The sequence below is a fragment of the Mytilus trossulus genome, chromosome 2, assembly GCF_036588685.1.
Source record: "Mytilus trossulus isolate FHL-02 chromosome 2, PNRI_Mtr1.1.1.hap1, whole genome shotgun sequence".
NCBI classification, from domain to species: domain Eukaryota; kingdom Metazoa; phylum Mollusca; class Bivalvia; order Mytilida; family Mytilidae; genus Mytilus; species Mytilus trossulus.
The window spans coordinates 59,170,665-59,242,753 of record NC_086374.1 but is presented as its reverse complement, the minus strand read 5'-3'; the positions used below and the strand labels follow the sequence as shown (position 1 = coordinate 59,242,753).

Genomic DNA, 72,089 nt, shown 5'->3' with positions numbered 1-72,089 from the left:
AAAATTTCTCATCCCTTTTTATCACGGGTGATATAAGATGACATAGATGAAGAAACAAAAATTACTGTTGACTGTAAAATTAGCCATTAAAGTTTCAAACAATTCAACTCACTTGCAAACACTCCGAAATTTTTATTCACGGGTTAGTAACTAAGACATCGGTAGTTACGCCAGTATTACAGACATTTACAAACCAACAACGACTGAAAGGAAAGGAGTAGGTTCAGTAAGACCCCTTTTTGGCCCCAAAATTGTGAAAACGTAATCTTTTAGCTATTTACTGGAAAGTAGAATGCGTCTGCTACATAAATGTGGACTGTTTTTGACAACCAAATGCACATTTATCGGATACTAGCATCATTAAGTCATGCTAAATTACTGAAATCTTCACAATTTTAGTCTTTAAGTTAAATTTTAGACGGTTTCCGTCTCAAATGAAAGTGGCCGCATTCGTGTTCATTCATAATATTGAAATATAGTTGTATTTGATGATAATACATAACATATATAAAGGTTAAGGAAAAATGACGTTTTTTGGCATATTTGATAGATTTTTCAAATTTAAGCTTGAATCGGAGCTCTTTTAATGATTAGATTAGTTAACATCTTTCACATAAACTAATTGAATCAATTGAAATAGACACTTAAGTGTTTAAAAAGTGTCCAAAATCTTTCGTTAGATGAACCTGAAATTTAAGGCCAAAATCGGCCAATACTGGACCTACTCCTTTTGTGTTTTTTTTAGTTTCAAGGTAAGAGTAAGGACCACAAGATTCAAGGTAAAGTAGGAACCATGGTTTTAAAGATAAAATAAGGGCCACGGCTTTTAATGTACAATAGGGACACCGACGTTCAAGGTAGAGTACAGGGACCATGTTGAAATAATTAAAACCCATGTTTATTGAATAAGATTTTATTGCATTTTATGACAAATGATATCTTAAGTTGATGACCAAAACCAAAATGTTTGACAATTCGTTATCTTAAACAAAAGGAACGAATGACCCAACATTTCACGGAATCATTCAATGCATTAGGAGATAAGATATAGTTTTCATAATTGTTTTAAATCAAAAAACATTTAAAAATACACTAATACCCACATTTTTTAAGATAACAACAAGTACTAAGTAGGCGTCCGATTGATCTTCTTATCTTGGTCTACTATGGACATCGAGGGTTGATACCGGACAGTTGTAATGCAAAAAGATCAAAATATAGTCCAACAATATGATCGAAATATACGGCAAATAATGAAAAAAACACCCTTAAAGTGAAACCAGCTGTGTGGACCCAATATAACAGCCTCCATTAATATAGTTGCCAGATGGACGACAATGGATTTTTTATTCAATTACAGAATTGATATGTTGTGAAAATATTTATAATAATTTTTCCTTCAAAGTAGTGCTAGAGAAGGTTTTAAGTTGAATATAATACAAATAATTACAAAATATATGGACTGTACAACACAAATCACCAACACCCGACATATAGAGACAACCTGTTGGCATTTCTCATCAACCGAGAACACGTTAACAAATACCAGACTGCCTTTCCCAAAACTAAGATTGTTTCCTCTTTCGATTAACATTGGTTGATTGATTTACTTGTGTTTAATACTACTGACAGCGCTATTTCGTTGCGTTCAATTTGTATTGAAAGAAGACGACGGAGTGCCATGAGAGAACTTCCGATCTTCCGTAAGAAAAATGACAATGTTAGTTAATTAAACCCGGAGTCAAACACAAATACCTGGCTATATTCGTTGTTGTTCTTCAGTATGCATGTTTTTCGAGTATTATATTATTTATTTGTGCGTTTTTTCTCGTTGATGAATGTTCTTGCGTGTGTTTGTGTGCTATATTTATGTCACGTAGTGTTGTCTTTTAGTGAATTTTGTTTAAATTTTGTCATAAAGCGGGGGGCTTGGCTAGCCTTATAATAACCCACGTTTTATGGTTGATGTGTTTCCCTCGGTTTTATCTTGTAACTTGGGTTTGATTCTCTCCGAGTTGCTCTTTTTAAAAGGTTTTTAATTTTTATGTACAAACATGTGCTTGTGCATTTGATTAAAAGCATTTAAGACATTTGCATTTTAACTCCTAACTATTTCTTGCCAGAACATTTTAGTAAGAAAGGTGTTTTCCTACATTAAAACTCTGGTCGTGGGCTTGATGGCATACATCACAAATGTTATTCGATTCTTCATTTGAATAATCATAATTAAGGGTAGAAAAAGGGGAAGTGTTCGAAATGAATTTAAGATGCCAATTAAGGCCATTTTGTATTTTCAGAACTATTTCTACTACTTTCATCATTTAAACGTGTATCAAAGACAATTTTTCTGTACAACTCCATGGAATCAAAATCATATGCAAAATAGAACAGTCTACACTCGAAATAGGAAACAATAGAAATCGGAATAACGTTGGATGTGTCTGACAGAAAAATCTATCACAGTTCCTAATCTTGTGAACATTATAATTACCACAAGAACTAAAGCGATTCTTTTGCCATCTATCAATCAATTACGCGTAAATATATGTTGTAAGGACAAGGTTTGCCACCGCTAGAGCGATTAAAATCAAATTCACCTCGTTGTCAAACACTAATTTACTGTTGTCACCGCGGATGTTCGGCATCAATCTCTTGAGAACGTTTAGTGAAAGGAAATCAAGTATAAAATAGGCATCTCGATTAAAGCGTTTCCCAGATTGTGATTATTTAATCGTGCTATAAAACATCGTACATACCACGAGACTTGATGATGTAAATAATGTCCTCGTGGACGGGAAGCCATGGCGGAAAAGTATTTAAAGTAAGAAGAAAGGTTTCAGATCGATTATCATTTACTTCCAGAAATGGAATTTCGACAGCTTGATTGATATTTAATTTGGCATCATGATCCTAAGTGATTTTTATCCCCAGCGAATCTACATTTTTACATTTCCATGGCTTTACCGGACTTTCTCAGACAACTTGATTTAATTATTATATATATTACATTTTAGAAAATGTCGAAGATAAAACCCATCATGTCGTTCAATTTCATTATCTATTTCCTTTATAATTTAATACGGAAACTTTGGTCAAGCCTCTGAGTTAGCGAATATGTACACAAGCTATCGTGTTACTCGGTGTTCAAATGGAACAAAATGTGAAACATACACATAGAAATTTAGACTGTCAACAGAATTTGAGGGTAAATTGGGTAAGAACAGAAATAGGTCCTTGCAACAGGCCACCTACGGAACATTAAAAAGAGTTTTAGCAAGGATCCTTAACGTGCACAGAGCGTGGCACTCTCTCTAAACTAGGCATCTGATATAACGACCTCATTAAGATAAGACGTGGCTGCGTACTTGTTAATTCCGCATAGTCAAACAGGCACCTTACTGTGTGCTTTGTATTATTATACATTTGTGTTACATCTTATTTCGTTTCAATTATTTTTCTGTTTACATGGAATACAGCCATAACATCAGAGTTAATGCATGTATGAATTGGCACAAAATATTAATCAGTTAATCATGTAATTCGCACTGATGAACACTAATATACAGTACAAACTTTACCCATACTTTGAACACAAAAGATTAAGTAATATAATCTAAAAAAATACCGAACTCCGAGCAAAATCCAAAATGAAAAATCCCTTATCATATGGCAAAACCAAAACCTAAAAAAACAAATGGATAACAACTGTCACAATCCTGACTTGGTGCAGGCATTTTCTTATATAAAAATGGTGGATTAAACCTGGTTTTATAGCTAGTTAAACCTTGCTCTTGCATGACAGTTGCATTAATTCCATAACATTGACAGCAATGTGTTATGAAAACATAAGGACATAATGGGTTAAAATGTCAAAAACAGGGGTACAGCAGTCAACATTGTCAACCACTATAACGTCACTGATGACGATTTACAAAGTCCGCAATACGGTTCGAAAAGTAAAGCAAAACAATATAAAAAAGGCAAAATGACTAAAGAAAACATACAAAAAAACTCAAACTAAAAACAATTTTTACTTTTATTTTTATCCGGGATACTATTAAAAAAATATATATAAAAATTTAATGTTGAAAAGAACGTTTGCTGTTATTGAAGCTCATCCTGGTGACAATAAAATCGTGCCGTCCTTCGTTCTATTAATATTAATATGATAATTCCATTGATAATCAAATTGATTTAAGTACAAAGTTTAAATGACAATTTCGAGTAAAGGGTTATAACGTATCATGAATTTGACCTTGGTTGTATTGTGTTTTTGTTGTATTGTATTATAGATTGATAGTTTGATGGTTTTTGTATGTAAAGAATAAGAATGTAACTTATGCACTGAATATAGAAAATAACTCTTCGAACGAGACCATCGTTTAACCCTTGGTGATAGAAAGTTGTAAACATAGAGCATGTCTATTGTGCACAGGTGTTGTTAATTCATTTATTAGAGATCTTGAAAAATGTTAAATTTGGGCATTACTAAGCTGAAACAAACATGCTGAAATTTTGATGCGATTCTGATCAGTAGCGCCGTAAAGTTCATGGAGCTATGATCTTTTGAAGTCTTGACGTCTCAAGTTAATTCTTAAAGAGATGTTCAACTGATTGTGTTCAGGTTGTAGAAATTTCCTTCGAAACAAATGTATTTTTTATTTATAAATACCTGAAGTTAAATGTTATTAAAGTGATATTATACCGTATTTAGGTCCTAAATGGATATCTTATTTTATCATTTGTCTACAGAAATATGTACTTAAAATATTATTGATATTATTTAAACGGTATATCATGGCCTTTTTCACTTATATGTTCCAATGTAATAGTATCATTAATATAGTCAGCTTGCAAGCTGTTGATCTATACGGAGGATCAATGAAATTATATTTATGAAATAATATCACTTAAAACACCTTTAAATTAATTCTAAATGGACCTAATGAATTCTGCATGAAACAGATGTTAAGCGGTTAATAACAGAGTCGTATCAGATTTCAGAGGTATCGAAGAGGTTATTACTGAAGACTGCTATAATTAGAATAAAAGCAAATGGCATGCATTTAAAGCAGCGAGAGTAACAGTAGTCATTGAATAGGTATTGACATGATTTCAGTTATAGCATATTTTTTCTAAATTCCCTGTTTATAAATTGATAAATTATTAAGAAAATATATGTTGTATTTTGTGAAAAATTGTTTGTCTGTTTCTTGTTTCAGAAATGGCGTTGTCAGTTTCTTGTTTTAGAAATTGCGTTGTCAGTTTCTTTTCGATTTACTAGTAAGTTTGAATGTCCCTCTGGTATCTTTCACAACTCTTTTGAGAGACTAAGGTTCCATCTCACTCAGTCAAAGATGACCTTATATACTTTGCCATTCTTTCAAATCCTTTTTGTCATATACGTATTTTTATTACATATTCTTGACTTATGGATGCTTGGTTTTGAGTGTTCCTGGTTAAGGTTAAGAGCGGTTCGGACCATGAAATTCATAACGTTTTTTTTTTCATTTGATACTACTTGTATATGTATGTTCTATTCTAGATCGGTGTCACGTATACACATTGCAAGAATTATTCCACAGGACTTCTGAGATATTGCATTAAACTGTCAATTCATTTTGCTTATACGTCAAGTATTGCAAGTAACTTTTTCATTCTTATTCATTTCTGTGTTTGCTTGCTGCATATCGCTTTCTTGCAACATAAAACATACAAGTAAGGCACTAAAAATTTATAACGACAAAAAAATTACCGATCAAGTGGGGATTCAAAAGAAATCCGTATTAAGGGGACTCGCGGGTCTAAATCATTTTTTTTTAATATAGGATTTTTTCTATAAATGAACTTTATCTTATACTTAATAGAAAAATGAAATAAAAAAATAGGGTCACCGTTCATTTACGCTCACAATATGCCTTCTAAAGAAGCATACATTTTTGTAAATGTCTTTTTTTTCTGTTGAACTAATAGTACAGTTAGCGGTATATCGAAATAATAAAAGAACTAAATTACAGAAATCGCTTAAATTTTACAATTATTGAGTTTATGTACAGTTTGTTCGAAAACAACAATAAAAAATATAGGTCATCGATAAGTTAAAAAAAGATATTGCTAAAGAATGGCATTTTTTTTCTCTCACCAAAGCGAGATAAGTTGGAGCTTTTTCAATGATATCTACATTCTAAAAGTCGCCCGGGGCCAACACGAATTTATTTTTTGGAATGATTTTTGTACCATATGATAAAATAACAACTACTAAAGGTAATTAATAAAATTTGTACTAAAAAAAAATGTTTAATTTTTTTCTGAAAATTTTATACCCTCAAGCCTCCTTAATGGTACTATTAATTACTATTTGAAAAGACTATAATAGTCCATTAAACGTCTTAGACCTGTTGACTTGATTGTGATGTATTAGTTTTTAAGTTCTAACGCTAAATTTAACTTTTCATATGGTAACTTGGATGTTATGATATAGCCATTATCTGAAACGTACTTAAGTTCAATAAATGTAGGACAAAAATTTTTTGAAATGGATACTAAAATTTATACATTTAGATGGTACCTTAAGGCATTCGTCAATGAGGAAGTGTCTATAAACCATATTTCAAGCTCTAAATCATTAAATTCGTCAGTCAAACCATGTGAATAAACTTGAAGGATATTACCGGTGACATGCCATCAACTCAAAAGTTTTGAATTAAAAATATGATTCCTGAAAGAACAGGCATGTCAGCATTTAGCGGTGCGAAATTAGTTTGTCTCGATCAAATTAATATAAAGCAATCCAGAAAAAGCTTCGTAAAAGTGATCCCAGAACAATGGACTGAATATAAAAGAGGGACGAAAGATACCAAAGGAACAGTCAAACTCATAAATCTAAAACAAACTGACAACGCCATGGCTAAAAATGAAAAAGACAAACAGACAAACAATAGTACACATGACACAACATAGAAAACCAAAGAATAAACAACACGAACCCCACCAAAAACTAGGGGTGATCTCAGGTGCTTCGGAAGGGTAAGCAGATCCTGCTCCACATGTGGCAACCGTCGTGTTGCTTGTGTGATATCAAATCCGGTAAATAGTCAAATTCGGTAGGTCACATTCATGAAAGGGAAGGGGTTTGTAGTTACGACGTAAGGAACATATCCGAAATCATTTGTGAAACGGTTATTCCATAACGGTCAACCAACTCGTGATGGCGTTCGTAAAATTTACGAAGGGATGATTTCAACTTCACCATATGAATCTCTTGGTTTAATAGCTTCCTTGCGAGCAGCAACCCTCAAGCACGGGAATATCGTATTAATTGGGAGATATATACCCCGTATGCAGGTGCTGCTGGAATGTTGCTACTTAGAAATAGAAAGTTCACAATTGGAAAGCTGAAATCATCTCTTTTGTCGTAAAGTTTTGTTTTAACCGACCCTCATTGTCAATGTGAAGTGAAATTACAAAATAGACTTTGGGATTTTTTTAAGGATATATATTTAAGACTGGGATAATTGCATTAATAGATTCTGGAAGGTAGGTCGGATGGGGAAATTTTGGAAATATAATCTGCCAAGGGCAACGGAGAGAATGCTGATAATGACAGAGAATTCTTATCTAGCACATTGACGTAAATAGCGCCCACATTCAGATTGATTGTATTCGAAATGCAATTTAGAAATGACCATTAGAAAGTTCAACTAAGTCGTGATAAATTAAATTTTAATTACAATCTTGCTGGGTCTGTAATATTGATTTTCTTTAAACTTTTATCCACACATGTTGAGTGAAACCAAAATTTTGCTGAAACATCAGAATTAAAATCGAGTTTAAAATAAAATTGAGAATGCAAATTGGGAATAAGAGACAGTAACCCGACCAAAGAGCAGACAACAGCCAAAGGTCAACAATGAGTCTTCAAAGCAGCGAGAAAACCCAAACATGTTTACAATAAAAACTAATCAAAGATACCAAGGTGAAACTATAGTATACCCGACACGCGTTTCGGCTACATCGTACTCATCAGTGACACTCAAACATTTGGAAGGCCATTCGCTGAGTAATCCTTTGATGTGTTCCAGCTTTTAAATTCTGCCATTTGACAAGGGAATTTCCGATTTGATGTTTTCTGCAGAGATCGGTATTTTTTTTCCTTTACTTTTGACGATGCTAGAACAGTATCAGAAAACAAAAGTTTTAAACCCTTGTACCAAATCTGATCAAGGCTATATATAAAAAGAAGACATGGTACGATTGCCAATCAGACAACTCCCCACAAGAGACCAAGTGAATCAGAAATTAACGGCTATAAATCACCGCATCGTTATTGACAATGAGTAAAACCCATACCGCATTATCAGCTATTAAAAGGGCCCGAAATCTAAAATGCAAAACAATTCAAACGAGAAAACTAACGGGCTAAAAAATGTACAAAAATTAACGAAAACAAATGGGCAACACATCACCACATGACAATCACTGAATTACAGGCTCCTGACTTTAGACAGACAAATACATACAGAATGTGGCGGGGTTACACATCCTAGCGAGATCAAACCATCCCCCTTACCTGGGACAGTGGTGTAAAATTACAACATAAAAACTACAATAAAAATCAGTTGAAAAAGGCTTATACCATCAGATGGATACAAAAAGATATATATCTAATAAAAACAGAGTGGACGTTGTATGCCTGTAATAGATACAACCTTATAGTGTTTCAAATGTTTTTAACAATTAAGGGTCGGTGAATGTTAAGAAAATGACCGTAGCAATCCTATTTCATGTCAGCACAGGAATAACGACTCGTGGGATGGAGATACACTCAGAAGCGAACCGTCCACCAACAACAATATACCAGAATAATTATTCTATGTACATAAGAGTAACTTGTTCTAAGGTTTTCGGTATGGCACATTTTAAGGCAAAGTAATCACTTTTTTTTTTTTTTTTTTTATAAATAATCGGTTTACAAAACATTTTCAATTATGAAATACTAAGGCTTTATTACCTCAGGAATATATTACCTTAGCTTTATATGTTAAAACTTTTAGGAATTTTGGTTCTCATTGCTCTCCAACTTCATTACTTTATTTGGCCATTTTTACTTTTTTGGATTCGAGCGTCACTGATGAGTATTTTGTAGACTAAACGCGCGTCTGGCGTAAATACAAAATGTATTCCTGGTATCTATGATGAGTTCCTTTTCTTTTTGTTAGTTGTTTTATTTTTAACTTTATGTCGATATGATTGGTCAAGTATTTTTCGACAGATTATTTTCATTTTTTTTATGTGTTGTCCTGTTACAACTAGTCCCAGTTTATGTGAAGGGTCGAGCGCGCGCAAAAGCATGTTCAACCCTGTCACATTCTGTATGTGTCTGTCCCAATTCAGTGGTTATCGTTGGTTTCTGTCTTTCATATCTGTTTTTGTTTATTATTTGTTCGTACCTCAGGTCGATGTTTTTTTTCGATTGAATTTCTAGGGCGCCTTTTATAGCTTATCATACGGTCAGGTTTTGTTCCTTGTTTAAGGAGTGTGGTGACATATGGAGGCTTTTGTCTATTTCATTTGGCTCAGGTGGGTATAAAATTAAACCGAACATGTAGTATGCTTGCCATTGAGACAACTGTCCACCCAAAAAGTAGTTTCATTGGCGATCATACCATATTCTTTTTTTAAAAACCTCTTGCAGTAACCTTTTGTAATGTGTCGCTAGTTTCTGAGAAAAGCTTAAGATAAACAATGGATTTTTGAAACAGACATACTTAATTCATCCCGATGGAGGTATGTAGGAGTTAAAAAAAGTACCAATATAACGACAATGCAGTTATTCTGGTTACCTCATATGATCATCTATCGTAATCATCAAAGAAGACAGAAATAATCAAAATATTCCAGAGATAGGCATATCTTTTAATGAACTTTCGTGTTTGTTTTCAAACTTTGGATTTATTTGCTTGATAATTATGTAAGGAGCACGTTCATGAAGAAGAAAATTAACTAAATACCTTTCCATTTTTTTGGAGAGAAAGGGTATTTGTTTCTATGTATAATATGTGATGAAGTCTAAACAGATACCATAAACCCTTCTCTGATCCTCATTCAGTCTCTTCGTATTCTAATCAATATTTAATTACTGAAAATTGGAATTTCATTATTTGTATGAATAAGGGGAATAACTATAATTGTAATAACATCAATTTGCAGGGTATTTTATCGCATGTAATTATCGCAGAGCTAATTAAAGCATTTTTCATTAGCGATTGATATTGCCTTAGAATGATTAGACCAGTTGGTAGAAGGTTAGTAAGAACGTTTGAAAATATATTTTTTCAACTTTTTAGGAAATAACGGAACAATATTACTTGATTCCGTAAAAAGTTATACTGGGTTATATTTCGGCACAAAATAAAGATAGATATAAAAGAGGGACGAAGGATACAAAAGGGACAGTCAAACTCATAAATCTAAAACAAACATAAAGACTGCAGGTAACAACTGCATTTAAAGGTCATAAAAACTGTGTGCAGAACTATCTTCTGAAAAAAAGCTTAAGAATTTCATTACGATTTCTAAAAACTACTAATGAAAAATGGATGCAGCGTGTATGACAATGTGACATTAATTTATAAGCAAAACAATATGTATATATCATCTCAACAACAGGTCATCACAATTGAAAAGGCTTTTTTTCAGACTACAAAGTAGAAAAACAAAAAATAAAGTAACTTCTTAGTCATATCCCCTGTAAACTATGTACATGTGAATGAGTAGTCTGGCTTTAAAGTTTAAATTTTTGGAAACGATCTGAAATTGATGATACTGTAAGGCTGTTAAAGACTGTATCAAGGACGATATAAACTATAATCATAAAGATATGATAGCGTTATGGGTTAAAATTCAGCGCTTTACATCAAATGTAAAAAGAAATATAGAGTTGACTAGTTTGAGACCTTACATGACCAAGGACAAGCATTACATCTAAATACAGGCAACAGTAGTATACCGCTGTTCAAACTCATCAACCAATGGACAAACACAAAATTGGGGTAACAAACTTAAACCGAGGGAAACGCTTTCAATATAAGAGGAGAATAACGACACAACACTAAAATGTTACACACACAGAAACGGACCAAGCATCAGACATAATCCAACGAGAGTAACAAATATAACATCAAAACCAAATACATGAATTTGGGATAGACAAGTACCCTGACACGTCTTATCGCAATGTGAATTTACACTCAAAAATAAGAGAAAACAAACGACGCAACGTTAAAATGTAACAAACACAGAAACGAACAATAATATAACAATGGCCATATTCCTGACTTGGAACAGGACATTTTTAAACGACAACATACTTATCTGAGCGTGTATAGAAAAAAGCCTTAACAAAATTATTCTATATTGAAACGACCATTTTGATATGCAATTGCTGGACATAAAAAAACGGAAAATACAAAAGGGACATTCAAACTTACAAGACGTAGACAATCCGATCACTCCATGGACAAAAAAACAAAACAAACGAAAAACGACGACTAGAAAAACAACAATCTATTATTGATAAACAAGATCTCCACCATCAACTGCAGGTGATCTCAGGCGCTCCGAAAGGCTCAACAGTTTCTACCCTTTATATAGGCGATAAGATTTTAAAAGATTTTCCGTAAAATTACAGATTTTTCCGGGTAAAAACATTGATGTTTATGTAGCACACCACAGTTGCGTATAGTCTCGCATTTTGGTACCTGTGGATTTTTCAAATATGTGGAGTGGTACCGTAGGAACAACCCCTGCATTCAATTTAGTACTTTTAAGTGATTCGTAACTTATATTGTTTAGGTCAGACAAAAACCTCTTAAAATATTCTGAACAATTCTACTGTAAACTAAGTATATAAATAGTGATGAAATTGCCGTCATAAACATACATGTCTTCAATATGACCTGAACAGTACTAAATAAATTATTCAATCTTTTCAGCTCTGTTCAGATTAAAATTGCCTTTGGTATGATTAACAGTTAAGAGTCTCAAAAACCAGATCTTGATTTCATGAAAGTCTTTATAAACTATACTGCTTCTCTAATTATGGCTTAATGATGTCATTATACATATAAAACAGACTAGTTGTACAAATTTTAGCTGATTGTCATTGCATTTTTTATATTTCAATGAAATAGAGTAGTACATATTGTACATGCGAGCTCTGTTTCACTTCGCCTTGTCGTGACCATTCGTTCCAATTATAGTTTTCTGGTTGTTGTTGGCCCTTAAATATATATGCATTGATTACATAAATATATATGTTATGATATATTGTGGTACACAAATTGATAAGGAGTATTCGAAACTCATATGAGGTAAGTTCTTGAAATACCAATTTTACCCGATTAAGGCCATGGATTGCAGAAAATAGTATTCCCTTCTTTTCAATCATACTTTAAAGTGTTATACTTAATATTTTATATTTACTTACTTAATGATTATTTACCAATCATTTTACTCTTCTATTTAATAACTTAATTACGCCTGGTACTAAACATACAATTTCATATTTGTGATGCATTTCATCTTACAGATTTGTGTAGTTAACTAACACATAAAAGTATTGATATGGTTGACCTACTTTTAACTTAATTATCATAGTTAGGCAGGGTACACGAATCACATGGTTGTTTTGGCAATATATTGGTAAATACCCTTCACATAACTTAACGGACATTTAAAAATATTTTATTGTTCACATGTGTTTTCGAAACTGAATAATCCTTTCTTTAGACATGTTGGCTTAAATTGAGTGGTGAATACATCAGTGTAAGCTTATTCTGAAAGCCGAAAATGTCATGCATTTATTGGGCTCTTCTTGTGTCGTTTACGTTCGAGGTACATGTATGACCCTTCAAAAATCACAGAAGAACAATGTGATTAAAAATTTATTAAGATTTGAAATCTAGGAGAAACGGATGGATAGATACAAAATTCACGATATAGACTGATTGTAACCTTTGCAATATAATGATTATCTATAATGCAATGTGTAAGTAATGTCACAGTACACAAGTAGTTTTTAATGGTAAGGTTGTGGCTGTGATTTGCTTTGATATATCATTCATTCAATTAGAAAGATCCCTGTCAATGCTGCGATGTTTGCCACCCGAGCAATATTAAATGAAGATCCTTCGCAGAGTGTAAAATCATTTTAATGAAGTTTCAAAACATTTATTTTGTACTTTCAGCGAAGAAAAAATTTGAAAATCGTCCACTCAGAATTCCAAATTACAACCATATTTTTAACTCGATTTAAAGAAATGATTAAATCAGATATCAAATGTACCATACTTATAATTTGGTACGCCAGACGCGCCTTTCGTCTTCATAAGACATAGTGACGCTCCGATCATAATAGTTAGAAAGCCAAACAAGTACAAAGTTGAAGAGCATTTCTGACCCCAAAACCCAAAACTTTGTGCCAAATACGGCTTAGGTTATCTATGACTGGGATAAAAAAAACCCCATAAGTATTTCGGATAAAACATTCTACATCTGTTCCAAATTAATCGATTCAAAATGGTCGAGATTATGAAAATTCGAATATCTATAGGATTCAACTTAGAAATGTTCTACAAATCCTGCCAAGTTTATTCACCGATAAACAATTTATGAAGACAGTTTGTAGAGGGTTCAATCACCAATTACCAATAGTCCCATGTCCCCAAAACAGTTTTATAGTTTCAGTGTAGAATATTTATTTATTAAAAATAAAATGTTGCTGTTGCCAGTGAGGACAATCGTCTTTCATACGACCGGATTTTATGTAGTTTATACATACAGGTGCTTCAATATGTTACCATGCCAAGTTGGTTTAAATGCACCATTCAGTTACAGGTAAGAGCAAGGATAAAGATGTGCTTTTCATGGAGGATTGTCAATCCTATGAAGTTTCAAATAATTTCACTTGGTAATTCAAAGGAGAACACGATTTCTTGATTTATTGGAAGAAAAAAACGATGTAATATCATACCAATTTGAAGGGTCTGAAATAAAGATAGAAGGAATGTAAAGGTTGTACTGCCACTGAGTAAAACCATACAGGAATTTTTGGTTTGTTAGTAATTATCATCTACGACATGCCACTTACAGGCCTATGCGGAATACGTAGAAATGCGACATCAAAACAAAATTATTGAATTAAATGTCTGCGATGTAATACAATCAGCACACCCAAACAAACGAAATCCTTATTGGAGGACAGTGGGTTAAATGATTACCTATTTCTATACCGTTGGCGTAGTTTATGTCGAATCCAAATACCTGTGGTATTCTTGATTATGTTACTTTCGGTTCTCATTCGTAGTTTGGCATTTATATAAGAACGTTCGTTTTTTCTCACATATCATAATACAAGAAGATTCGTTAACATTAAAACCAAACAGTGTAAAAATGGTCGAAAATCAGTAACCGTAAACTGGATATTATTTAAAAAAAAAAACGAGAATAAATAAATCTGCACATTAGATTAAAGACACCAAATTGCAACCAAGAAGCACATTAAATGGCCGGATGCATATATAAAAAAAAATCTATTATTGCAATATTTGTTAAAGCTCTAAAATGTATTTGTGAACTTCCGAGTTCATATCGTTTGATGTCCATAATGCCAAGCGTTCCTAAATCCTGAATACGTTCTACTTATTTCTACAGATATTGGTTTTCCCAGAAAAGCGGCTTACAAACATTTTAATAATATGAAATGCAATTATCATCAAAAAGTTTTATTGGTGATTCGATGAGACATAGTCATTAGTCGAAGTGCTTTATAAACAGCATTTTAATGTTTTAGATCAATTACATATTTTGTAACTTTACCGATGATAATTTTAATGTTGGATGGTTTAATTAAAAAAGCATTGTTACACAAACTTTACATTAAAGCTAATAGTGTTTCTAAAAGTTACATTACTGTTGCAAATGGGGAACTCTTGCTTACAAGATACTGGTACCATTTACATAGATAAAATAACTAAACTTAAAGATTAACTCACGGTAAATTAACTCAAAATCTAATTATCTAAAGGTTAAATTAAATTAACTTTAAAGTAAAACTGAAAATTGTTAATTGTCAAACAACATCACGATTGTCCCTTTATGTGCCTCGTTATGACGATGTGAAAGCACGGAGGTGTAGAAAGGATTAACAGAAGATTGACAGATGTAAATGCATTTGAGATGAAGATTTCAAAAACGAAATTGTTTAAAAGGAAGTTCCTTCGCTCTAGTTGTCACTTTATCTTTAAAAATTGCAACAAGCAGTTTAAAACTGAAGATGTTTACCCAAATCTGGTCCCCATTTGCCTAAAGCAATAATGACATCAGGTAATGCACAATATCTGTTCTCTTGCTAAAAACTTTGTAGCACGTTCAATATCACTTAAGCGATCGAAAAGCACTTAACTTAAAAGACATACAGTTTGATTTTGCAAGAAGATTGGGCTTTTAAATGAAATTTCTGATTTATTAACAATAGCACATTTTCTTTGTGATGTCAATAATTATGTTTTATCTAATGACCGGGTTTGATGAACGTAAAGCAAATTTAAAATTAGTTTCTATATTTTTATTAAAAGCTATAATTATAATTACAAGTTGGAAATTGTATGATATATAATGGATTGATTGCCGTTTTTAGGTTATGTTCAAACAAACTTTATAATTGAACAGTATTTCTCAATTAATACATTCTGTAAAGTCAAACAAACTAGATGACCTATTAATACATACTTCTAAAGAATTTCAGACTGATTCCAACTTTGTTGCATCGTTGTTTTCAATACGTATCTGTAAACCATTTTGTCAACTGTTGTGTATTTAAACCTAGGTTTGTTTGTGAGTTTGATTTGTAAATCGTACAACCTCAAACCTACATGCTAGTTTTTGTTTAGTTCTTTAACCAGCATTTCACAGTTCCTTAACATTTTTAAAACAAGTTGGAGCAGGATCTGCTTAACCTTCCGAAGCATGCACCTAGATCACACAAGCTTTAGTTTAAAAGGTGTTCGTGTTTTTCATAGTTAAAACTTCACAATATCAATGGTTTCCAAAATTGAGTATGTCTAAGGGTTATATAAGATAGAATTACTTATCAACTTGTTTGCGGTGCCTTATCACTTGGTACTTAGTAACGTAATTTCGAGTAGTAACACGACGATATCATATATGGAACATGATATTCTAAACCTTCCTTGGCACCTGATATCATGCCCAGTTTCTTATGGAGTAGTAACACGACGATATCATATATAGAACATGATATTCTAAACCTTCCTTGTCGCGTTATATCATGCCCAGTTTCTTATGGGGTTCGTGCTGCTGCTCAGTCTTTTGTTTTCTATGTTATGCTGTGTAAACTGCATGTTGTTTTGTCTACACATTTTTTCGATACATATGGATCACAGTTATTTCACTAGCAGATGATAACACCAACACTATTGCATGAAGTTTCTGATTTTAAGAATTTGAAAGTGATTGAAAAGGTACTTTTGAAATTTTGAATGAAGTTACTGTCAGATGGAGTTACCGTACGAAAATGTATTGTGTAAGAGGTGATAAGAAGATTTTCTTTGGAGATTTGGGTCAAGATGAGAATGATTTACTATTGTTGTAAAATTTTACAAATAACAATTTGCTCAGTACTGCATTGCGCCGATTGATGTTATCTCTATGGAATAATAGTAAAAAAAGTATAAATGGTTTAAAAAAAAATAGAGAATCAATATTGAATAATTACTGATCATATTTATATATTCACGAGTCAGATTGGTTTTTGCAATAAAAAGTTATCGTGATCGAATATTGTGTTATCAGTTTTTCACCTCGTGGTTAAGTAATTTATAAAAAATAATATATAGATAAACTCATTTAATAAAGATACCAGGATTGAAATATATTATTTGCGCCAGACGCGCGTCTCGGACAAAAAAGACTAGCTAGTGACGCCCGAATAGAAAGTTCAAATAAGGACAATGTTATGAAAAACTGTATCAAGAAAGATTTTCGATTAGAAAGATATATGGCAAGATTATCTGAACAAAACAGAAACTAGGTACCAAAGTAAAATACGTCAAACTTACGTGCTAGTATTCCAAAAGAAACCGGGTGATGGTAAATGATAAAATTATAGAACACAAAGAATAAATTGGTGGTGAATTTCGTTTTTATGCCCCATTTATGGGCATTGTGTTTTCTGGTCTGTGAGTCTGTTCGTCCGTCCGTTCTTTTGTTCGTCCGTTCGTCCCGCTTTGGGTTAAAGTTTTTGGTCGAGGTAGTTTTTGATGAAGTTGAAGTCCAATCAACTTGAAATTTAGTACACATGTTCCCTATGATACACTATTTCTAATTAAATGCAAGATTAGAGTTTTTCACCCATTTCCACGGTCCACTGAACATAGAAAATTATAGTGAGTATGCGGCATCTGTGTACTATGGACACATTCTTGTTTATTTATAAGTCCGCATGATTTTACAGCTTTAGTATAAAATTGAATATTGAACTGCATATTGCATCTATAAATAGTACTCATTTTATAATACGAAAGAAAGCCAATGACATTTTATATTTTTTTTATTAAACAAAATACTACTACTTAGTTCAAACGATAGCAATTACATTAAATGGTGTTAATTTCTTGTTTACTGCATGCTGATATTGTCATGTTATTCTTAATTCTCATGTAGAACATATTTCAATTAACTTTTAAATAGTAACTGCACAATCAAATATATGTGGATATAAATACTTTACAAACTGTATTAATATTTTGGAAAACTGTTTTAAATATTTTTTTAGTATATAATATCTTGAATGTTTTTCACAGATATATATTAGTTTAGTGACATTCATACAAAGTAATTTGTTTCCCCTACTGTAATTTAATAATGTTGACTTAATTTTATATTTGGTTTATGTTTCAAATACTTTTTTAAGAAAGGGTTTATTTTATTTGTGAACTCTAATGCAGTTTTAAAACTACTATTCATCTATGTATGTATTGATGAACATGTTCCCTCTCCGCCTTTGCTCTGCATTTGAGCTACAAATTATATTTCATTTGCGACAAAGCAAAATATTACATTTGTGAAAATATAAAGTAAAATAACAAAAATACCGAGTTCCAAGGAAAACTAAAAACGAACAGTTCTTTATTAAATGGCAAAATCAAAAGCTCAACCACATAAAAAATGTCATACTTCTTCCTGACTTAGAACAGACATTTCCTTATGTAGAAAATGGTGAATTTAACCTGATTTTATAGATAGATAAATCTCTAACTTGTTGGACAGCCGCAAAAAATTTCATTATATAAACAACAACGTGTGGGTAAAACAAACAGAAATAATGGGTTAAAATGTCATAAAATTTAGTACTGCAGTGAATATTGTTTACCTTAGCCGTATTTGGCACAGCTTTTTGGAATTTTGGATCCTCAATGCTCTTCAACTTTGTATTTATTAGGCTTTTTAACTATTTTGATCTGAGCGTATCTGATGAGTCTTATTTAGACGAAACGCGCGTCTGGCGTATAAAATTAGAATCCTGGTACTTTTGATAACTATTATAATTTTTTCAACAAAGAAATACCAAATGATATATAGATACTTCATAGACAAACGACATAAGCAAAAATAAAAGACAAGAAAAGAAAAAAAAACAATAACAGAATGGCGGGATGTATAAATACCGATCTGTTTCTTCTGATGATTTAAAAAAAAAAAAAAAATAGACGAGACGTTCTTTGACATAACCCTGTTTCGTCAATGTCTGCTCGAACACTGGTGACTGTTCTAAATCTGAGAAGCACCTGAAATTTCTTGAATACCGAATGAGTTGGGAAATGTATATCCCATATGCTTCCAAAATCAAAATCTCTCCGATTGTCATAGATTCCAGTACTTAGGTGACCGCTTATATCAAATTGGTGCTATTAGTCTAAGCGTAAATGAGTGCAGGGAACCGTTTAAGTTGCTTTTATAATTTCTAGTTGTGAAACGCAATCAGAAAATATTGGATTGTTAATGGAAAGAACACCGTAATTTTTTCTGACTGTGAAATTAAATGATCTTGCTTTTTTTATTTCATTTTTTGTACAAGTGTCTGAAGTAATTCCAACTCCTATGAAAATGAAAATTAAAAAGAAAACCTATATATGAAAGCTAAGTTTTGACATTTTTATAGCAATTTAAAATAATAACAGTTCCTTTAGCATGGAAATGACTATGATATACCTATACAAACTGATAGAAAGATTTTGTCACAACATCAATAAAGTGAAGTTAAAGTCTTAAATATAAAAAAAAGTCTTAAAGGATTCAATAATTATAAAAAAAAAAGAGTTTTAAAGTATTAATAAAGATATAAAAAAGTCTTATATGATTGTAAGTATGTATTATTTTATCCACTAGCATTTTCATGACTTGGCTGTTGTTTTCTACAACAGTTAGTTCAAACTCCTGATCAGCTGAACAATTTGATTTTATAAAACAAATTGCAATTTGGTCAGAATTTCGAATAAGGTGCAAATACTAACAGTCGAGTCACTGTACATATTTTTTGTTTGTTTTTATAGCGATTAAGGTTTTAACACAATATTAACTGCTGTATCCTTGTATTTTCCTAGCATGTATTTTTCTGTTTGTTTTGTTCAAACATCGCTGTCAATATAATGGAAGATTATGCGACTTTTATATACATGAAAGGATTAGTTAGCTTTTTAATCCACGATAAGAAAATGTCTGTACAAAGTTAGGAATATGATAGTTGTTATCCATTCGATTCATGTGCTTAAGGTTTTGATTTTTCCATTTGTTCAGATGCCTCCCGTTTTGAATTTTCGAGTTCGGTATTTTTGTGATTTTACTTTCTACCATTTTCATATTTAAAACATTGTAGATTATTTCTTTTAGACGATTTCACATTTGTAATGGTGCTATTCAGAGTTGAAAAAGCTAAATTTCATTATAGTTTTAAGAATAAACATATGGTTAGTACGGTATACATGAAGACCCTATTTATGTCAATCTATAGGACCTTTGTAGAACATGCAGATAATCCGGCCATATACTATTGTTTGTGCAGATTCATGTGAAGCTTTTGTATCAATTTTTCTGAGCCATTGATCTTTAAAAAACTCTTCTTTAAAAAATATGCCCGTCTGATTACCAAATTTCTGTTAGGATTTGTCTGCCGAATTCAACGAAAACGATTTCAATTAAAAGTTTACTTACATTATAAGAGGTATATAAGCAACATTTTATATAGAAGTAAGCAATTTGACAACCTTTGATTTTGTTTTTGAACGAGATTTTCTTACGATACACCTGCTTTAGGCATGAATTACTTTATCGGAAACGTGATTACCATTTACGGAAGCAAATAAAGTTTTGTATAAAATATAAAACTGAAGATGTTGTATGAGACAGTTCTCCACAAGTAACGAAATGACACAGAAATTAAAAGAATATATCGCCGTAAGGTATTCCACTATGATCAAAGCCGCATAGTGAGCTATGAAATACCCCGATATGACAAATGTAAAACAATTCAAACGATAAACGAAAAGCCTAATAAATGTACAAAAAATGAACGAAAAACACATATGTTACACAGCATCAAACGACAACCACTGAATTACTGGCAACCTGATTTGTGGCCGTTTTCATTAAAGAGTAAAACTTGCAGGGAATGTGGATACATACATTGCTTTACTCTTTTACTTTAAGTTACAATAATTTAATTTTGAATGTAACACGTCTCCTGATTGGCTGACGTTATTTTGTTATGAACCCATAGACATAATTCAGTCATGTGACCGTGACGTCATCAACGTTTTTTCATGTTTTTCTACGGTTTCAAATGGAATTTATAATAACATTATAAGAAATGACTGTAATATTTTGTCTGTCTATTCGAAATAACATAAAAATGTGGTGCAGACTGTTAAATAACCCGCTTCGCGCGTATTCAGTGTTCACCAAATTTTTCATGTTATTTCTTCATAGACGGAAAAAATATTACAATCATTCCTTAATTATTTTTGAAAGGTAAGCAAGATTATATATGACCAATTGTGCGACAACCTTTATTAATTTTTACCAGTACAAATGTTATTGGTTTCTATAGTTTTTAATTTGAAATTAAACAGCTAAGCATTTAAAAGTCATTGGTAATTTCTGTTGACTTTAATAAGTTTAACACCAACCTTTTTTTTAATAAGACATGACCGAGATTTTCTTGCTAAACACCTGCTTTAGGTGTGAATTACTTTATAAGACAATGCGTTGATTTTTTACGAAAATAAATGAAGTTTTAAATAACATTATAAAACAGATAATGTGGTATATAAACTCATCATAGACACCAGGATTAAATTTTGAATTTACGCCAGACGCGCGTTTCGTCTACAAAAGACTCATCAGTGACGCTCGAATCCAAACAGTTACAAAGACCAAATAAAGTACAAAGTTGAAGAGCATTAAGGACCAAAATTCCCAAACGTTTTGCCAAATACAGCTAAGGTAATGATTGATAATGAGACGACTCTCCACAAGAAACCAAATAAAATAGATATTAAAAACTATTCATCAGCGTACGGCCTTCTACAATGAACAAAGTCCATACCGCATATATTTGGTTAAAAGGTCCCGAAATAACAAAGTGAACAATTCAAAGGAGAAAACTAACGGCCTGATTTAAGTTAAAAAAATGAACAAAAAACAAATATGTTCAACAGCAACACACGATAACTGGCTACTGACTTTTAGCCGTGTCCAACTTTCAGGACTTTTTGGTACAGACATTACTTTAATCTTCAAGTATTACTTTTACTTACATAATATAAGGTGCGTAAGCAAGTTTATATATGTATGGCGGGTTATCAATTTGACAACCTTCATTATTTTTTACCAAGTCAAATGTTATTGGGTTTTATAGTTTTCAAGTGAAAAGGGGGGGGGGGGAGGGGTTGGGGTTCACGAAGGCTTACATTTGCCCTGAATTTTTTATGTTTTTTTTTAAATCGGGCCAAAATATTACAAATTTCACAAAGAAATACTTGTGATAATACTATTAAGACAAAAATATTTTTTCTAGCACTTTCCTTTACAATTTCTGGAGCTATGACCTCTTTTAAATAAACATAATTTGTACAAAAAGGTCAATTTTGGTACTTTTTTCGATATTTTTAATTGCTTTTGGCTTAATAAACCTTGGTCGCCATCATCGATCCAAAAAGTTTTTATATTGATGAAATCTATATCAAATTGGTATATTTTGGTTACAACACATTTTGGATCGTAGGTGGCGGCTAAGGTGTTTTTAAAGCTTTTAGGTCTGAAAATGCCCAAACTCATCATATTTTGACAAAATGTCCAAAATGGGCTTACTATGGAAATAAATTATGCTCTCTTATGAAAAGAACTGACATATTTAGCATTTAAAATTTTGAAATAAACCCATTAACGAGCCAAATTGAGACCAAATGTTATTGGTTTTTATAGTTTTTAATTTGAAATTTAACAGCTAAGCATAAAGTCATTGGTAATTTCCGTTGACTTTAATAAGTTGCACACCAACATTTTTTGTAATTAAACATGACCGAGATTTTTTGTTTTACACTTTCTTTAGGTGTGAATAACTAAATAAATGACCTCATCATAGCTATATACCAGGACTAAATTTAGTATATACGCCAGACGCGCGGTTCGTCTTCAAAAGACTCATCAGTGACGCTCGAATCCCAAAAAGTTTAAATGGCCAAATAAAGTAGGAAGTTGAAGAGCATTGAGAACCAAAATTCTTAAAAAAATTGCCAAATACAGCTAAGGTAATATATGCATGAGGTAGAAAAGCCTTAGTATTTGAAAAAAAATCAAAAATTTGTAAACAGTAAATTTATAAATATAACCCTATCAATGACAACTCATGTCAGCACAACAAGTGCTGACTACTGGGCTTGTGATACCTTCGGGGAAATAAATCTCCACCAGCATTGTCATCGACCCAGTGACTGTAAATAAACTCATCATAGATACCAGGAATAAATTTAGTATATACGCCAGACGCCCGTTTCGTCTACAATATTGCCAAATACAGCTAAGGAAATCTATGCCTGACAATGTGTTGATTTTTTACGAAACTAAATGAAGTTTTAAATAACATTATAAAACAGATGATGTGGTACATAAACTCATCATAGATACCAGAATTAAATTTTGAATTTACGCCAGACGCGCGTTTCGTCTACAAAAGACTCATCAGTGACGCTCGAATCCAAACAAGTTACAAAGGCCAAATAAAGTACAAAGTTGAAGAGCATTGAGGAACAAAATTCCCAAACGTTTTGCCAAAAGCAGCTTCAATGTAATGATTGATAATGAGACAACTCTCCACAAGAAACCAAATAAAACAGATATTAAAAACTATTCATCACCGTACGGCCTTCTACAATGAACAAAGTCCATACCGCATATATTTGATTCAAAGGCCCCGAAATGACAAATGTGAAAAATTCAAAGGAGAAAACTAACGGCCTGATTTAATTAAAAGAAAATGAACATAGAAATACTTGTGATAATACTATTAAGACAAACATATTTTTCTAGAACTTTTCTTTACAATTTATGGAGCTATGACCCCTTAAATAAACATAATTTGTATAAAAAGGTCAATTTTGGTACTTTTTGTCCATAATTTTAATTGTTTTTGGCATAATAAACCTTGGTCGCCATCTTCGATCCAAAAAGTTTTCATATTGTAAAATCTATATCAAATTGGAATCTTTTGGTTACAACACATTTTGGATCGTAGGTGGCGGCCAATTTGTTATTAAAGCTTTTAGGTCTGAAAATGCACAAACTCATCATATTTTGACAAAATGTTCAAAATGGGCTTACTATGGAGAAAATTATGCTCTCTCATGAAAAGAACTGACATATTTAGCATTTAGACTTTTGATATAGACCCATTTACGAGCCAAATTGAGACCTTTGTGGTGTTTTATGATAAAATTTATATTTTAGGCCATTTTGTGCCATGAGTGAACCTTATTCTTTAAAAGCTAAATATTAAGTTTTTGTCAATTTCCATTGACTGTAATAAGTTGAACACTTAATACAAACAATATTTTTTTGTAATAAGACATGATCGAAATTTTCTTGATATACACCTACTTTAGGTGTGATTTACTTTATAAGACAATGCGTTGATTTTGTTTACAGGCACCTGATTTGTGGCCGTTTTCATTATAGGGTAAAACCTACACTTTTTTTTGGGTAATACACTGCTTTACTCTTTTACTTTTACTTACATTATTTTTGTAAGGTAAGCAATATTATATATGACCGACTGTGCGACAACCTTTTTTTAATTTGATATTTAACAGCTAAGCATTTAAGACATTGGTTATTTCCTTTGACTTTAATAAGTTGAACAACAACAATTTTTGTAATAATACATGACCGAGATTTTTTTGCTATACACCTGCTTAAGATGTGAATTACTTTATATGACCATGTGTTGATTTTTTACAGGCACCGGATTTGTGGCCGTTTTCATTAAAGAGTAAAACTTACAGGGATTATTGATACATAATTTGCTTTACTCTTTTACTTTTACTTACATTATTTTTGTAAGGTAAGCAATATTATATATGACCGATTGTGCGACAGCTTTTTTAAATTTTTACCAATACAAATGTTATTGGTTTTTATAGTTTTTAATTTGAAACAGCTAAGTATTAAGTCATTGGTAATTTCCGTTGACTTTAATAAGATGCACACCAACAATTTATGTAATAAGACATGACCGAGATTTTCTTGCTATACACCTGCTTTAGGTGTGAATAAACTCATCATAGATACCAGGACTTAATTGAGTATATACGACAGACGCGCGTTTCGTCTACAAAAGACTCGTCAGTGTCGCTCGAATCCAAAAAAGTTAAAAAGACCAAATGAAGTACGAAGTTGAAGAGCATTGAGAACCAAAATTCCTAAAAGTTTTGTCAAAAACAGCTAAGGTAATCTATGCCTGAGGTAGAAAAGCCTTAGTATTTAAAAAAAATCAAAAATTTGTAAACAGTAAATTTATAAATATAACTATATCAATGACAATTCATGTCAGCACAAAATGTGCTGACTACTGGGCTTGTGATACCTTCGGGGAAATAAATCTCCAGCAACATTGTCATCGACCCAGTGGTTGTAAATAAACTCATCATAGATACCAGGACTTAAATAATTTACTTTATAAGACAATGTGTTGATTTTTTACGAAAAAAAATAAAGTTTTATATACACATGCTTTTTTTTTAAAATATTTGTATCTATAATAATATTCAAGATATTAACCAAAAGCTGCAAAATTTTCTAAAGATTACCAATTCAGGGGCAGCAACCCATCAACAGGTTGCCGGATCGGTCTGAAAATCACAGGGCAGATAACCTTGGCCTATGAACAAAGGAGTAGGTCCGGTAAGGACTCATTTTGGCCTCAAAGTTCAGTTTCATCTGACGAAAGATTTTGACCACTTTTTAAACACCAAAAATGAAAGTGGCCGCATCCGTGTTGATCCACAATCTTTATATATGTTATGTATTATCATAAAATACAACTTACATTGTAATATTAAGGATGAACACGAATGCGGCCACGTTCGTTTTACACAGAAACCGTCTAAAATTTAACTAAAATGATAGGATTTTGAAGATTTCAGTAATGTAGCATGACTTAATGGTGCTACAACCCGATATATGTTCATTATATTGTCAAAAAACAGCCCATATTTATGTAGCAGAAGCATTCAACTGCCCAATAAATAACTAAATGTTTACATTTTAACAATTTTGTAAAACTGTTATATTTTGGGGCCAAAAAGGATCCTTACCGGACCTACTTCTTTATAGTCAGATTTACTGAAAATAATTTGGTTTCTGAGATATAAGCCAAAAACTGCATTTTACCCTTTGAAATATTTTTAGCCATGTCGACCATCTTGGTTCGCTGGTGGGGTCATCAGGCACATTTTTTAAACTAGATACCCTAATGATGATTGCGGACAAGTTTTAAATTTACAATAAAGGGCAATAACGCCTTAAGGGGTCAATTGACGAATTTGATTATGTTGACTTATTTGTAGGTCTTACTTTGCAGAACATTATGGCTCTTTACAGTTTATCTCTATCTATAAAAATAATTAATATAATAACGATAAAAAGGCAAAAAAAATCCTTTAAATTACCACTTCAAGGACAGCAACCCAACAACGGGCTGTCTGATTCATCTGAAAAATGTCAGGCCAGATAGTCCTTGACCTGATAAACAATTTTACCCCATGTCAGATTTACTCTAAATGCTTTGGTTTCAGAGATATAAGCCAAAGTACAGTTTACCCCTATGTTCTATTATTAGCCATGACGGCCATCTTGGTGGGTTGGCCGGGTAACCGGACATATTTTTTAAACTAGATTATCTACTCAATTGATGATTGTGACCAAGTTTGGTTAAATTTGGCCCAGTAGTTTCAGAGTGGAAGATTTGTGTAAAAGTTAACGACGACGGACGACGGACGGCAAGTGATGAGAACAGCTCATTTGACCCTTTGAGCCAGGTCAGCTTAAAAGTAGGTGTATCGCAAAAAAAAACCTCGGTCATGTCTTGTTGTAACAATATTGTTGGTGTTAAGTGTCCAACTTATAAAAGTCACTGGAAATTGCTAATACTTTAATGCTTGCTTAGCTGTTAAATTTAAGTGCGAACTACTTTATAAGCAATTGATTATAGAAAACCAATGAAGTTTTATATTTATAAAATTGTGGTATGATGAATTTTTCGAAATACTAAGGATTTTCTTAACCCGGGCATAGATTACATTAGCCGTATTTGGCACAACTTTTTGGAATTTTGGATCCTCAATGCTCTTCAGCTTTGTATTTGTTTGGTTTATAACTATTTTGATATGAGCGTCACTGACGAGTCTTATGTAGACGGTACGCGCGTCTTGCGTACTTAATTATAATCCTGGTACCTTTGATAACTATTTACACCACTGGGTCGATGCCTCTGCTGGTGGACGTTTCGTTCCCGAGGGTATCACCAGCCCAGTAGTCAGCACTTCGGTGTTGACATGAATATCAATTATGTGGTCATTTTTATAAATTTCCTGTTTACAAAACTTTGAATTTTTCGAAATACTAAGGATTTTCTTATCCCAGGCATAGATTACCTTAGTCGTATTTGGCACAACTTTTTGGAATTTTGGATCCTCAATGCTCTTCAACTTTGTATTTGTTTGGTTTATAACTATTTTGATATGAGCGTCACTGATGAGTCTTATGAAGACGAAACGCGCGTCTGGCGTACTAAATTATAATCCTGGTACCTTTGATAACTATAGCCAAGGAGACAACTCTCATCAAGTAACCAAAAGACACAGAAATTAACAACTGTAGGTTGCTGTATTGTCTTTTAATAAAATGTTATTATAAATTAAGCCGTAAGTTTTTTTTTATTGAATTGTTTCATATGAATCATGTCGTGTCCGTCGAAGTCGGCTTCATATCTTGACTTACATCTAGAAATTGACAATGAAGGTCGGTTGAAGACAAAACTTTACGACAAAAGAGATGATTTCAGCTTTCCAATTGTGAACTTTCCATTTCTAAGTAGCAACATTCCAGCAGCACCTGCATACGGGGTATATATCTCCCAATTGATACGGTATTCCCGTGCTTGTATTTCCTATCATCATTTTCTTGATAGAGGGTTACTGCTCACAAGGAAGCTATTAAACCAAGAGTTCCAAATGGTGAAGTTGAAATCATCCCTTCGTAAATTTTACGGACGCCATCACGAGTTGGTTGACCGTTATGGAATAACCGTTTCACAAATGATATCGGATATGTTCCTAACGTCGTAACTACAATCCCCTTCCCTTTCATGAATTTGACCTACCGAATTAGACTATTTACCGGATTTGTAATCACATAAGCAACACGACGGGTGCCGCATGTGGAGCAGGATCTGCTTACCCTTCCGGAGCACCTGAGATCACCCCTAGTTTTTGGTGGGGTTCGTGTTGTTTATTCTTTAGTTTTCTATGTTGTGTCATGTGTACTATTGTTTTTCTGTTTGTTTTTTTCATTTTTAGCCATGGCGTTGTCAGTTTGTTTTAGATTTACGAGTTTGACTGTCCCTTTGGTGTCTTTCGTCCCTCTTTTAAAGTTGACTATACGGTATGGGATTTTCTCATTTTTGTAGGCTGTATAAAGTTGCATAAATTTGCTTACATCATTTGCAATCATACCACTTCTTATATGAATACTATTTAGAACATTAATTTTATTTGTTTTGTGAATAATCAACACATCTACTTATAAAGGTTATGTATTTAAATAGCAATACTGAAAGTGTTAAGTGTTCGACTTAAAATCTGTATATTTGAAAATGACTTATTGTTTATTGGCTTTTAAATTTGTGTAATGTCTATTGAGAAAAATGTTACTAGTAGTTTATCTTTTTTCTTTCTTTTTTTTTCAAATAAAAAGGCCAAATGTTTAAAATCCTAAGGTATATAAAAGTTTGAAAAACTATTCTGAAAATATTTTAGCTTTTAAAGTGTCAGAATGGTAATAGATGTGATCTTACTAATGCAGAGAGTTTGTCTAATTAAATTAAGTAACTGAAATGAAATCATAAAACTGAAGAACAACGGTTACATGAATGTCTCCTTTCGGAATTTGATGAGACTGTTATTAAAGCGAGAGGGTTAGCGCTATAGAACCAGGTTTAATCCACCATTTTCTACATTTGAAAATGCCTGTACCAAGTCAGGAATGAGACAGTTCTTGTCTATTCGTTTTTGATGCGTTTTGTTATTTGATTTTGCCATGTGTTTATGAACTTTCCGTATTGATTTTCCTCTGAGTTCAGTATTTTTGTGATTTAACTTTTTTCTTACGCTTGATGCTGGATATTTTGATTTTCTTTTGCCTGTTTTATTAGCAGTTATTGCTGTTTTGCGAACAATCATTACAAATAACATATTATCAAAAGGAAATAACTAGACAACACAATCAAATGTAAAAAAAAACCCAGACAAAACCGAGACCAAAAGATAAAAAGTAAAACACAATTTTAGGGTTCAACTGAAGCCCGCCTCCAGGTTTAAGATTTTTCTGACTGTTGAAACCCATTGGTGTCCTTTTGTTGAATTCTGCTCTTTGTAGGGTTGTTGTTGCTTTGACACATTTCTCATTAGAATTTTCAATTTTATAATAACCCACAAAACTTAACATAACCATTATTACATTCTAGTTGCACAAAACGTTTATTTTATTATAAATACATTTATTTAAGTTAAACCGTTAATCGGGGTACTAGGGAAATTATATGAATTAGCGCGATAAGCTGCTGGGTTTTACATCTTTCGTCCTTTAGGAAAACCCATAGAAGGGTGTATAGGACTATTTAACAGAACTAATGAACACGTGAGCTTAAATATAACAGCAAAATATGATTTAAATACAATTTTCGACCTTCTATAAGTCAGTCATGTAAAAGTTATAAATTTAAATGGTTGTTGGACCCAGAAGCAATTTACAATTTATATTAGTCTTTTCATGCTTCATCAGTAGGACAAAACAAAAGATATAACGAGTTTACTTTAAAATAAAACTAGTGCATATTAGACTCTTCTAAACATCCGAAACAACAATGCGGATTCCCATAAAGCTATTCATTAGACACTATTGGTGTACAATTTTCTTTACAACAATAAGGTCAAAAGATGGCTATGTCCAGCTAAATTTGCACACCAAATAATTTTTTTTATCTATGGAAGAATTTGGTAAAGGTTTAAGTAATTTGTGGCAACGAAATCCCTGACTTATTTTAAATCTTATTATATATAGATTATGCTCATTTGAATCCAAAACGAGGATTACAGACACGGACATAGTGAACAAATTGGAATATATGAACACCGCAAGACAGCACTAAAGGAACATCGCCCTCAAAAAAGGAAAAAAAAAAGAAAAAAAAAGGGGGAAACAAAAATCATCCATTTTATCGTTTCTTAGGATACACTGAAATATGTAAATCTACAAAAGGCCAGTCATTGCTGTTAATATTCGATTTATTCGAAGTAAGTTCCTATAGGTAAATTATAGCAGTATATTTAGATAATTTCTTGATTATTTAAGAAAAAAAATATATAAAAAAAAAAATACCGGTGTGTGTTGTTGAGTTTATGAATTAAATGGAATTTAGACGGTTCCTTTCTGAATTTGAACATACATTGTGCTTCATAACAGTATAGGAACAAGTCTGTTATTAAAGGTGCAAAATTAGTTCCCATAGGAATATTAACCACCTGTCAACAAACTTTATTGCTAGAACGTACATAAATCTTGCCATGGAGAATATTCAAGGCTAATCATATCATCACACTTCCAGAAAGTAAAAATATAAGTATAATACACCACTCGGCTCAATCAAATGGACCGAAGAACTGAAACTCTTTATTTAACACAAAACACTCAATTAAAAGAATCAGAAGACAATGCATTAGATTTTAGGAAATGTATACAGATTCACCTTCTGTCGGGGTAAAGGTAACAATTTATGTGTACATTTTAAATTTTACTTGAACGTGGGAGCTAAATTCAGCTACCAAGAGTTGAGAAATGTCATACAGAACATAAATAATGAGGTTAATATTTCGTCCATACGTTTTTTGTGTGAAACAATATGATAAAAAAGCAAAATTATTATGTAACTAACGATCGGAACTAGTTTTGTTCCCCGTAAAATATCCAGTATACCTAAAAATTGCGGTCGGTTCGAACTATAATCATTATGGTTACCTAGTCTCGATCATCCAGCCGCTTTATTTTTCAAAGTAGAGCGTCTGGATGACAAGTGATATAAAAATGGTAATTTATGACATTCGGAATGGTATCGGATGTTTTAGCTTGTATTTAAAGATAATGTCCAAGACGAATAACCAAGAAGTTGGTTATTGACTTCGGAAGAAATTATATTACGGTAATACTATTGAAAAGCCCGAGTGTACCGATTGTTGTTTAAAGCTATTTATATTTTTTTGTGACGACAAACAAGTCGTGGAAAACACCAGACAGCATGGCTTTCATCACCGCGAAGGAAAATAACAGCACATCAAACTTTGGTAAGATGATATAACAACACAAACTGTTACATAAATTTTAATACAACCTGAAACATCGAGTAGTTATATTCTTTCAGGCATGTCCGTGCTACGCAAGCAAGTTAATAATTATATACAATAAATGGCAATTTTTGTATTGACTGGGACCACTCGAACAGTCGTATGTACGCTATAAATACATTTTGTGGTTGATTTGTAGTATCTTTAGCTTTATAAATACTTTATTGAAAAGTGCTATGAAATATGAACGGCTTCATCCAGGATAAGTTTGTTGTATCTGTCTGTAGTGTATAATGGAGTTCTCATTTTGATATGTGTAAAAAAAAAAAAGGGGGGAGGAAGGATGCGCAATGTTGTACACATTTCAAGGAGGGAACGCAATCCAAACCACCAACAGAAGAAAACCCAACAAAGTTCATCTAGAAGATGCCAATTTGGACATGCACCAAACGGTCAAAACGATTTATGCTCGATTTTTTTTTAAACAAATGCATTTACCTTTTACAAAAGATGGACACGTTGTTATAAAAAGTAATTGAAATAGACTGTTAGTAAACAAAGTCTAGACATTTTTTCCACACTAAAAAAAATCACATAAGAATACATGCAATGTTGTCGGTGAATATATACCAATTGGCTTTCTAGCCTTGAAATAAAACCATGGCATGAGCTAGGAAAACACTAAAAATTCGATTTTATGCAAAACAATAGATCCAGCAGCAATGAAAGGAGGTGTCAATGAGGCAACAACCGGTGATCCCAGTGATATACATTACAAAACGTAGACATCAACATTATTAAGAGGTCATACTATAGACTAAAACAAAAATTGAGAATACAAGCACCAAAAGGTCTTACACAAATAAGAAGATGCGATATGAATACCAATGAGACAGTTATCCACCCCAAGTTCAAACGAGGTGGATGTGAGCAATTATAGGCAACTGTATGGCCTTCAATAATGATAAAAATTCATGCATGATGTTGATAGAGAATACAAACAGTGAATGTGTCAAATAGACATCAACCCGACAAAAGAACAAGAAACAACCCAATGCCACCAATGGGTTGTGTCACCAACACAACGATATAATCTCGCATGCCGTATCTGTATTCAGCATGCAGCAAGACATTTTAAGATGTATATTTATATATTATGTTTTTCCAAACATTTTTTTTTTCATATATGTTATGCTGGTGATAAAAAATTAATATGATTTTAACATTTACTTTCTTTTGTAGACAAACCAATGAAGATTTCTGGACACAGATATTAAGTGTAAAATGTGAAGAATTAAAAAAAAAACTATAATACTTGAATTTTCATTGTATCATAAACAGCTCCAACTTTTAATATAAGAAAAAAAGACTCAAAGATTTGTTTTTAATTACTGAAGCAGGCAGCAATCATTATAATCACAGTATAAACATTATTCTGACAGCAACCATATAAAGCGAAAAAAGGTACACAGACATTTATTTAGTAAATAAAACAAAAATCAAGAATCACATTGTTGTCAGATATGTCAGAGAATTAAACAAATTAAAAATCATTTAAGAAATTTAACAGTTTTCACGTTTGAATTGTATCTCATTTACATGTCTGGCCCTTCTCAGTTATGTGTATGGTATGGAGTTTTCTTAATATTGAAGGCCGAGCAGTGATTATATTTGCGAACATCCATGTCATTTGAACTCTGCTGGGTTGTTGCCTCATCAGCAATCATACCAATCTTTTTATTTCATATAAAGGTTCACATGTACAGGAGAATTTTTGTGCCCTTTAATGCATCATGGATATTGGAATCGAATTCGTATTACGTGTGACTTCAGCATAATAGTTTGTAGTAGGAGAATACACTTTTCAGTTAATTTTTTTTACAAGTTATCATGCAGTATGGGATAAATCCCATTCCATCTTTTCCATGTGATTGATTTAAAATATGTATTCATAGAGTATTGGGTTTCATGAATGACTGGTTAACTTATGTATTTCTTCATGGACACAGAGACTGGTAAAGTGGTATTGTGTGAAGATTGGTCCCTTAATGTTTTCTTCCTTAAAGGATTATGCGATATAGATTATTGTGAAACATTCAGACTATTCTGTCCTTTGCATTTTTAAGATCAGTTAATTTTGTAAATAAAAATTGAGTTGGCTCGTGTATGATTTCTGCATTGAAATATTAGAATTTGTATGAGTTGTTTTTTCTTTCCATAAGCGTAACTTGATGTGTACTTTTCGAGTAAGGTAAGTGCGTCGGATATCTGAAAGATTATATAAAAAGGAAAGCATAATTTATAACAAGAATTTACAGAAATAAGAATAACGAGACAAATCTAAGAAAAAAGGGAAAAAATAAAGAATACAGGCTAATGTGGATACAATATAGATCAATATACCGACTGTTGGTTGCTTAACGTCTATTGGCAAATATTTCCTAGAATAGAGAGTATATGCTATAATACAAAAATATAGAAAAATGGCATTTTATAGTATGAAGATAAGAGAACATTAAACGTGGTGTGTTATAAAAAAAAATATACAAATAGATTGATTTTGGGTTGCTTGGTTATCGTCTTGTGGTAAATAATGGTAATGTTCAGGACAGAAAAAAATGACAATAAATATAAAGATGATGTCCTAGATTATAGGCCGTTCGGGATACATGTCGGAGGAACTATAACTCACCAGAAAATTAGGGTATATTGTATGGCTTTATGTACAACGGTCCACCTATACGGATCCATGGGCTCTCTTAGGCTAGCGCACAGCGGAGCGTGGTATCGATCCCCTATCCACAAACAGTGGCTGATCCAGACCTTGTTATAAGGAGGGCATGCTACAGTCATGCTACATTGTTTCCCTATATAATCAACCAAATTTTTCCCACGAAAAAAATTCCTGTCTTATTTCTTTAATTCTTTTTATATGTGTCACAAAATTCAGGAAAAAAGACCACCGCTAATTACAGTTTTTGATCGTTCTTTTAAAATTGCCCATCTGCAAGTTGGGAAAAATAGTGTCAAACAAAATGTCAGTTTTAATAATCACACATTTTTTATACATGTAACGTTACACTGTTTACCGTTTGAATTAATTGTTTTTAAATATAATGGGGATAACGGAAGTGCTATTTATAGATATGTTCTATATTTAATTATTTGTTACGCCCCCTATAAATATCTGACAAGTCCGGTTAATCACCCCAGACGCTATATTTAAATATGCGTCTGGGTTATCGAGACTATATGGTTACCTTGAAAGGTTTGGCTTCCGGTTTGTTGAGCGGCTTTCAAGGTCAAATACTGACCGGTACGAGACAAAAAACAAAACTATCAATAAGAAGACGCAACATTTAAAACGAATTGGATATCAATGTCATGCAACCTCTGATAATAAACGGTGTAATATTGCGCTAGACAATCTAATCGTATGTGGTTTTGGTTACTTTCAACTATATGATCTCTAATGAGAGATATTTAAAAAAAAAGTGCTCAGCAATGGGTGGAAAGTTCAATTATAATAAATGACTAGATTTTTGTTATAACCAACATCACTGAAGGGTATTCACCATTTAGTGTGTCGTCACACAGAAAAGTTGCAATAGATATTTAACTAGTTCGATACTAAATATGGATAAACATAAGTCGTATACACCAAACACTGTTATTAACACCTTCCGTGAAACATTTCACGCTCCTTGAAACATTTCACGCTCCCTGAAACATTTAATTAACACATTTAAATGTTAATCATTTACACAGGTGTTAATAACTTACAACATGCTATACTGTTAATTCAAAATTACATTACACTCAAGAAATTACTATTTTTAATTTTGAAAAATTCTCTCAAAGATTAAAATCATACAGTATAATACTATAGAAGAGGGACAAAAGATACCAAAGGGACAGTCAAACTCATCAATCGAAAATAAACTGATAACGTCATGGCGTAAATGAAAACGACAAACAGACAAACAAAAGTACACATGACACAACATAAAAACTAAAGAAAAAGCAACACGAACCCCACCAAAAAACTAGGGGTGATCTCAGGTGGTCCGGAAGGGTAAGCAGATCCTGTTCCAAATGTGGCACCCGTCGTGTTGCTTATCACATGTGATAACAAATCCGGTAAATAGTCTAATTCGGTAGTTCACATGAATGAATGAGAAAGGGATTGTAGTTACGACGTATGGAACATATCCGATATCATTTCTAAAACGGTTATTCCATAACGGTTAACGAACTCGTGATGGCGTCCGTAAAATTTACGAAGGAATGATTTCAACTTTACCATTTGGAACTCTTGGTTTAAGAGCTTTCTTGTGAGCAGCAACTCTCTATCAAGAAAATGATGATAGGAAATACAAGCACGGAAATATCGTATCAATTGGGAGATATATACCCCGTATGCAGGTGCTGCTGGAATGTTGCTACTTAGAGTTATCGAGATATAAAGTTCAAAATGGAGAGCTGAAATCATCTCTTTTGTCGTAAAGTTTTGTTTTCAACCTACCCTCATTTTCAATTTCTAAATGTAAGTCAAGATATGAGGCCTGTCAACGTATATTTGTTCCACCTAACAGAAGTTCCAGTGGAAACTTTGTTATAAACAATGTCATAATACCTGTACCTGATGGAACAAATATTCTATACTATTTATTCCGTTTATAGGAACATCTACTGTAATATTTATTCCTGTGGAAATAATATTCCAGAATATTTGTTCCATTTGGAAATTATATTCTGTTCCATGACAGGCCGACTTAACTGTATCTGTAGTATCTTTTATCTCTAGTTCGATTAGATAAATGCGTTCAGCAGTCACCAAATTTTGAATTATTTAGTGAAAGAACATGATCTATATAGCGGAAAGCAGAGTTAAAGGATATTCCTAACTTATCTTTCTTCCTAAGAAGTTCCTGTATAAAGTCAGCCTCATAATAATAAAGAAACAAGCCGGCAAGTAGAGGGGAACAATTTTTCCCCACGTATAGTTTATACGGTTCACGTGAATTTCACATGAATTTCACATTAGATTCACGTGAATTACACGTACAAGCTCGATTTATCTGAAATTCACGTGATATTCACGTTAATTTTGCATTAAATTCACGTAAACAAAATTTGCCTGTGTAAATAAAAAAGGGAGCTTATGATCAACATATCACTGTGATTGCCTTTCATTTTATACTTCCCAACAAAGTGCAAGTTAGCCTTCGTTCATTTATACACATACCTTAGTCATATTATATAATACAGTATTTTTTTCATTCCTTCCCCACTAAAAATGAGGTATCACTACCGTATCAGATTTATGGTCATACAGTATTGACATATTGAAAATACGGTACATAATTAATAGAAAACTTAAACAATTGTTGAATAAGAAAACTATAATAATCTTAAGCAGCGAAGCAATGTTCTGTGGGCAATTAATATGTTATAACTTGTAAGATACACCAGACCACAAGCCTCTACTAGGTCCAGGGACCGAACACTACCGTGAGGGTCAATGGATTTAGAGAAAGTAATCCATACTAAAATTAATTGTAAATGACCCTTTTTTTTTTTTTTTTTTAGCTCACCGAGACCCGAAGAGCCCCATGTGACTGATTTAGGCTCTTGAGAGCCTCTTGTTTCTATGTTCGATCCTATTTTGCTTTAAAAGTAGCATATATGTTATTGCCGAGTTTAGTTATACCTCAATAGACAGACGAGAATGGTGGATCGATTGAAGAAAATATACATGGACTTATATGTAATGCTTCCTAAGGTGACACCTTGATACCAATACAGCAAGTTCAGACCAATACGGTATGACCAATAACTGGCCAGAAAAATATGTTGACGTTCATCCAACAATCAATGAATAACATTACCAGCAATTATGATTAAGTGATGTGTTCAAGCTAACGAGCGATGCATTGGAATACATTATGTTGGATACATAAATACACAGCCACGTCCAATGTCACCGAAGCTTCGTGTACAGTAGAGAGTGTTAAAGTCTCTGCAATTAAAAGAAACTTTGCAACAATTCTCGTCTTGAGGGCCGTAGTTGGCCTGTTAGCAGACTAAAGTCCGTATTCCTATTTAACATATTCCCGCTTTACTTACAGTGCAAGTTAAAAGTTCGAACCCCTCACTCGATCAGGGTCGAACACCAGAAGAAAATATCTATTAGATTAATGTGTAATTGTCTATTTATTAATTTCCCACTCACAAACAGAGAAACGGGTTTTACGAGAAAGAACAACCTTATCCTGAAGTCTTAAATGTACCTGATTTTTCAGTATTCAGAGATGAGGGAACTTGGTATAATTGCATATGACAATACTACCAGAATCTAAATAAAGTGGATGAGGGAACTTGGTATAATTGCATATGACAATACTACCAGAATCTAAATAAAGTGGATGTGTGATCAACTGTAGGTCACTCTACGGCCCTCAATAATGGGCAAATTCCAATACCGCAAGCTCAATCATAAAATACCCTGACATAAAGAAAACACCACACGACAAAACAAATCATTTCCTGACTTTGGACTTTTGTAAAAGGCTAAAACAATGTGTTTATCAGTGCTATGCATATGTATACTAAACATCAATTTATGTGTTAAAATAGACAATTCGGCATTTGTAGTCTTAAATCCTAAATTTCTTCATGGTCCCATTTGTGTTTCACTCACGATAAACACACAATTTATTGAAGGATTTTCTCCATACCCAATCAAAATTTTCTCATACATATTTAGGACACAAGCATGCTCATCAGAACTTGGGCTAATAGGCAGGACTGGTAATTGCAAACCACGTGTATATGTCGATGTTCAATTTCATAATGAAACTAATTTGTATAGGATGTTCGGATAATGTCTAGTTTGAATAGCGTTAACGACGCCAAAAATAATTAGGGTTTTGAATAGTATGTATGTACATGTTTACAGAAACAAATATGCTATCACTTCAATTCACTCTTATTTAAAGAAAGATAAAGTTTGGTAAATTTTCATTAAATTTCGTCTTGAATGGTTTAATATTGACACACTTGAATAGATTAGCAATCGGATTCTAATAAACTAGATTCATCCTCTTCAATGGACCTTAATTGGTTGTTAGTATAAGCCCATAAGAGGGACTTTTTATTCTTAATGAGTTCTATTTGGATTAGGTCCTTAGAACTGTGCCTGGACACTGAAATTACGCTTCATTATGCGGTTTTTATAGTTAATCAGAGACGCCTTCAATATTTAAATAATCTTAAATTTCGTAGTTTCTAAAGTAGCAGCGGAAATTATGGGTAAATACTTTCCTTTCGGATTTTCCTTTTGGATCCTCACAACACCCGTTTAATATTATATGTCACGCGGTAAAGTAAAGTAATTATTTGTTCAATTAAAGTTTAAACTCAATTACACACGAGTCTGATGGACTATTTTCATAAATATCAACAAAAAGCTTTCCATTAAGTCCAAAGAAATGAAATCAATTATAGAGGGTATAGGTGATTTAATTAAGCTATATTAATGGGGAAGACGCCTCATGCCCGTATCAGTTTTTAATAGATATTTACATTTAGAGATCGTATGTCAGAATAAATATATTGACTGAGAATAAATTGGCATAAACAGTTTGAATTTATTATAATAAGAAGGCTAATTCAAAGTTATAAATCTAATTCCAGTATTCTACCAGACACAGCTTTTAAATGATGAAGAAACTTTATTTTAAATTGCATTCCATTATAGTTAGTTATTAAAACCAAAATTGAATGAACCCCCACTTATATTTCATAGTCAGTGTGCTGGATAAATGATGAGTTTTTCTAACGAAATAGATGAATAGTTGAAATATAAATTACATATAAGCTCTGTTATGTTGTATTCATAACTATCATAGACGAATTTATCAAATAATTTCTCTATAAAACGATGAGCATTGAAATTTTACAGGTTGTCACTAAGTATTGACCAGGTTTGTTTTTATTGTTTGGAAATGGCTGACCGAGAATCTATACCAGTGCCAATACAGAAACAGCCAGTTCATAACACTTTTATTAAATGATTATAAGAGAATTAAAAACCGGAAGTGAACGTCCTGTATGAGCCCATGGGCCAATACAGCTTTTTTCCCGCTTTTTTCTGTATTGGCCCTGTTTTTTCTATTTTAAAACTTGAAGACGTTACAAAACATTGCACATCATTTAACCTGTTTATTTTATGACTTTAATTTAAAAAATATTATACAAATGTTTTTATGCATAACGATACTTCCAAAGTTAAGTAATGGCGTAAGAAAATTGAAAACCGGAAGTGAACGTCCTGTATTAGCCCTAGGGCTAATACGGCTTTTTTCCCGCTTTTTTCTGTATTGGCCCTGTTTTTTTCCGTATTGGCCCTGTTCGAAGAGCAATATTAAATCTTGTTTTATATCGACAGTGGAACGTTTTTAGTATTGCACATGCTGATTTATCCGTATTAGGGCTTATTTGCTCATATCATTTAATAAAGATCTTTACAAGACGTTATGATTCATATAAGCTTTATTTTAAAAGATACCACACACTATGCGTATGAGAAAGAGTATGATGATTGAACGTTCTTTTGCGTACAGTGGCAAATATGTCAATTAATATTCAGGACAACGCATGTAGCAATATATGGTTTAATTCTATGATCTGTACTGAATCTATTCGAAATAAAAGGCGGTAAATTTGGATTGTTACTGTAAAATAAATTATATTACGTTCATTATCACTGAACTAGTATATATTTGTTTAGGGACCAGCTGAAGGACGCCTCCGGGTGCGGGAGTTTCTCGCTACATTAAAGACCTTCTGCTGTTGTTTTTTATATGGTCGGGTTGTTGTCTCTTTGACACATTCCCCATTTCCATTTTGAATTTTATCTATGATGTGTATATAATGCAGACATTTGTCTTGTAATATGATACTTATACTTGCTAAGTCTTTAGTCTTTGTGATCTACGTTGTGTTTTGTGTACTATTGTTTGTCTATTTGTCCTTTTGGTTTTTAGAAATGGCGTTATCACTTTATTTTCGACTTATGAGTTTGAATGTACCGCTGGTATCTCGAACCTCTCTTTTATTACAGATGAGTGACCTTATATCAAGCCGTTGGTTTTATTGTAAGAATTGTACATGTTCCCATGCACTTTGACATGTCGGGGCTTTATATACCTGACTATACTGTGTAAGTTTTGCTTATTGTTTTATATGCTTATATGCAAGTTTTTTCAACGGTTACTCCGATGGACAGTTAACTCATTGGAAATCGTACCACACATGCTGATTTTAAATCATATCTCATAGATCTATATTTGTTACTACTAATAAACAAAAGGTGACGCATCTATAATAGGACCTGTATAATGTAGGAGCTGAAAAAGATGGTACCTCTGTAGGTTAGTATAATGAAATTAGCAAGCCAGATGTGGAACTATTTCGACCAGTAAATTATAATCCAGTTCATCACTATTATACTATAACTGATGAGAAGATTCATTCATGTATCGTTGCTTGTTTAAACATCCAGTGGCAAATAGTCCATACACATATATGAAGAAAACAAATTTACAATTGATACAATATGGTCGAAGAGACTAAAGTACTGGAAATTTAGACTGTTACTAGCAAATGAGAGTAGGTTTGATATAGAGGACGAACATTTTGGTTAGCAAAAGGCCCCATCAAAAAGTTGTTGCAATGGTTCGTTGGTGTGCAGAGAGTCGGCATTATCGCTTCACAATATATCGGATGTAACGTCTACATTCTAAATAGACCACAGAAGTCCATGGCCGACTATATTTCGATATCCAGCCAATCCTTGAGGTAGCAATAGATATGAATATTCTATACTACTGACTTCTGATATCATACCTGAACATGTAATTCCATTATTTTAAACACAAAAAAGTCATATCTAATATATGTACTGTACTCCATCGATAAATATGCTATTACTAAGATATAAAAAAAATACCTATCAATGAATCCAAGCTGTGTTAAAAAATCGTTTGTACTCTGTTGATTTTCTCTAATGTATTTCATAAGAATCTATTCATTTATATGTGTTGCACGACGAAAAAAGTGTTCATATACTCTCTATATGAATATCTATTAACTTTTAAATTGATCCATAAATTTTTAACCATTTCAGAGTTCTTTAATATCTCTTTGACAGTTATGCAGAATTGCTCTTAATATATTTCATATCATTCCCTGTTTTACGGTGATGTTAAACATTATAGATACTTACTTGTTACAATGGTTCGTTGGTGTGCAGAAAGTCGGTATTATCGCTTCACGATATATCGGATGTAACATCTACATTCCAAACAGACCTTGTAGAAGAAAAATGAAAGGGATGGTTCAAGCAGTCACAAACATGTCCAACAACGTCATATTTTGTATTTGACCGGCTGGAACCATGAGACTTTATAGTACAGTGATTGTCGATATAGTTCCTCTTTTCCTTGCTTTGTTTTCTTTGTATGCTATTATAGATTAAGTTTCTCTATCAAATCGTGTTTCATTTTTTTTCTTATGAAGGAACTATTTATAGACTTTTGTACTATATATAGAGTTTGCACATTGTTATAGTACAAATGTGCAAGGTATTTGTACGTTTTACATGCAGTTTTATGAACATTGCTGTTTGTTTACTTATATAGAATACACAAGAACGCCTGAATCAAAATATTAAAACTTGAAGAATGTATAGTCCATAGGACTCCAAATATCAATTAAAATGTCGCTCAGTTATTGACCAAGTTTTTCAAATACTTACCATGCTAATAACCAGATTTCTGTAATTCACAATTACTTTTCAAAAACTTAACTTGTAAATACCTTATGTTTTACTATTTTATAATGAATTTATTTCTGTACTCGCTGTACATATTCATTTTACTTAGACAACAATCAGGAAGTGAACGTCCTGTATTAGCCCTAGGGCTAATACGGCTTTTTTCCCGCTTTTTTCTGTATTGGCCCTGTTTTTTTCCGTATTGGCCCTGTTCGAAGAGCAATATTAAATCTTGTTTTATATCGACAGTGGAACGTTTTTAGTATTGCACATGCTGATTTATCCGTATTAGGGCTTATTTGCTCATATCATTTAATAAAGATCTTTACAAGACGTTATGATTCATATAAGCTTTATTTTAAAAGATACCACACACTATGCGTATGAGAAAGAGTATGATGATTGAACGTTCTTTTGCGTACAGTGGCAAATATGTCAATTAATATTCAGGACAACGCATGTAGCAATATATGGTTTAATTCTATGATCTGTACTGAATCTATTCGAAATAAAAGGCGGTAAATTTGGATTGTTACTGTAAAATAAATTATATTACGTTCATTATCACTGAACTAGTATATATTTGTTTAGGGACCAGCTGAAGGACGCCTCCGGGTGCGGGAGTTTCTCGCTACATTAAAGACCTTCTGCTGTTGTTTTTTATATGGTCGGGTTGTTGTCTCTTTGACACATTCCCCATTTCCATTTTGAATTTTATCTATGATGTGTATATAATGCAGACATTTGTCTTGTAATATGATACTTATACTTGCTAAGTCTTTAGTCTTTGTGATCTACGTTGTGTTTTGTGTACTATTGTTTGTCTATTTGTCCTTTTGGTTTTTAGAAATGGCGTTATCACTTTATTTTCGACTTATGAGTTTGAATGTACCGCTGGTATCTCGAACCTCTCTTTTATTACAGATGAGTGACCTTATATCAAGCCGTTGGTTTTATTGTAAGAATTGTACATGTTCCCATGCACTTTGACATGTCGGGGCTTTATATACCTGACTATACTGTGTAAGTTTTGCTTATTGTTTTATATGCTTATATGCAAGTTTTTTCAACGGTTACTCCGATGGACAGTTAACTCATTGGAAATCGTACCACACATGCTGATTTTAAATCATATCTCATAGATCTATATTTGTTACTACTAATAAACAAAAGGTGACGCATCTATAATAGGACCTGTATAATGTAGGAGCTGAAAAAGATGGTACCTCTGTAGGTTAGTATAATGAAATTAGCAAGCCAGATGTGGAACTATTTCGACCAGTAAATTATAATCCAGTTCATCACTATTATACTATAACTGATGAGAAGATTCATTCATGTATCGTTGCTTGTTTAAACATCCAGTGGCAAATAGTCCATACACATATATGAAGAAAACAAATTTACAATTGATACAATATGGTCGAAGAGACTAAAGTACTGGAAATTTAGACTGTTACTAGCAAATGAGAGTAGGTTTGATATAGAGGACGAACATTTTGGTTAGCAAAAGGCCCCATCAAAAAGTTGTTGCAATGGTTCGTTGGTGTGCAGAGAGTCGGCATTATCGCTTCACAATATATCGGATGTAACGTCTACATTCTAAATAGACCACAGAAGTCCATGGCCGACTATATTTCGATATCCAGCCAATCCTTGAGGTAGCAATAGATATGAATATTCTATACTACTGACTTCTGATATCATACCTGAACATGTAATTCCATTATTTTAAACACAAAAAAGTCATATCTAATATATGTACTGTACTCCATCGATAAATATGCTATTACTAAGATATAAAAAAAATACCTATCAATGAATCCAAGCTGTGTTAAAAAATCGTTTGTACTCTGTTGATTTTCTCTAATGTATTTCATAAGAATCTATTCATTTATATGTGTTGCACGACGAAAAAAGTGTTCATATACTCTCTATATGAATATCTATTAACTTTTAAATTGATCCATAAATTTTTAACCATTTCAGAGTTCTTTAATATCTCTTTGACAGTTATGCAGAATTGCTCTTAATATATTTCATATCATTCCCTGTTTTACGGTGATGTTAAACATTATAGATACTTACTTGTTACAATGGTTCGTTGGTGTGCAGAAAGTCGGTATTATCGCTTCACGATATATCGGATGTAACATCTACATTCCAAACAGACCTTGTAGAAGAAAAATGAAAGGGATGGTTCAAGCAGTCACAAACATGTCCAACAACGTCATATTTTGTATTTGACCGGCTGGAACCATGAGACTTTATAGTACAGTGATTGTCGATATAGTTCCTCTTTTCCTTGCTTTGTTTTCTTTGTATGCTATTATAGATTAAGTTTCTCTATCAAATCGTGTTTCATTTTTTTTCTTATGAAGGAACTATTTATAGACTTTTGTACTATATATAGAGTTTGCACATTGTTATAGTACAAATGTGCAAGGTATTTGTACGTTTTACATGCAGTTTTATGAACATTGCTGTTTGTTTACTTATATAGAATACACAAGAACGCCTGAATCAAAATATTAAAACTTGAAGAATGTATAGTCCATAGGACTCCAAATATCAATTAAAATGTCGCTCAGTTATTGACCAAGTTTTTCAAATACTTACCATGCTAATAACCAGATTTCTGTAATTCACAATTACTTTTCAAAAACTTAACTTGTAAATACCTTATGTTTTACTATTTTATAATGAATTTATTTCTGTACTCGCTGTACATATTCATTTTACTTAGACAACAATCAGATGCAGAGAGTAATTGGTTTAGCAAAGTATTCAAGATCTGTTCGTTATTGCTTTTTCGAATTACAGGAAATTAATTCGTTCATATTGAAAAGTAAATTATTCACTATGTAATTTTCTCTGACACGAATTCAATAGCATATCATTGTCAGAAGAATAGAATGGTTAATTCGTTTCATTAAATTTATTTCATTTCGTAGCTAACTGCATCACATGTCAAGGGGTTGGGGGATAATTGCAACAATTTGCTCTGCATGTCAGTAGAAACAATTTTGTCCTTTTGTAAAAGTTTAACATTAGAAATTTTCTCATAGATTAAAAAAGAATATAAAAAAAGATGGCTGACAACGTAAGACTTGCTTCCGTCACAAAAATACTTTTCCAAATTACCGTAATTGGCTATCAATTTGTGCCGATCGTAATTTTCACTAATGATTCTATAACTTTTAATTAAATCCGACAAAATTAAATGAAAGCGAGATTAGTCTGCACACAATCGTTAAAGAACTTGTAACTTGCTCATCCCAGGGCCAGATTTTTGAAGGATAATTAAAATGAAGACAGTTCGAAGATAAATTTAACACCATTAAACAAACGTGAAGTTTCAATTTGTTTCTGATACCCAATTTGAGATCTTTCCTCATTATCTTTAACATGTATTCAAACGAGAATGGTAACACTAATGACCAATTAGCAAGCTTTAATGATGGCAGATAAAACGAACTTGTTACTATCTCGGGGGAATTGGTCGAATCCGATTCTTTATACAAATTTACGTATTCCGTCTACTTCTATTTGGTTTACATTTACACTGATGCTTATAAATTACTTTAATAAGCAATATAGTTCATTTAAATTCCTCATTAAAAATTGTGTTGGCTTTTCAGCCAAAAACATGATACAGCAACCCGCTCAGTCTAATTAGAGAATTTCAAACAGGACTTACTGAAGAAAAAACATTTGCTCTCGCGAGCCTCGTTTACATTTCGCCTTTTTTTTTGAAAAGTGACCTTTTTATAAATATTTGTGAATTAAGCATGGAAGAATATTTTGAAAGACTTGTTGCATGAGTACCCAAATTGATATATATCCATTCAGCAAAATACTATTAACATGTATGATTTGTTGGCCTGTTGACCCTTATGATTGTGGTCTAGACCGTTGGTTTTCCCGTTTGAATGGTTTTACACTAGTAATTTTGGGGCCCTTTATATCTTGTTGTTCGGTGTGAGCCAAGGCTCCGTGTTGAAGGCCGTACTTTAACCTATAATGGTTTACTTTTTAAATTGTTATTTGGATGGAGAGTTGTCTCATTGGCACTTACACCACATCTTCCTATATCTAGATATCAAGACATATAGCTGTTTATTCTCTCTACAAAGTTTCAAACTGTGTCGGAACTTTTTTTTAGTTTGTTTTTATAAACTCTATTATAAAGTTTATAAAGTATAGAATTAAAACATTTGGGAAATATAAATACGAATACGTGTATGCTGTGAAAGTACAATTGGGATGTATAAATACACAATCAAATGATATACAGTTGTACATGTATATTGTTTTCGAATTACAAAGTTTGAGACATTACCTTATATGGAAGAAAGCACCTTTAAATAAACTTGTACTCTTGTTGTAAAGAAGGTTACGACATTGAAGGCGACTTGTTTTGACAAAATGATTGTCTTTCAAATAATTTCATGTAATGTGTATATCAACAATACATATTGTTGGAAAAGTCTTTGTTTAAGTTTTAGATTTTCAGACAAGTATAGTTGTATCATCGGTATATATATATATACATCTTCATGCCATATATATCATGTACTGTAGTACGCCGCTAGATTAAAACTGACGTGGAAAGGTAACACATGCCCACCGAAAGCTCTTTTTTAGCTCACCTGTCCCGAAGGGACAAGTGAGCTTATGCCATCACTTGGCGTCCGTCGTCGTCCGTCGTCTGTCGTCGTCTGTCGTCGTCCGTCGTCGTAAACTATTCCAAGAATCTTCTTCTCTGAAACTACTGGGCCAAATACTTTCAAACTTTAACTGAATGTTCCTTAGGGTATCTAATTTATAAATTGTATCCGAAGTTTTGATCTATCAACAAACATGGTCGCCATTGCTAAAAATAGAACATAGGGGTCAAATGCAGTTTTTGGCTTATAACTCAAAAACCAAAGCATTTAGAGCAAATCTGACATGAGGTAATATTGTTTATCAGGTCAAGATCTATCTGCCCTGAAATTTTCAGATGAATCAGACAACCCGTTGTTGGGTTGCTGCCCCTGAATTGGTAATTTTAAGGAAATTTTGCTGTTTTTGGTTATTATCTTGAATATTATTATAGATAGAGATAAACTGTAAACAGGAATAATGTTCAGCAAAGTAAGATTTACAAATAAGTCAACATGACGGAAATGGTCAGTTGACCCCTTTACGAGTTATTGCCCTTTATAGTCAATTTTTAACCATTTTTCGTAAATCTTAGTAATCTTTTACAAAAATCTTCTCCTCTGAAACTACTGTGCCAAATACTTCCAAACTTTAATTGAATGTTCCTTAGGGTATCTAGTTTGTAAATTGTATCCGAAGTTATGATCTATCAACAAACATGGTTGCCATTGCTAAAAATAGAACATAGGGGTCAAATGCAGTTTTTGGCTTATAACTCAAAAACCAAAGCATTTAGGGCAAATCTAACGTGGGTAATATTGTTTATCAGGTCAAGATCTATCTGCCCTGAAATTTTCAGATGAATCAGACAACCTGTTGTTGGGTTGCTGCCCCTGAATTGATAATTTTAAGGAAATTTTGCTGTTTTTGTTTATTATCTTGAATATTATTATAGATAGAAATAAACTGTTAACAGCAATAATGTTCAGCAAAGTAAGATCTTCAATTAAGTCAATTTGACCAAAATTGTCAATTGACCCCTTAAGGAGTTATTGCCCTTTAAAGACTTTTTTCACAATTTGTTCATCATGTTGACTTACTTTAAAAAATCTTCTCCTTTGAAACTGCTGTATCAATTTCAGCCAAACTTAGGCTAAATGAGTTTCAGAGTATCTAGTATAAATTTTATATTTTATTTCCTTGTATGTCAAGAAACATAGCTCCTATGGCTAAAATAGAACATAGGAGAAAATGATTATTTTTTTTGGCTTTTGAAGAAAATAGGACGATCCAAAAAACATTTAAATAAATTGAAAAGCCAAAATAATCATTGATGAGAGATTTAACCAAAAGAATTAAGGTGAGCGATTCAGGCTCTTGAGAGCCTCTTGTTTGAGAGCCCAGGTGGTCGTGTGGTCTAGCGGGACGGCTGCAGTGCAGGCGATTTGATGTCGCGATATCACAGTAGCATGCGTTCGAATCCCGGCGAGGGAAGAACCAAAAATTTGCGAAAGCAAATTTACAGATCTAACATTGTTGGGTTGATGTTTAGACGAGTTGTATATATATATAAAGGTAACACATGCCCACCGAAAGCTCTTTTTTTGAGAGCCCAGGTGGTCGTGTGGTCTAGCGGGACGGCTGCAGTGCAGGCGATTTGGTGTCACGATATCACAGTAGCATGGGTTAGAATCCCGGCGAGGGAAGAACCAAAAATTTGCGAAAGCAAATTTACAGATCTAACATTGTTGGGTTGATGTTTAGACGAGTTGTATATATATATATATATATATTTGTCATGGACTCAATTATATAAATCCTTTTGTGAACATTGCGAAGGTTTTTTTTTATCGTTTTTTGTCGAACTGTATTCCTTTTATGAACATTGCAGTACATTATTTTGTATTTTGTTAGTTATTATCGTCCGGTGACCATTAAATCGAATAATCCAGTACCACCCCGTGATCAACTGTTCCATTGTCGAGCCAACGTAGAGCAGCGAAATATAACGACTGAATTATTCAGTTACTAAGTAAGTGACCAGGTGCTGCCATTGGAAACGGGATCATTAGACATAAATCCGAGTCGAGATATTGACAGTCAGTATTTTTTTCTAAACTATTCATCGAATACTTTAAGACTTAGTATAAAAAAATGAGTACATGTATAACAAACTATACTTTATACACAACCTTTATTACACAGACTCTCGCTGATTAATCTACAGTAGTACAACGACAATTAAGATCTCATCATTTAGTATAATGGATGGGATATGTTTGGTTGTTCTAGTCACAAAACAAATGACCCTTTCAAGGGCTATATAAGTATATATATATATAGCCCTTGAAAGGGTCATTTATATATATATATATATATTATTTCTGTGACTGTATCAAACGATCCTTCACGATAAACATTTAGCTAATCTGCAATGAATTCCATCAGCATGTATGCCTAACCTATCATGTACTGTTACACAATTCTAGATTCTAATCGCGAGGAAAAGTATGAATAGGCACGGACAGCTGAATAACTATAGTAAAGGCTATGTGACCACCTGGTCTAAATGGATGAACACAGTGCAGGCGAGTTTGTCTCGATGTTACAAAAGGATGAACTCGAATTCTGGTGAGGGAAGATACATGTAACAAATTGTGTTCCAAATATTCATATTTAACATTGTTGTTTTGATATGTATTTAAAGAAGTTACTAGTATGTATATATAAGCATCTACTATTACTTGTCATCTTTTTACATTATAATGAAGTATTGTTGTGAAGATCTACCATATACTGGGAAGTTATCATGCACCAAGGAACTGCAATATCGGTGATTTACGACCCTCGTATGTAAGAGCTGAATGCTTTTTTTTTTATATAATTAGCAAAGAGTATTCCTTAAATCAGAACTCGTGGGACGTTTTGGACATTCTGAAATTGACAATTTCCGTATTCATTAATAAAGATTTCTTATAGTGAATGACATAATAAAAACAACAATGTAAGTGTTGTTACTTTAATAAACTAGCCTGTAATTCAGTGGTTGTCGTTTGTTTATGTGTTACATATTTGTTTTTCGTTCATTTTTTTACATAAATAAGGCCGTTAGTTTTCTCGCTTGAATTGTTTTACATTGTCTTATCGGGGCCTTTTATAGCTGACTATATGCGGTGTGGGCTCTGCTCATTGTTGAAGGCCGTACGGTGACCTATAATTGTTAATGTTTGTGTCATTTTGGTCTTTTGTGGATAGTTGTCTCATTGGCAATCATACCACATCTTCTTTTTTTATATAGTATTGTTATTTCGTACAATATCATAAGTCAACCATAAAGAGAGATGCAGAAATATGGACACATATGCTAGTACACTACTACGAGACGAGAAACCTATATATGCTGATACGCTTGGTTGTACGTGATGTTTAAATGCGACAGTCTATTACTTAGGAATTAGGACTCTGAGTTCCGTGTTAAGATAGTAATAGGCTCTTTGTACGTTACAAAGTCCTAAAAACAACTCTAAGGGGTCTGTTGCGATCTTTATTGCATAGCTAAATTTCTTTTTAGGCAGTGGTAATACAGATTTCACACACTCCATTCCGGACATATTGCTGGTATTTCTTAATCAAATTATGCTCGTCCTGAATATATCTTAAATATTTGTCACTGTACAGTGGCAAATATTTAAAGCACCCAACAATTTAAAAAAATAACCATATTTCCAATCACAATGTAAAGCGTTAGCAGTTATGGAGACGAAAAATCAGCTCTGGTTGTAATGCAGAAAATTATATATAAAGAGACCAACATCACCTTAAAAATATTTATTTATCGAATTTAAATTAAGTTGAAAACAATATATCGTTTGTTCATATTCTATAAGTTAAGATACATCCAAAGAAGGGATCGCCTCTGGACAAGTCAACACTTAAAGACTTAAAGACTTGCATTACATTTTTTTTTTTTTATGAAAGAGGAAGTGTTGATGAAACTCTTAATTTTTAACTTTATGTTTCATAGGGATATACACAAAATGATTTATATAAATAGACAAGGTTAGAAAACGGTGCGTCAATTCCTGACACAAAATCCAAGAATGCTCTAGACAACAATGAATGCAAAGGAGTAGAAGTTGTATTAGTGTTCTCCAGCTAAGAGTCGGGCATTATTTTCAACGAATTTTGCACTTTGTATGATTCCACGATTACTTCATATCAGTTAAACTAAAATTTATCTAAACCACTGCGAAGACAATTATATTCAAGTCGAGTTGACCTTACCATTCACGTACACAACCTACAGTTACAGACGAAACCCAGAAGTGCTAATCTGTACAGCAAAATGTTATCCAACTATAACTAAGTCAATTGTCAACTGAGGTCTATTGACGTTCGAAATTAAGAAGAAAAAAAAGAAAAGAAAAACAATGGGTCGAGTCGGCAATACCACATAAGCGATAGAGACCTACGGTTTGATGGCCTTGGTCCCAAATAAAAAAAGAAAATTAGGTCAAGGTCAAAGATCAAGGTCATGTCATGCCTGAAGTTATTTAAAAAAAAATTGATAAAAATGTATGTTTGTCAATGATATATAGTTATATAAATGTTATATAAATGTTGCTAGTGTAGACTAAGTGCCAAAACTTTTATCGACAAGAAGCAGTATTTTACACTATTTTTGAAAGAAACAAAAATGTTTTACACATTATAAAGTAACATTGTCATTAGTATGTGTAGATGTGTAAAATATGTATTGCCTAAAAGTTTCTCATTTATCTGTTTCAAATATTTTTAAACAATCCTTTGAATCTTGTTTTATGTTTGCATATACTGCAAGACTAAATAAAAAATCTTGAGTTCTAAAAATATGAAAATTTGACATCACGACAAAACTTTCAGCTTTTCATTTCTTTTTGTTTTATTTCGATGTGTGTCCATTTTAATAGGTAAAACTAATCAGGTAGAATTCTTTATTCGAAATTCTTGAGTACTCAGGATTTTTGTTGATAATATGAGAAAAATAAACAAACAGGCTTAGCTATATTAATATCATCCATTTCGAATGCTTTATATCTTAGTTTCCGGAACATGTAATTAAATAGCAAATGGAAACGCTTTTAACAATTTAACAGTTTATTTTAATAAATTAAAGGGTTTTAGTGACTAAGATGTTGTCCCAACAGAATCTACCTAATAACCAACATGATTAATACACATGTTATATCATTTCCCTTAAATGATTGGATAGTTTATTTGTGAAACTAATGGTTTTAATGGGGACGACTAATCAGCCTAATGGACTATAATATTTGTGTACACAACATATGGAGTTTGTGATCTAATGGGTTTTTAGGTTGTTGGAAAGTTTTGGCTTGATAGTTATTTGGTCAAGACAATTTCTTCTGTTAAACAATCTGATGTTCATTTTAAGTCCCTAACAATATAAGGATTGAAATAATCCCCGGAAGTTTTGAATAAAACATAAATATATATCCAAATATTTAATTTTATAGTTTAATTCAAATTTAACTTATATAATCCAAAAAGCTCAAATAGGATAGAAATACAAAAGTTTTATATTCGAAAGTGTAAATGTCACGGATTAAGGTAAAGATCGCGCAAACACGTGTTTAACGACCTTGACGGGCTATACAGCCATCGCACGTTCGGTAAAAAGATCGCGCTACCATCCTTACTGGTTTATATAGAAATCCAATAGACGACATTGAAAGGTACAGCAACTAGGTATGATGAACATGTATCAAGATTGAGACTGCAAGTGATTCGTTGGTTGCCTTGATGTATTACCTGTCTGTTTGAATGGGGACGATGCCTCGAAATGAGAGTCACGTTATGTGAAAGTCCAACAACTATGTAAGGATACTTAGGAGACCTCTTGCAAGAGTAAATTTCTATCTTTATCCAATATAGTTTTACCCTAATTGTTCTAGTGGAATTCTCGCCTTTGATCATGGTTGAATCCCAATTGCAGGACCTACCTATTATGTTTATTGTTAATTTGTTCTTGTCCAGAACATGCAGGACATTTTTGCCACTGGACATTAGCAAACACCATCAAATCAATCAATCCTGATGTGTATTCAATTTTGCATTATTCCGATATAAAAATGTCATGTGATACAAACGTTATATACTTCATTGTAGTATTACAATGTACTTGGACGGCAAAGTATCATTCTACATGAAAAAAAGTTATAGTGTTGTAGTTAAAACACCCTTTTAGTGCGTCATGTGGACTCTTTTATGTTAAAATTCCACTAGTTATAATGAAATTACGTATTTGACCCCTACGATTAAAACAATTATTAGAAACACTGACCATAACGTATTCTATGTCCGTGACTAACGGTACCTTTCTTGCTTTATTTTATGTCTTATATTCCAAGTATGTTTGCGTTTGTCGAATGAACAAGCATACATGATCAATACATTTTAATCGTGACTGTACTGGTTAGAAAGGGTGGGTTGATTGACGTTTTAACGAAAATTCTTTCTATTCAATTTAATTTGATTATATATAAAGTATGTTTTTATGTTAAAAATGTGTATTTATATTCGAAGCTAGTTGGTGGAAAAGATATATACATTCTTGATAAACCCAAGCAATTATATTCTAAATGTACAACTGTTTTAAATCAACTAAATGCCATCAGAATTATCAACATATATGATCGACTTAATATATACAAAAAATCTGACGTTTCATGGGCAACGATAAGAGTTTTACGATAAATTAAGCATATGTTTTTTTCTTGATAAACAGATGCCTGTGAAATGTCAAAAGGTTGTACCGTCTAAATTATTTGTCCGTAAGGTTTTCTAATGAGATCATATTTCTTGTGGCGAACTTTATCTAGTTTCTAGATCTATTTAATTCTGATTAAACGCGACACCTCTTAAATTGACAGTCAAAATCTTAGTTTTGCCTGAAGAAGAATATCGGGATGACAAGAATTGAACAAATCTTTGTATTTTTAAGTCAATAGTTACAAACCTGACAATTTGTGTAATAATTAGGAAACATGTGTTATGTCGTGTATTAATAGCAGCCATTTTATAAGTATGAAATTGAATATGGAATGGTGAATGTGTCAAAGCGACAACAACGTTAACCCGACCACGTTGTTCTATTTTTACTACTTATACTGCAGATAATCCGTAAAAAAGGACAAGTTTGTTTAAAATCTTTAATTTGTCATCATAAATTCATACAATAATAATAATAATGTATATGTACAATTTTTGTTTACCATGCCAGCACTTGCAAGATATCATTTCATAACAAAATATCAACATAACAATGAAATATACAATACTCAGAAACAGGTACAAATGCAGGCAACTGTATAAGTCTGTAATGGTCATTTTTAACATTTCAAAAACCATTTTTTTAGTATGTATTAAATTCCATGATAGTCATCTCCATTAATATTTTATGTCCATATATAACTTACAAATAAAATTAACCTTCATTTACAATTAAAAGCATTGAGAATGATCACATTAGTTCAGGCAAGGACGTATGTTAGTTATACGTCCTTGGTTCAGAGGCAAATATGAATTAGTATGTACTAAATATCAAAGTTGTACATGTATACTCCTGCAGGATATAATCATGTTCATGAAAGAACAAAATCTTATTTTTCTGATTTTTTGGGAAAATGGAAGAAATGAAAGACTAGCAAATTTCCTCCTGGTCATAGCTTTTAAATTATTCTAATTTGGAAAATCATACGATCATCAAACCGGAAGTCATGACTAGAACCGCAAGAAATAAAACATGGTATCCTTTAATTTGACATTTGTATCATTTCTCGCACTTTGTGATTTGCTCGTGGAGAGCCATTCTGCATGTGTCCTTTAAGCACTTTTGGATAGTCTTGTTCACAGAAAACACCACCATTTATAACACAAAATCTGTCACCTGGGGCAAGTGGAGCTTGACATGTTACACACTTGAAACAGTTCACATGATACACGCTTGCTTGAGCTCTCATTACAAGTTCACTTGGCGGAATAGTCTGTCCACATCCTGCACACAATCCACCGGACCCAAACATCCTATAATGATACAATTAAATAAATGGTTAAGTTATAAATAAAATAACAGCATTCATGTGGCGTGATTGCAAATGAAACAAAGGAGTCAGCAAGACGTGTGTGATATTAGCAAGCAACTATTGGTCACCGTTGGCCTTCAACAACGAACAAAAACCATACAGCAGATACATTCTATCAAACTGAAACCATTTGAAAATTTTATGTGTGATATTCTCCAAAGCAGATGGCAAGTTCGGCAGTTTACTGAGTTAACTGATTCATTACAATCAATATTCGATATTCTCAGTAGTGTTGCTGCTGACGGTACTTAAGTCACAACTGCTAGCTCCTACATTAATTTACTTAATAAAATAGTAAACTTTTCAGTTCATGGACCCCCAGGACTTAGCTCAATTAAATAATATAAAGACCTGCTTAACCCGTCTGCTTTGTTTATCTACTGGAGAGTTTAAGCGTTTAACTTATTACTTAATATATTTTGCTGCAAGCACTTAGTCCTTCTGAGAATTGAATGTTGTAATCATATAGCTATAAATGAAATTAGTATTGAAAGGGCAGATCCGTTTAAATGAGTTCGGGGAGGAAAATTAAACTAAACGACAAATTACAGCAATTTCAATGATCACCAAGTCATATTATGCTGTGCGGGATTAATAAAAGTTAATTTCATTTACTGGAAGATAGAAATTACTTAGCCACAATAAAATTCATTAGATAATGGAACTAAAATGATTTTCAATTAGGAAATGAAACATTCGGCATTTTAAAATATGGTGATATTAAATCCTCGTCACATAAATCCGATTCGAAAGCTTTTTATTTAATTGTTGTGGGTTATCGGTTTCATACTTTTATATTTCTAAATTCATCTTTTTTGGTTTACGTGATATGGAAAACTAAGATCAAAGGGTACGCAACTTAGGATAAGCCTGGGATAGTAGCCCACTGACTGTTTCATAAGAGATTGGGACAGGATCCTATGCTAGGTAAGGATTCAATTTGGATCTGTCGGATTCCCTCCCCTGTCATGCATGCAGCCAATTTATCGACGGAAATGTCCAGTCAGAAGGGAATATCATAAGACATTGAAAGAAACCTTCACCTTACTCTGAATGAAACATAAACTATTGTTTTCTTGTCTCGAATAAACAGGAAGAAAATTATATACAATTATTTCGAATACATCAATAAAATTGATATTTATATTTCAAATGCTTATTCTTTTATCCTCCAGAATTGTTCCGATTCAAAGATAAATCAACGTGCAATATAAACAAGACATAACTTCCGAAGCATAAATATGTTTTATGACAAATATATTATACAGACTATAATAAACATCGTTATGATCTAGACAACAGCTGTTTTGATGTGATTTTCAAAGAAAAAGACATCAAGAATCTGACATGGATATGAGTATTCTCCCTTGATGGATCAGAGCGCTTTTGATGGATTGTTTAACACCTGTCTATTAACAGACGGAAAATATATCATCCGCCAATCGATCCACTGATCAATGGAATACTGATTGATTTTACGACTTGTAGTAGTATTGGGTTATAAAATGTTTACAACATCAAAAGAATATGGTAATTTCATGTTTTCAAAATAGTATACAACATAAACATGATGGGTATAGTTGCTGTACCCTATAGCTGGTAAAATCTGGAAGTGTATTCAGCCCAAAAAGTTTATTATTCTACTTCATAAAGAAAATGGTACATCGATTTGCGGGTTTTGATAAGGAGAATATGGAGAAATGCTTTAAGAGGTGGCAACTATTAATTCTGGGTCAAGTCTTCTACTTGCGGGTGTATGCAAACTTTTTAATTTTGTGTGTACTGTAGGGAACTGGTTTAAAGCGAAAACCAGCATGAGAACAGAATAAAATTATACACTAATGTTGCATCAACATGCAGTAACATGACGGGGTGTCACAAGTGGAGCAGGAACTGCATGATGACCAATCCAGAACTCTTGACTTTACTGTCCCTTTAGAAAGTGAAGTTGCGGATTCAGGGGGGGGGGGGGGGGGGGGGGTCGGGTTGAAACCCCCTTTTTATTATCAATGCTTTTTTCATGGTGCCCCCTATTTAAAAATAACTGGATTCGCCTTTGAAGTGATTAACTAGCTGTTGCTTCCTTTGACCATGGTGTTATTAAATCTTTCTCAGATATTTTTCCATCCGGCCCATTGTGGCTTACTTTGTAAGCTGATACCGTCAGCAAATTACAAAAAACCCTTCATAGTCACACATGAGCTTTCATCATTATACAGGGATAGACATTTATAAATTCAATCATTGACCCCAAAATCATATATACAAGCAGTTTCCAGTTGTAATAAGAAAACCGAAACGAATTTAAACAGAAAGATTTTAAGGGCAGAGAAAACAAACTGTGCACATTACAATCAGCATGACATTTTCAAATTACAGTACACATTCTTAAAAACTCCAGTTTGAAATAAGGCGTAAGTATACTTTGATCGCGATGTCGCGGGTGTGGTCTGGTAGGGTTGAATATAACCTTTTCAAATATGAAATAATGTACTGCGTTGTTACATATTATTAAATGAAAATATCGCAATGTGAAGATGGTGCTACTAGTACAGAAATATAGAAATCTGTAAGTTGATTACTGAAATTGTACAAAAGTTTGCAATCAATCATTATTTACTAATTAAATGTCGAATTAGACATAAACTAATATCATGTGAAGAGTAAAATCTCTTTGAACCAGAGGTAAACGTTTATATCATCTAAACAATACATTCTCGCTATTTACTATGTTGGAATTTTTAATCTTAAAAAAATTGTTCAATTTTACGCGTCGTGCTCCTGTTAATTAGAAAATACTTTTCTGATGAAAGACAACTGTGCGCATGGCAAACCGAGAGGGAACATCTGTTAATTTCGTTCTATTGTTTCCATTGTTTTTTATCAGTGGTTTCTAAAACAAGACAGAAATCAGAGATGGAGAATGTAGTTTTCTTTGCTAATTGTCGTTTTGCGTAATTATTTATGTAGTACATCAACGTAAAAATTCTATGACACGTAATTATCTATGAAACACGTCAGGTAACAAAAGTCGACTTGTAATTCCTTTACAGCTTCATTACCAGATTAACGCGATCAAATGGAAGTAAGGAGAACTCGAACTGACAGAACAGAAAAGTACTGGGTACCAATATACACTTATGTCTCAATTCCGAAACAATGAGAATGCAAAAATTGACTCAATTTTAAAATATACCAATTTAAGGGAAGATCGTGATACTATAACGGTGAATTCGTTTCATGTGTTTTATCATTTGATTTTGCCATTTGATTAGGGACTTACCGTTTTGAATTTTCCTCGGAGTTCAGTACTTTTTTTTATTTTACTTATAACGAACTAAAACTACACTGGAGTTGAAAATGTACATAAATTGTAAAGAGTGTTTCGAATAGGCAAGTAACAGTATAGATAATACTGTGCTTAGTACTTTATCACGATGAACATGCTCTTTCAAATTAAATTACATTTGTTTCTCTTTAATATATTTTCAACGACATCTGTCCACCGTTAGTTATATTATTTGACATTCAATGTTAGATATATGGTGGATTATGATTTTTTTGTGATAATTTTATTGCCGTCATTGTCAACAACTCGTTCTGGGAACTTGACATTGCTTTTTATGAAAATTGACCCCTACAGCAATCTCAATAAAACTGTCAAGAACGTACATACTGTAACGCCGATATTAAAGTATAACAAATGATTTAAGTAATTAATATTTGTAATATTCATGAGTGCACTAAAACAATAGATTGGTGTGGATGTTATCACATGGACATCAAATTGATTTCTGTTTTAATATTTAGCTGAGGAATCATATGAAAAACTGTGGGAGATATAATACACCACAAAGAACCTAAATTTGAAAAGGAATTACTAGTTGTCGATTTGAGAACTGGCTCGTTGCTTCAGTCGTTCGTGATATACAAGTCTATCCAAATACATGACTTCAATCAATGACCAATAGAAAATAATATAGTGGACATCAGTGCCTCTGTTTAGACACAAGAGTCTGAGATGTAAGCCATCAGTATGTTTGTGAGCTTTATGACAAGACTTCCTCGTGAACCCTCTCTCATGTATATGTATAGTTATTCTGTTAACAGAGGGGTTTTAAAACGAAGGCTTTCTGTAATGGGAATAGAAAATACATTGTAAACTGAACGTAGTCGTTTAGTTCATTTAAGTCAGTGGTTATGAATTCGAAATGAAGCTATATATGAGGGGGAGGACAGGGGTAAGGGAGACAGGGAGAAAGAGGGTAGGAGAAAGGAGAAAGGGGTAGGAGAAAGGAGAGGAAGGCTGGGAGAAAAAAATTAAATACGAAAAAAAAATATCTCTTTTTTTCCGGTAAATTAAAAAAAATAAAATAAGGAGAAAAGGGGTAGGAGAAAGGAGAAGGGTACCCCCTGTCCTCCCCCTCATATATACTTGTTCAAAATGAACCTAATGTTATTCCCTTTGAGAGACCTCGAGATATTTAAAGATGATTAAATTTAATATCTGCAGTCTGTTGTCAATTATAATTCATATTTTAAACGTAATATCATTATTGAATATAAATATAACATCGCGTGATCTATCGTTTTTCATTCATCTACTTCAGATTGAAGAGTGGTATAAAGGGACGTTATCAATCAATTAATCAAAATTCTCACAATCAATTATTTATCTCTGATTTAACTAGTGATATATACTACTAGGGTAGATTTAATATCCTTCGCCAACAGCGAGACGAATGAAATAAATGCTACCGAAATTAATTAATTTCCCTCTTTTGAAATTATTTGTTCACGATTTGTCAGAGTTTTATTAAAAAGTTATTGGTCCCCGAGATATTAAAATACTTTATTAACAGTAAAGGAAATTACTTCTCATACGTACTCTGGAAATATCTTTCTGTTTTAGTGTCTCACTTCACGTCGATATGAACAGAGGCATTATTCTACGAGACATTTTCGGTTTGAATTACAGTAACTTAAAAGTTTGTCGAGATTGTTTCAACGTTTGATAGACTTTTTAGACCGACTTCCTTTTGGGTTTTGGGGGAGGTGGGTCATATTCAAGTTTTTTTTTAAAAGACTATTAGACGTCAGAGCAATCTCTGACTATGACAACAGCAAGTCCCAAAACACTATCTGACGTTAGATAAGTCTCAGACTATTTGAAAGTTAACACGATTCAAGTTAAATGACTACCCGGTATATTATCTGGGATCCCTGGGACTCGGTAGCCAAGTGGTCTAAGAGGTTTCTACTGTAATCACTAGCCAGTCAACACTGAGGTTGTGAGTTCGAACCTCACTCGTGAAGGTGCACTCGAACCAATCTAAATAGACTAAGACTGTCAGTTTGGTCGGTGGTTTTTTTCCGGGCACTCCGGCTTTCTCAACCAATTAAAACTGGCCAGCATATAAAAGTCCAAAAACACAAAAAAATAAAAGTCAAAATCAAATCTAGGATTCATCTTCGCTAGCCTATGGGTACGATCCAGTCCCCTAATCCTTTATATAAAAAGAAGATGTGGTATGATTGCCAATGCGACAACTATCCATACGAGACCAAAATGACATAGAAATTAACAACTATAGGTCACCGTACGGCCTTCAACAATGAGCAAAGCCCATACCGCATAGTCAGCTATAAAAGGCCCCGAAATGACAATGTAAAACAATTCAAACGAGAAAACTAACGGCCTATGTTAGTATAAAATGTTCTGGATCCACCACTGAGTAAGTACTACAATGTACAAGGTAGATAAACCAGGATGAAAGATGGGAGATTAATTGTTAATTGAGCATATCAATGTTTGGACATTGAAATGCATTTTCTCCGTTTAGTGATAAAGGATTCAATATATAAACATCCGCTAGTTCAAATGCGTCGTATTAAAGAGGATTTCGAGTTTTAGTACAAGGAAATAATAGATTTAACCAGTTAATTCTCTGCACATATTGATAATACTGGAAAAGAGGTCTTAATATCCGCGACTGCATTCAAAAACGCAATACCGCCACGCAAATGCAAATTGTAATTAATTTAAATTGTGAGATCAAGAAACTTCAAATAAACTAATTTTTCCTTCATTTTGATTGCTGAAATTAACCTTTGTTGATATTGGAAATTGGTTTTTAGTTTGTTGTTGACGAACAAATCCAATCTCGAAAATTAATTAAAATCGATCCTAAATGGAACACACGTTTTTCTTCTAATTATCTGGCCATTTATGTTTCTCACTACTTTAACTCTAACATGATAATTAAGTAGTCTGTTCAAATGTATTATCACGTAATTAAACCGACTTTTAGAGAGTCCATTATCATACACTTAGACTCTGCGAAAACGACATCTGTCGAGAAAAAAAATCGTTTGTAATTTTAATTTTGATAGGGGCATCTAAAATCAATTTAACTTCATTAAAATGTACCTTACTCTACTTAGCCAAACGGAACATTAGTTAATTGAAAGGCTTTCTAGTCTGGTTCAAACATCGTTTCTCATGTGTCGTTTATCAGAGGCCGTAGACGTTTGTTAATTACTGTGTATTGCATGTAAAGCTAGATAGTAACAACAGCAGTAAACAAACCATTTGTCTACTTATTCATTTTGTACTGGGACAAATACATGTGTCTTTTGGTCCCAGGTTTACCCTGAGTTTATGGAATGCAAGTACAAAAAGTTTAAGTCCTTCCTACACTGCTCAGTTCTATATATTATTAGGTTATTTTTTTTTTTTTTATAATCCAATAAAATATTTTGTTTTGTATACAAAAATCCACCAGATGACTTATTCACACATATCTTTTTGTCCATCAACGTTTTCATTTTTTCATTAAGAACACCTGTGCATTTCTTTTTTTTGTTCCCAAATTTACTTTCTTGAATACAAACATTACCTAAAAATCAATATTAACAACTTAAATCCACACAAATCTCCTTTTCCAGATGATTTAATATTATCGCCTTTTTTCTTTTGACACATATATCAGATTTTAACAAATTTGTGTAAGCTCGTTTAATATTTATTCTTCATTTCTCAACGTATAAAATGCTATTATTACCTTTATGAAAGGAACCAATTTACTTTTCATTAAGTTAAGCTTGGTAATAATAAAGTTTCGGATTGGTTTTACTTGTGTTGTAATTGAACCCAATAATGAGTCTTAATTGACCAATTGTGCTTGCTAAACATGCATTTATCCTAGGTGCCCACAGTAAATAACTGATTTACTAATGAATTAGAAAGCTAATTTATTCTCTCGAGGTTTATAATTAGACTGGACAGACAAATGATTAAGAATAGCTCATATTCCAAACGATCAATTTAGTAAGATTCGTTAAGCTAACCATCTAACGAGGACAGAGAAGTACGCGAGATATCCATATACCACGATCTTAAATCATCATACAGTAAAAATTGTAGATGAATAAACACAAAAAATTAACAAAGTTTGCAAAATGTTTGGTGTGCCTAAAGAAAGTTTTTAGTTCATGCATAACACCATGATTTTGGAAAGAAAAAGATGCAGAACCGAATACCTGTATATGCATCAATCAAAAAGTATAGTTCTGAAAAATATCAAACATTTCGATTCTAGCTTTTTCATACAATTATAGGGTCGTATTTTGATAAAGATTTATACAGAGGGCTGGTCACATCACAGGCAAATCACTGTCTATGTTCTTTTTAGTATTCCATAATATCATACTTAAGTATTTTCTTCTTAATTATGCTACTAAGAATATAATCAAATACCCAAATGCGTGAGAGAAAATCTTCACGACGTAAACATTTTCCCACGAACCCTGTATTAAACTATTTAACATTTACACGATAATCTTTTTGTAAATACACATGGGTTCAATTTGTACCTACCGTAAGTAATCATTTTTACACAGTATCATCCCAGATCTGGTAAAACACGATCCTAATTGTTCTAAATTTGTCTGACAACAAGAGCACTTTAAACAACCTGTGTGCCAATATCTTTCCATCGCGTGTAGCAGGAATCGGTCCAAGATTCTGCCACCACAACCTGCACATGCCTTGCCATATGATGGGGATTCACCTGTCACGCTGTTGGCCAGGTTACCTATGTCCTGCATCACACCATTATTCATCATTGAAGAACTGTCTTCTGTACCTGTGCAGAAAAATCCAAATAAAATTAGTGAGTGTTGCTTGTATAATGTTCAAATACAATTGCTTCAGTCATGTCCGGCGAGCATACATTGAAGCATCATACTTCTAACATTAGAGTTGTGCTTTTAATGAAGAAGCCTTCTTCATGTTCTTTTCTTTTGACTTGTTTGCAATGAAAAAAGAACGCATTTTAAACCCCCCTCCTAGAGAGTGTAACAATAAGGGGCCTGCCTTTTATAGCTGATTATGGGCTTTGTTCATTGTGGAAGGCTGAGTGAGGCAGTCCTCGTACTAAACCACAAGCCCAAATTTTCGTAAAATTGAGCTTCGGGATTGTGGATTTGAAGGTTTATCATAAAAACTAGTACGGTGATCTATAGTTGTTAATTTCCGTAATTTTTGGTCTCTTGTGAAGAGTTGTCTCATTGGCAATCATACTACATATACAAAGACAGCATCGTGGTCAGAGGCGAACAGTTACACTACGCAGAAATCTGACAATGAGCAACACGAACCCCAACACACCTGATTTGATCTGATGTGTTGGTTAGCAGTCCCCGCACCATTGGTGACCCTGTCATCTGCTTATGGAATCAAGGCTGTAATACCACATCTCCAGTATATACTCAGAGTGCTACATTCATATATATGTCAGGATATTGAATGATTTACTCTAAGGATTTACTACTGCTTACCTTGCTATATTAAATGTTAAATCTACTACCCAACTTTTAAACACCAATATACTCGGAGTGAAACTAATAATACAACTAATGAAGTAAATATACTCTTGTTTAACTTGGGATTGATCAATACATACACACAAAAATAAAAGATTAAATTATGAATAATTTACAGGATTATACCTGATTACAGAATGAGACTTGTTTACATGATTAATCCTAGAGTCCCTGCTTATTGCAAAAACTAAAAAGAAACTATAAATAGATGCTAGATCCGAAATGTTTCTACATTTTCGAAGAACGGTTTGTGATCGTATGTTGTCTGTGAAAGTCGTTATGCCTTATGGAATAGGATATTCGAAATTAATCAAGAAATTGCTTCAAATTTAGATATTAAACGGTATCGTTTCATACGAGACTTGTTCAGTAAAAAGTGCACACATAGATTGTGTTTATTTAAGACATAGTCTAGATATGATAAACTATATTTTAAGGATGATTTATCGTTCAGTGTGAAAAGATAAACAAAACTAAACGGAAGTAATGTGATAAAAACACGTGTTCCGCTTTATACTAACCATTTGTCATGATGAAGGTATATTCCGTCTGTTAAAGATATCGTCTGCTTCAAAAACAAACAACAACAAAGAAATGTTTCAGTTCATAAAAAAATCCTTGAAAAATGTATTTTTAAATTGTGTGCAGTCGTACACTATCAAATGTTCGTTGTCATAGTCCAATATGCGTCACTTAAATGGATGTATAGTCGGTCGGATTACATCAACAGCTTGAAATAAACAAACCAGCGTATACAAGAATCAAACATACACAATAATTTGTATTGTTTAACGTTCCTCAACAAACAACTTCATAATTCCTATAGCAGATTATTTTATGGTTGTGTGTTATGAATTACTCCGTATTTACGACTGGATCGTTTCTCATTTGTAGCTAACCAATCGGAACGCATGTTTCAATAGCATGAATGGAGAAATGATAACGTCTGCTCCGCCCAGTTTAATATTGACAGATTTAATTTTGTCAATATTATTAATGTTAATAATGATTGTTGCTTTAAAATAGGTAATTATGACTTGATTAAAAACGCGATGTTTATCTCGACTCTCTTGAAACCCATTTTTTATTAATTAGTTTTGTGTTATACTGGTCGGCTTATAGGAAGATCGTATTCAATTATTTTAATCAAAATAAAACTAGAGGAAATAATTAAAATTATCGGCTATTATAATAGGAACAGTAATAAAACGATTATTAAAACGCATTAGTGTCAAACTTTAGATAATTAAAATTCTCAAATTGATTTTTTTTCTTTGAATGTTTAATTGAAATACCCACATAGCTTAAAATGTTCTTCTTATCCCGACAAATGTTGAACCAAAATGTATCTTTTAATATTAAATTATGGCAGACAATTTCATATGTAGTTGAATCCATATATTCAGATTTATCAAAAAAAAAACCAAAGACTAATTCTTGTAATGTTGACGACAGATGTTTCGAAAAAATATTTATCTGTCTTATTTTCCAATCTTGACAAAATTATGAATTGTATAAATGTTATATCTTAATATATGGATCAATTATAACATTTCAAAACAGAAAGATATTACGTATTTATGGATTACCAGTAACTTTTAAGGATCCTAAATATATATTTTTTCTATGCAAATTATAAACGTTAGTTATTTTTATCAACTTTATACTAAAATATAGGACATTTTGAATTGCAGAAATTCAGTTTAATGACATTTCCTTCAAACGTCTGCTAACGCCCGATTAACAAATGCAGCGTAAATAGTGTTAATCCGATAAGATAAAGTTGAACTCCTTATAAGCTTACAAACACAGTTTGTATAAAGAACCATTTCTGTCCATGCCAAACTTTAGTATTTAAAACTAAATCACGATTTGTATATATCTGACTGAATTATTTTTGTACTCGTTCTGAATATGCATGTATACCGAAGACAACTAATTAAGTACTTACTGCAGCCTCGTTCGTTACGCTAAGAACGGCCAAAAGACTGGTGTTTAAAACTTGCGCATACAATTGGGATCATAGGTGCGGTCATATCAATATGTTGATACTGCTGCGGATATGTGAAGGGCAACATTATAAACCCAGTGGTTCGGTACATGCATCATTTAAATTTGTCTGTGTATTTTAAGTTAAACAACGATGAATCATTGTATTTTAAGAAAACTAAGGAGCAGCTAACAAACAAAAGATTAAGGGTATGTTGGAGTAGGTTAGACATTTCCCTTGCAACAGATCATCTGCGAAACCATCAAAATTGTTGCAAGATTTCTTTACAGTGCAAAGAGCTTAGCATTTACTTAATACTTAGGCATCAGAGTTATCGCCTAAACCCGAACTGGACCGTTTTTGTACTGTTTTGTACAATCCAAGATGGCAGTATACAGTAAATATACATTAAAACAAACTTGATTTTCGCGCGCGATTATTGGGACCCATGCTTGAGATGTATACAAACAACTTACTTTCGATTCGCGTTTGAGTTTAATCCAAGGTATTTTGTTGAAAGTATATAACACTGGATCTGTCGGCTTTTTTCTGTTACAAGTGGGATACAAGTATTATAAATAAGCATGACGAAAACCAATGACGTGTGCAAGTTGCCTTGGAGTAATATGGTGCTAAATACTAGTGTTTTTTTAGCACATTTGTTATGAGTTTTGACTGTTGTCTCCAACTTTAAGGAAAGCAAATAAGTTTGCATCTCCGTCTCTAAGGGATTTCTTTTTGAAAATCGGGTTTGCAACTGAATTCTATCTTTTTCTCAGACTCCAAAGTATTCCTGTGTTTAGAGCTGATTTTCTGACTGAGATTCTATCATATTAAACAGCTGCAGGACTCATACAAATGTCTTATGCATATTTTAACTGAATCCTTAGCTATCTTTTTCTTAGAAACCAAAGTATTCCTAGGATTAGAGATAATTTATCTCTGAGTTTCTATATCAAATGAATAAATGCGCAACATCACAAAGTCAGAATTTAACAGAAAACCATGAAGTGGTATTTTATAAGGCTGTGTTTTAATTGTTTGCTTTTAAACACCTTCCTCGGTATATATCACTCATTTAGTACCATGAAATGTATTCATCCTTAAGTTTTGTAAAACTGTCATCGTTCACAAAGTAGTATTTGCCATTGGAAGCCAGCATGGTTATCTGAATACATATGTCATTCAATCTAAATTTAAGACGAATTTACAGATTGTTTTCAAATACACATGCATGATACCACTTGCCGTGCGTTTAACGAATAACTTTCATATCAGTAAAGCTTCTCACTAAATACAAAATATTCATATATACCATTGCTATTTGATAAATTAGGATTAAAGAAAAAAACATACCACTCATATACAATATGCGAAAATATGACAAAAACTTTCCAGAAGGTTCTGTGGCAATGCGTTTTCTCCAACTGAATGATAAACTAAATGGAGGTTTCTACTCTGTTTTAACTGGTTTATTCTGGCTCTTCTTACATTAACACGTTTTACTGGCGTTTGACATTTACAAATAAAACAAAATACAAAAAAAAACAAAATATGACATTAAGTTGTCCTCTTCTGTTCTTGTCTTGATGACGACGATTGGCTATTTGCGTCTTTCTGTTGGCCAAAACACTTTGATTTTAATAAATATGAATGTAATATATTCATAATTTAATCTTTTAATAAAGAATACCAATATCGAGAATTTATTAAACTTTTTGGGGACGCATGTCTTGACGAAACAACCAGTAAGTTGTTACTGCCTATGACACTTGTTCTGTGGTTAAAAGTTGTCTCAGTGACAATCATACCAAATCTTCTAATTTTTACATCGCGATGACCGTGAGGGCATTCCGATGTATAGTTTCCACAGAGATTTTTACTTATGTAACTTTCGTTTTTGACTGGTAACCGATCTATAAGATACGATTGTTTTGCATACTTGTTTTTGGGATACTTTCGTTATCGAGCAAAATGTTTCAGGGCTGTTATTCGTCATTTTAATTAACTTATTCTAAATAGACTAACCAAATAACTACGGCAACACCCCTTTATGGTTAATTTCTGATTCCGTTTATCAGAATAGAAAAACAAAGGATATGGAGTATCCATCCATGACACAAAATCAGTTCATGCCCATCACGAAAAAATACACACAAAGAGTAAAGGAACAGCGCTTTTATTGCTGACCTTCATCTCAAAATCAAACAGCGAGGCCTTCAACACTAAAATAAAAAAACCTTTTCACCTCACTTTAAATCTAAAACGACCCTTAGAACCGGCTTGAGGGGATTTTTTTTATAAAACAATTTGGATATCAAGTCACGGTACGACCTTCGACAGTGAGCAAAACGGTTAAGGAGCCGTTGCGCTTTTCTTATACTTGTAACACGAAAGGACACTTTGTCTCCAAGCATTATGAACATTAGCGCTTTAAACTTTTATACAGTTAGGAGTAAAAATTTCTGCTTTTTACCATGATGGTTTACCTCTAATCCTATATAAAAAAGAAGATGTGGTAAAAATGACACAACTCTGTATAAGAGACCAAGAGGACACAGAAATTAACATTTATAGGTCACCGTACGGCCTCCAACAATGAACAAAGCATATACCGCATAGTCAGCTATAAAAGGCCACGAATTATTTTAGTTTACCAAAGTAATGGAAAGATGTTGACATAGTATTCTCTGATAGTTCGTCCGGACGAACTAAAAACAAAATCATTAAAAATATCATTCGGGTAGACGATGACAGTGTAATAGTATCACCAAAGGATATAGATACCAGCGGTTGAAAAAAATAAATGCGAAGTCGGGTAAGGTCAAATTCGTCTTATTTTAAGTAATATATTTTCCTGATAAGAAATGTTTTGTGATACTGGGGCCTGGTTTTCAAAAGTATCATAAGATATGTCGTTGGATATATCTTATAGGACATATTTTATGATCATCTTATGACTATCATATGATATGTCATAAGGATGTAAATCAAAGCTGTCTGAAGAGAGTCATAGCTATGATGCTCTTATGACTGTCATTTAGGTGAACATCATTTTCTATTATTTCAAACAATGATTAAAAAGTGATAAATATAAAAAATGAAAATGAAAAATGTGAACATATTAGTTATTACCATTCTTAATATTTACGAATATTTCATTTTTTTTTTATTATAATGAACATGAAATTTTATACAAAAAGGAATTGAAATATGAGTAAATTTAGTTTGTAAAACATAATAAATCTTGAACTTCGCTTTCGTGTATTATCAGACATTCATTGTTATTTAACTTTGAATACTTTTTAGATTCGGTACATCTAGTACCCGCTTAACGAAATGCCCGTGCACAAACGTTAATATAACTATTAAATATACTAGGAATGAAATAATATGTATATTTATTATACAAAACCACGAGTTACAAACGAATTCATAATTGTATGTCGCAGGAGATTCAAATTTTAATTCACGTAGTTAAGAAAAAATAAAAATCTTCACTATCAAGCTAACTGAGAAACACAATAAATATTTTTATTGCAAATAACATGAAATTATTCATGAAAAGTAAGACCATCATAAGTCATGTCGCGAGGGGTCTCAAGTTTACGACAAAAGTTATGACAAATCGTAAATAAGGACACTTTCGAAAACATATATTTCGACTATGACATGTTCTGAGACCATCATAAGACATGTCTTAGTTATATTGATTAGATGTAGCTACTATTTAGGGTTGATTATGATAATTATTTTGCCCTTTCTCAGTTTCTTAAAATCGTCAGAATCGGACTGGTTGGTACCTGTTCAAAGAGACATGTGACGAGTTTTAACTGGTAAAAAAGATCCTTCAACTAATCATTTGACGATTACATTGAAAACAATTTGTATATATTCAAGGTTGAATAACATTTGTATTTCGAAAAAACTAGTACTAAAATAAGTATTGTTTGCAGAGAAATTCATGTAAATAAATAAAGCGCGGTTAAATAGCCTTTTACTGTAGGAGGATTATAATAAACCCTGTTTGCTATTATTGTTTCTTTGCTTTGGGTGTACCTATATACATAATACTGCGCCAGAACATATCCCATACGATAAAGTTGGCTATACAAGGCACAAGATACAAAATTTTAAAAAATTGAATAAACAGAAAGGAAAACGGACTGCCTAAGATATATATCTTATCTTTTATATATTTATTTTAACGTACCTAAATATGACTTTATCATATACTTGTATAAAATATCACTAAAATTTTACAGTTCAATAACATTTGAAAATATCAAAAGGCTATGAAAGGATTACTAGGTTTATTGACCAGATTCTTAAGAATTTCAATAGCGTAAAGGTACCTTTATTGACTGCTTCCAGAATGTTATCACATGCCTTTCCGTTAATTTCCGTGACGTTTATCACATGCAGGTGTCATACCACCAATTAAAAGTCCCTATCTGTTCAACCAAATTTTACAATTTTCACAGCTTTCTAAATATTTTACCTAAAGTTTAACTTCACAGAAACCAGGTATGTCCTGAATCCTACATGTATCAGCTTTCTACATGCCAATTTTCAATAGGTGTTTAAAATCATATAAAAAAGAAAAGGTGTTCCGAATAGAGGTACCACTAAAAATAACCCCTGGTTTTCTGGAAATCTTAAATTAGTATACTATGGAGTGCATTAATCCTCAATTTTTAATGCAAACTCATAAACAAGTAAATTTTAGTTGTCTGTAAATATTTTCTGAAAGTGCAAAGACAAACAAAATTAAATTTTAATAGTTCTTGTCTGTATATCTTCTGCTGAAGTATATGATAAAAAGATAATTACATGTCATTTTTCATATCAGACCCTTTATCGGCCCTCGTTCATGATATCAGCCCTCGAGCCTGCGGCTCTTGGGCTGATATCACAACCTTGGGCCGATAAAGGGTCTGATATGAAAAATGCCATGTAATAATCTATACATATAAAACCTTTTAATTTATATAAATGTCAATATACACGTAGTTGTGCAGTACGACGTTTTGTTGCATTTGACAAAGTATGATATTTCTGTCGGTTTTAGTTGAGAGCCCTGAACCACTATAAACGGTTGATTTTATATAAAGTATTGGATTTTGCAATATCCATAAAAATTAAATCCACACAAAAACATACAAACCGTTGAAAAACAAAACAACATAAGAATACATACCATGCAGTTATTAAAAAAGTGAAAATAGGACAAAAGCTCCCTCGAAGGTCTTTCCGAATACTGTATTCTCCAATAGAATGTTTAAATAAATTTAGGCTGCTGCTTTTAAACTTGCGTTTAATTTTAATCAACCAATTGAAATAAAGACAAACACAGGTACATGTATATTGGGTGATTTCTTGACGTCAAACGCTCTTCGCCATGTTTCATGTAGGTGTCCAATAAACAGATTAACATGTGCATATAAATACCAGTTAATTTTTGGTGTGAGGGATAGACCTAGATATATTTTCAGAAAATTTCTCAAAATAAGTAACTTTGCATTTAAAAGGTGTAAAAAAACATCGTAAACGATTCCTCTGTCATCTGCCGTTATTACCTTGAACGTGTAATGTTGATTGTAAAAAACATAGTCTATCTATCAGCAAAAAAAATACAGGAAAATGAGAAAGATATTTTATTAATGTCTTGCTGTGTGCTTATTCCTCGGGCATGAAGAAAATTTTACCATGAGTTTCGTGAAAAACTCAGAAAGGTCGAACACGTAGTTAATGTAAAAAAATCTTTACCTAAATAACTGTATTTAAATTTTGACTACACAAAGTCAATTAATCAGTAAATAATATAAAGAAATTAAAAATGAAAATTTTCAAAAAATTACTCCAGTTGCTATGCTTTAATCGCAAAAAAGTTGTTCACGTTCAATAAAATTTGGGGAAGGCTTACTGCAAACAAAGCAAATTAAATAACTATACGTTACGGTACATTTATCAGAAAATACGTATTAAAATTAAATTGAAGATAAGGAATTTAATTTCCCCACTCGTAACCTCTATTACACGAAAATCGTAACAATACTATACTTTTATTTGTGTCATTGCAAATGGCCTGGCGCATTCAAAACATATTGTTTGGTAAAAAAACAAACTTCAAAATAGTCTGAATTATTATTCAAATGCATGTTTTGTGTTGTTTATCATTAATTAACGATGAACGTAAACAATGACAAAGTGCATTCATCGCCGCCATCATGTTTACATTGGTCACAAAAAATAAGTTCCGTAAACGTTTGTTGCAGAGCCGTGGTATAGTGGTAAGCACATCGGACTAGTAACACGAAGGTTCCTGATTCGAT

At 32.6% G+C, this 72,089-nt stretch overlaps 1 protein-coding gene across 2 annotated transcripts; it reads right to left on the bottom strand.

Annotated features, from left to right (window-relative positions):
- Positions 1-53,931: 53,931 nt before the first annotated feature.
- LOC134707653 (LIM domain transcription factor LMO4.1-like) lies at positions 53,932-64,659 on the bottom strand. Of its 2 annotated transcripts, none has more exons than XM_063567608.1 (3): positions 64,286-64,659; positions 62,758-63,025; positions 53,932-54,819 (listed from the first exon to the last, which is right to left on the bottom strand). In XM_063567608.1, the coding sequence occupies exons 1-3, from the start codon at positions 64,293-64,295 to the stop codon at positions 54,549-54,551; spliced, it is 549 nt and encodes a 182-aa protein (XP_063423678.1). In that variant the 5' UTR covers positions 64,296-64,659; the 3' UTR covers positions 53,932-54,548. The 2 variants fall into 2 exon arrangements, with proteins under 2 accessions (XP_063423678.1, XP_063423679.1); XM_063567609.1 differs by lacking the exon at positions 64,286-64,659 and adding an exon at positions 63,720-63,740.
- Between the last annotated feature and the right edge of the window lie 7,430 nt (positions 64,660-72,089).

Coding starts and splice junctions, on each gene's coding strand:
- LOC134707653 (XM_063567608.1), bottom strand. Junction 54,820..62,757: donor TGTAAAAATGATTACTTACG/GTAGGTACAAAT, acceptor GTATCATTATAG/GATGTTTGGGTCCGGTGGAT.